Genomic DNA, 72089 nt, shown 5'->3' on the forward strand with positions numbered 1-72089 from the left:
TTTGGATGTGACATCATGAAATGTTTTCAGAATCACCCATGTTTTTGTCCATACAATTAAAAATTGCATTCGACGCCTTGGAGTTCCTAGCGTCTAGTTTTAGGAAGGTTGTACCATCTTCAGAGGTAATCATTGGAGAATCCATCCCTTTATCACAACTTTCCATGATTTGTTTCCCAAGGATTTAAGAAAAGCCACCATCATCAGCTTCCAATAATCATAGTTTGTGTCATCCAAAATAAGTGATTTGTTTATTGGTTCTCCATCTTTAATTGTCTCCATTTTATCATAATTTATCTTCCCTAGATCTCACCCAACAGGTTAGGGTGCCTACTCTGATGCCAATTCAAATTTTGTTCCTTATGGGACATATTTTGAACTCGATATTTTGACAACAGGTTCGACAAGATACACCAGAACCACAACAAGAACCGATAATAGATGGTAGATCAGAAAAGACATAAAGAACACAATCAATTGTTTACCCATTTTGGTGAAACTACACCTACGTCTGGGGGGCTGAGTCCAACCCAAGAAAGGAAATTCATTATTAGTAGTTTAGTACATTTAGACTTACAAGCAACAAGAAACACTATTTTGTTCAATTCCTCTTCCTAACCCTACCCAATGACTTTCTATTTAGAGCACTACTACAGAAAACACATATAATAAAGGTTGTGAAACACATATAATGACGGTTTCACATTCGTTGTTAGGTAGTGTGTGATTGTATGTATGATAGTTTCCATAAAGATCGAATAAACATGGTTATAAGTTAGGTAGCGCACTCCTTCTAACAACGGGTAAAGAAAACAACTGTTGTGAAATAATTTATAGGTTTGGGTTCGAATCTCATCAGCTCTTCTTGCATTTTATTATTCTAGACAACCCTTTACTTATAACAATGGTTGAATTAAAAACCGTTGTGGTATTATTATTATTTTAAATATATATTTTTCAATTTTACACTATTCCCAAATTCTTAACCTGAATACTTCTGAATCGTTTCAGACCAAAAACAACAATACACCCATTTGTGAATTGAATTAGACTAAAAATTATATTACATCAATGACACAAATCCATTAGGAACTAGAAATTGTATATTACACAAAAATCAAAATGGTACAAAACAACCTATAATGTACACATCATTACATCAAATAATACTATCTTGTTGTCTTGGTGTCTTGTCTCTTGGTGTCTTGACTTTATACACCTATAATGTCAAATAATAATGGTTGTTAGAAAATAACATCACTAGAAATTATAACATACAATAAATTATGAATGAATATTATAAAATACTTACTTGTTAGTTTTACCATATGTCTTCTTGATGGTTGTTACGAATAGTATGTACATCATATCTATCAACTTCTTCATATGAAGTAGCATTTGTGTTGCATAAAAAAGAGTCGAGAGAATATCAAAACATTTATCATCCCTATGAAGAATTTGTTTTCCTTTGATGACCATCTTCTCGATAAGTTTGCAGGGTCTATCACATAAAAAACTTGTTTTGTTTGAGTAACTATGATGAATGGTTTGGTATTATAAGTTACCTTGCCAAGGTCAACCTATGTAAATCCTAACGTATCAGTTTGTACACCATTGTTATTGGGAACCCACTTGCATTAAAATAAAAGGCACTTTGAAAATAACATAATCAATCTCCAAAATCTCCTCAATGGCACCATAGAACGTGGTGGTTGTCAAAATAGGGTTATTATCTTTCGAATTGGAGAAATACATGGATTCGGACTCAATCATAACCCCACTATTTTTCATTTTACTACGATCATCTTTTGCTTTTATATAAAAAGAAGAATTAGAAATGTTGCATGTTATCCAAGTTATCATAGTAAATTTTGGTATGTACAACAACCATTTAATTGTTTGGGCTTGTTATGAAATTCAACAACCACTTGTCATTCATTCGGGGATATGTTTCTTTATAAATGTTTTTTGAGTAGCTATGTGAGGTTCAACTACACTAAGATTATTCAATACATAGAAATATGCTTCAAGTACTATATCCCGATCCATTGACTTAACATTTAAACCTTTAGTACCTCTATCTTCAAATCTGTGAGCATGATGAGACTTTGGAATTCCAATAGACTCTGTTTTCGATAAATAATTTGAACAAAAATACACAACTTCTTATGTGATGTACCTTTCAACGATCAAAGCTTTTGGTTAGTGATTATTCTCTGTATATCATTTAAATATCTTCATGTATCTCTCTATATGATACATCCACCTTAAATAAATTGGACGACAAAAATTGATTTTCTGACTAGATGAATAAGTAAGTGATCCATAATTTCAAAAAACAATAGAGGAAAATACATATCCAACAAGATATGATTTGTTTTAATTTAAATTCAAATTCAAATCGTCACTTAAATCCGAATTAAACTCCATCCAGCTGTCAAATAAATCACCAAATCATATTGTTAAATCAATAACAATAAAATCTTTAACAAATCTTCTGCATAGCAGAATCTAAAACACAACATTCTGGTGCCTGATAAACAAGACCCATATATCATACCAACATGTTGGAGCATCATTCCTAACATGTGTCATTTGTGCAGCTTCATACATCTTTAGCAAGCTAGACCAATCCTGAATACTCGGACACTTCTCCAAGTTATTGTTTTTCTAAAATGCAACCAATCCAAAGGGAAAATCCAATAGGAACAACAACTCTATGCTTCCCAAGAATCACAGTTAGTGCTCTAGATACTAGATTTTGGAATCGATCTTGATAGAACAAGAATCAATCTTTTTCTTAATATATCAATGACTATCGTTTTTCACTCTTCACTCTAGTGATTCAACCATGTATTAGTTACAAGATAATTACCTCACACAAAGATTAAAAAAGAGGAGAAATATAAGAGAAAAGAGAAAAGAGAGATGATTAATTTTTTAGAGAAGAGAAGAAGAATGTATTGAATTATCTTACAAGTGCATAAACTCTTCCTATTTATAATGAAATTACTTGCACATCAAGTAGATCTCAAAATAACTCACTTTGATTTATTACAACATGCATTCGACATTCTAACTTCAACTTAATACAAATTGCATTCGACTACATACTGAATACACATTACTACAATGACGACGATTTCACCTCATGTATTGAAAAACCGAGGTCAAATACCTGGATGCAAATATTGAATACACATTATTAAAAATAATACATTTCATGACGACGATTACACCTCACGTATTGAAAAACCAAGGTCAAATACCTGGACGCACCCTATTTTTTTTATAAAAAATATACAATATATTATGTCGGTTATTTGGAAAAATGATGGGTAAACATATTCAATGTACATGCTTTGAATCCCAGCAACCTTAGTTTATATTTTTATCTCCCTAAAAGTGGCGCAATCTTGAATATTTTATTTTTAATATAAAAGTACAATATTTTTCACCTCGATTTTCTTACCAATCATAGTGAATATGTTTCTCTAATATATATAGATTTACCTTGTAGCATTTAGTTTCATTTGTCTAAACAACACAAACTGAACCCTAACGAACAACTCTAAATAACAAGAGCCAGAAAAACATGCCATCTTCAATACAAATATGTTGTGTGTTTAGAGCTCTCTTTTCTTCTTCAGAGATCTAAATCATTTTCTTTTACTTCTTCTTCAGAGATCTGGTACGTCAAACACCAGTACTAATATTTTTGTCATATTGTTGTTGTTGTTGTTATTTTTGTTATTTTTGTTGAGAACCGAAATCCTAGAGTTTTTGTTGTTAGTTTTTGTTGTTGTTATTGATGTTGTTTTTGTCAAAGTTGTGGCTCTTGTTGTTGAGACCCTAAACTCTAGAGGTTGTTTATTGACGTTATTGTTATTGATATTGTTCTTCTTTATTGACGTTGTTGTTCTTGATGTTGTGTTTGATGTTGTTGTAGTTGTTTTCTTGTTGTTTTTATTATTGATATTGATATTGAGATTATGTTTTTTGTGATTCTTTATGCAACTCTCATCTTGTTCCGTCTAGTTGAGTTTATTATATATAATATCGACTATTTGTTTCACTAACCCCTCTATTAACATATAACCTAGTAAATTGATTTTGAAATTAATGATATGCAAAATTATGTTGTATCTAAAACTTATCTTACACTGATTAATAATTTTCTAACATTTTGCAACTTATCATTCATCTCACATTGTTTTATTATTAAAATCTCTCCAATATTTTTAGTTTTTGTTAAGCTTTCTTCCATATTTGTTTATTTTTCAAAGCATCAAATTTTATGCTTTCAATAATGAATTAGTAGAAAATGAAATGTTGAATAAATAACTTAAAACATTAGAGAGATTTTAACCATAAAATAACGTGAGAAGAATGATCAGTTGCAGAATGTTTCAAAATCATAATCAATGTAATTTGTTATTCAAATATAACACAATTGTTTATATAATTATTTTCCTAACCAATTTTTAGAAGTTATATGTTCAGTATAGGGTTTAGTGAAATGAGCAATCCACATTAGATTTAATAAACTCAAAAATTGTTTTACCCCTCGGTTTTATGAGATAGCCGACGTGAAAATATGGTATATTCGGTGGAGAAACTACAAAACCGATGGGAGATGTGTTTTCGCCATTCCAGAATTCCAAAAAGGTCTTCCCTGGGTATCGAGCCCATGATCTTTTCACATACCACTACTACGGAAAACACATATAATGATGGTTGTAAAACACATAAAATGTAGGTTTCACGTCCGTTAATAGGTAGCGTGTGATTGTATGTATGGTGGTTTTCACAACAGGCGTGTGATCGTTGTTATAAGCAAGGTAATACACTACCTATCACAACGGTTGAATTAAATAACCGATGTAGTATATATTAAGGCCATGGGTTCGAAATCCAACCGCTGAAACATTTTATTTAGAAATAATTAACATTTCACGATGATTATAGAAAATAACCGTTGTGAAAAGTACATGAGTTTATTATAAAATATGTAGATTGTTTGTTTTTCCTTACACCTCACTAAACATATACAATCATAAAACTTTATGTAAAATATAATAATTTGAAAAATTAAATTATTCTTGAAAAACAACTTAAATGAACCACTGTTTTTCAAATTGCATTCATATCATAATTCATTTCTTGCTTTTTAACATGTAGTGTTTGATTCGATGCCCCAAATTCTTCAAAGAAATGGTTCATTCTTAATTTACTTTGCAAAGCATCAATATGTTGACTAATTTGGGATCAGCTTCATCGTTATCATCATCATTACTTTAATCAACGATGAAGATTATTATGATGACAACAATGAAGATGATGCAATTTCTCAACACATTTGATGTTTTGCAATATAAATTAATAGAGAATGAATTGTCGCTTTGAAGAATTTGGGACAATAAACCAAGTTGTACGTGTTAAAGAGCGATATAGATCAATGAATTACGAGATGTATGCAATTCAAAAATTATGTTTGATCTAAGTTGCATTTCAAATATAACTTAATTTTTAGATTATTATTTTCTAAATCACTTTAAATGAGTGCATGTTCAATGAAGGGTGAGTGAAAAAAACAATCTACATACATTATAATAAACTCAGCAACAACATATACATCAACAAAATGGAAAAAACGTACCTTTTATTGAAAAGATTTGTGGAATGATCTGAAGTTGATCTACTTTGTGTTGCCATGAAGAAAAAGTACAAGGCGGAAAAAGCTTCTGAAATTGATTCACACTTCTTGTATTGTTTCTCCATAGCTAAACAAAGCATTTATGAACTAAACCTATAATATGAGTTAACCTTTTTTGAAAACATAAACTAGCATTAACATTAAAACATAACAAGAAACAACAAAGCATTAGGGAAGTAAATAGTGTCACAATAAAAAGCGGCATGTTAACATAAATGAGTACTACACTATAACATGACAAGCAACAATAACCACATAAACCACAACATAACTACCATTAATATTGAAACATACAAACAACAACAACCAACAATACATTGTTAACCCAAAAAGGAAGTAAATCATGACACGACAAAAAACAGTGTGTTAACAATAACTATCTAGAACAAATAAAAAATATGACAACAACAACAGTAATGTGTTCCCTAACAGATTCGGCTTTCTTGGTTTTGTTCAACGATAACTCCACCATCCCAATAACCTCTTTTGTAACCTGAATTTCGTGGATAAGTTTGTTACTTCCACTATTCTTGATGAGAGAAGGATCTGAAATCGAAAAATACAACAACAACAACAATATAAAAGTAAAATAACATACAAAAAAAATATACCCTCGAACAAGGAAGAAGAATAATACTTTTATGTATGAAGCGAGAGCTAATGACGAACAAGAGAGAAAATGTGTGCTAGGGTTTTTCTGTGATAGATGCGGCGATACTATCAAGAAGAGAGATGTAATTCGCTTATATTATAAATAAGTAAACAATTTCACTATGGTTGTTTTAAAAAACTACGATGAAATGTAATGACTTTCACAACGACTCTCACTATCAACCATGGTGATAGGTATTTAAATTTATATTTATATATTATAATATAAGGACAACATCAATTGTAATGAGAAAGTAGAAAATTATTGGAGCTCAAATAAATCTCAAATCAATTAATAAATTGATGAGAATATTTTTCATAGATCTATCATCATTCAAAGAGGTTGAGAAAATATTTTTCTATTTTTTGAATATCAAAAACTATTTAAAATGAATTAAAAATAACCAGAAAGGAGAAAATTATTAAAAAATAGAAAATGATAAAATAAAAAATATTAAAAGTCATTTTTAGAAACTAGAAATTAAAAGAGAAATAATGCAATTGGTCCCATAATTTTTGGACCAATAATAAACTAGATATGGATTTTAGAAATAAAATGGAATTAAAAGAAATAAAAGAAAATAAAAATCAGAAAATGAAAATTAGAAAAAAGGAGAGGCGTTGGATGATGGCTCATTAATTGAGCTGGCACACCACATGGCCCTCAGCGCATTTCCATAATACATCCAAGTCAATGCATCCACACGCGGTTTAATAAAAATTCATAACAATGGACTGCTGAGATTAGGTCTGACAATGGAAAGGGACGGTCCAGATCTAATCTGGAAACCAGACGGTGGCCAGCGCCACCGTCTTCTCCAGCAAGCTCCGGTGAGAGTCCAAAAATGTAGAGATTCAAATGTTAACTAAAATGCACGATCCAGCCACCATTCGAAAGGTGAAGTGATGTACATCACTCCTATGCCACCCAATTCCACTCTAGATTCCTATTAAGAGAGAAATCAGAGATGGAAGTTTGGTGGTGTTCAACTTAACTTATTCGATTTCAACAATTAAGCATACAATAATGATGCCTCTATAGAGAGGACTTCAGACAACACAAGATCAAGGCAAATGGAGCAAAGTATGATAAGATTCGAAGCAAATTTTAGTCGAGCAAAACCTTTGGATTGTGAAGAATTGAGTCACTCTCTTTGGTTCCTTTTGCAAATAGAAGCTTCAATGGATCAAATGAAGAAGGTCTAGGAACTTTAGATCTTAAAATTCAACCAAATGCAATTGAATTTCAGATCTGAAATTTTGGAGAAAAATGAAGTTTGTTCCTTGGGTATGGGTGGGGATTCAATTCAGCAGGGATTTAGGCGCTATTAGGTTGAAGAATTGTGAAGGTAAGGCATGGTATTTATAGATGGAGATAGCTGAATGCATGAGCTAACTCGTGTGCATGGCAAATGGATTTTGAATTGCATGGGCCTGTATAAGCATGTGGAAGGCCCAATGAAGGCCGAAACAACTTGCTGAGTTCATGTGAAAGGCAAATGGACGTGTACATTTGATGTAATCAGCTCATGCATGGCAATTGGAATAGCTTTCACAAAATGCACTTAATTCTTCATGTCTTCGAAAATGATGCTTCCAAACTCCAAATGCAACCTTATGAGTAATGGTTAGAAAGCTTGTTGCATAAGGAACAAATGCTATGTTGATCAAAACTCCAATTGGGCCTTGGAAATTAGTGAAATTTGAGCTTGAAGTGTAGGGTGCGAAACATGCATATATGAAGTTTCCAAATTTGGCCAATGTTCAAGCCCTTCTGTCTCAATGATGCAAGCTCCAAATGATAAAATCTTCAACATGAAAGTTGTAGATATTTTCAAGAAAATCAATTTGGGCTTATATTTTGCATCATTTGGATTTGTAATGAAGACGTTATGGGCACTTGAAGTTGGACTTTTTCACATTTCAATGCATTTGGCCCAAAGTGGCCTATAATGTTTTGCATTATCACATGTATTTCTTTTTAGATTTTGCAATTTTGCTAAACATAACATTTTAATTAGACACAATAAGCTTTCCAATTCATTAAGTCTCACCTTAAAATCATGAAAAATGAATGAGTTATGTTCTTGGGAAGTTGACCCAAAATTAGGGTTTCAGTCAAAATGACCTATAATGTCTTAGAATGGATGATGACCTTCCAAGCTTCAAATCAAATTTGGATGAACATGAAAGTTGTTCATATTATCCCTAAGAACATGTTTTCTTTTGGGGTCATCTCCCTTTGACCAACACATAAAAAGTTAGGTCTTAGTGTATTTCAAAATAGTTAGATGAATTGACTGATGAACTTCTCAAGTCCACAACTCATATCTTGATGAATTGATGATTGAGGGCACTCAAATAAGTTCAAATATGCATGAAATGATGAATTCAAGAACTTCCCTTGATTGTATTTGACCATGGGTGGAGGTTTCTTCATGAGCAAGACATTATTGATGATTAGATGAATTAGGGTTTGCTTGGGAAACAAACCTCAAACCCCTTAACTTGCTTTGATCAAAATGATAAATTGAGATACTTGGGAGGCATAATTGATGGATGACAGCTTTGGGAACCATTACCATGCTTGCTTTCATCTTCTCTTGACCATATCATTACACAAAGGATCTCCTAGAAGCTTTTAGACCTTGTGATTGCTCAAGCTACAAACAAGAAATGTTAGTGACATATTTTTGTGCTTTTTGTTAGTAAATAAAATGAGAAAAGCAATGATATACAATTCAAGCATGCTTGGTGATCTCAAACTACTCACAAGGGGGATCCCACCCAAAGGGAAGGAGCCAAGATGCTTATGATCCTTGAGGCAATGTAAATGAAATGTTATGATGCCATGAGGGATCTTAGGGCCAAAATTAGGGTCTTACAGATGCCCCTATTTAAGGTCATTCTAGTCGGAGAAGTGAAGGTTAAAATCTTCGTCTCGACAAGGTAGAATGGGCTTAAATAATATCAAAGAGACGAATTTTGGTCCCTAAGAAACCTCATGATGCAAATGTATGTATGCAAAAGGTAATACTCTATGGGGATATGTGTCCACAAAGGAGAAAAGAAATCCGGAGAAACTGACAATCCATATGAGTAATTTACTCCATGGGACAGAGACTCTAGGACTCTTATGGGGATAGAAAAGGAAATAAATTGCTTGAGAAGGTCACGACTTAGAACTCGCAGAGACACAAGAGAGATTCCACGGAAATAAATCAATGGAAGGACTCGAGTTGACTCAAAGGCGCATGTATTGGGGAATATGCGAATACATCGGAATTATCCACAAAGGATACTTCAGATGAAAAATCCGGACTCAGATGGGGAGAATCCACTAAGGGACCTTGCTGGGGAACATCCAAACAGGACTCCTCCGGGAAACACCAGGGTGAGGTATTACCGGCTACTCGGTAATAAGCTCAAAGAGACATGTGATCCGAACACCGGTATAAGGGTGAGAGAACAACATGCTCAGGGAGAATGAATATCTAAGACCGGTATAAGGGTGAGAGATATCAAACATCCAAAATCATCTGAGGAAAACCTAAAAAGGTATATTTTAACTCAGGAAAATCTGACTCCACAGGGGACAAAGGTCATAATAGGGAGCAAAGGGGAAGGAACACCAGGGATACCGGTTACTGGGCATATAATAGGTGACCGACCAAGGCGTGAATTGGGGAATATTCCCAAGACACTCATCATCCAAAAGAGGGCTAAAAGCAAACTCGATTACAGGATGGACATTTGTTTCCACAAAGGGAATACGAATCTTACTCGACTGGGGAAGTACAAAGACTTCGACCAAAGAGTGCATGAGATATGTTATCTATTACCGTCAGAACGTAGATAACATACTCGCATGGAAGATTACCTACAACCGGTTACTGGGTTAATAAAGGATAGATCGACCGAAAGAAAAGGGATATCAGGATACCAAATACTAGGTATATAAAGATGACCAAATCCGAGGGAGAAAGCAATCATTGCCAACAAAGGCGAATGAAAAACGACTCGCTAGGGATACATTGACAAAGGCAATGATCCGGGAGATATACTCAAAAAGGGTGAAGGACTATCAATACCGAATATTGGATAATGATAACCGTCAAGGAGGGGATTACATCTACCAGATACCAGGTAGAGAACCACGGAAAAATAACCGTCATCGGTTAGGATGAACAAAAAGGTTAACTCCGTGAAGGGGATAAAAAATATGGTTTACAACTACCGGTATAAAGGTAGAAAACCACAAATTCCGCCGTGGAAAAGATGGATAATCACTGGTTACTGAGCAATCATTCATCCAAACTACGGGGAAATGCAAGGATAATCTTCAGAAGCCAAATCTAGGAACAAGCTAGAGATGCATGATGAAACAAGACTCATCCCTTTGAGGATATAACTCAATGGGGGATTCCATCCCAATATATGTGTTGGGAGGAAACAAAAACAACCATCATCCACGAGGACATAACTCGTTGGGGAATGTGGAAGAAAGGATAAACACTTTCTACTTATGGGGCTGACTTTTCATGGAGAGATCAGACACAAACAATCTGCTTGGGGAATATATTACCGACTAGCAGGAGATAACAAACAAAGATATATGGCAAAGCATGCAACATGAATATCTGAATGTTAAAAATAAAAAATATGCCTATGCGTGGTTTATGTATGATGAATGCTGACAGAATATACATATCTAACACAAATAGGTCCACTGATCGATTGAATAAACATCCGGTACTACATCTCAAGAGAGAAAGCCAGGCCCAGTGGAGAACATCCCAACTGCCGGGGATCAGGGGTACCAAGAAACAAAAACTTCTGCATGGGAATGAACATCAATCATTCCAACTGGGAACAGGATCATGGCATAGATAAGCTCCATTATAGAAGCCACTCCACCGGGGAAATTATCATAGGAGGGGGTGGATCTCTCGTGAACAACCGTCAATCAGAAACTTCCAAAGATCACCAAATACTACCCTAACCAAGAGATCACATCTGCTGAGGAGGAAGGAGGGCTGAATACCTTTACCACACACTCTGCTCGGGAGGGAAAACCACAAAAGGCTCCGGAGGAAGAGGATACAAACATGCCAGGAATATGAACAAATGTCTTACCCTGTTAAGAATCATACCATTTTTGGGAGAGCACTGAAGACATCCCCAGTATCCTTTTTATCCTTGTGAATGTTCACTTTGTTTAAAAATAAGTTATGAAAAATTTAATTATTTAAAACAATGATATTTCTCAATTAAAACATGCAAAATATTTGTTGAATGAGAAAAAACAAATAAGAGTGCAAATAATTGGATAAAGGCTCAAATTTATTTGATGGAATGGTAGTCTGCAAATGGCAAGACTCCATAGATCTTTACAAATTTAAAACTAGTGATATATATTGGAAAAAAGGCTACATTGAACATAATGACCATTTCTCCACCAACTCTGAATCCGATGTATTTGAAGCTTCGGTTGATGATGACTGAGCGAGAATCTCTAACAGATGACAGTTTGTAGGACAAAGTCTTGTCAGGATGCAAATACTTGCCAAATCCCTAAGTTTTGCCTAGATTGCCCCAGGATGAGGTACTCAATCTAGCGGGATACATATTCATTTTTTATGTCTCTAACTTTTGCCTGGATCGCCCTTTCGGGTTTTCAATCCACCGAGACGCTCATTTTTGCCTAAGCCGCCCTTTTGGGTTTTCAACTTAGCGAGCTATTCTATTTTTATTTTTAGGCGAAGTATTTCTTGACTGCATCTGAATTCAGAGGACGAGTGAAATCCTCCCCATCCATAGTTGTAAGTATCAAAGCACCGCCTGAAAAGGCTCTCTTGATAACGTATGGACCTTCATAGTTTGGAGTCCAGTTGCCCCTGGAATCGGGTGCGAAAGACAAGACATTCTTGAGCACAAGGTCACCTTCTCGGAACACACGAGGCTTGACCTTCTTATCAAAGGCTTTCTTCATCTTTTGCTGATATAACTGACCGTGGCACATGGCAATTAATCTCTTCTCTTCTATCAAGTTCAATTGGTCATAACGACTCTGAACCCATTCAGCATCAGTCAACTTGGCTTCCATCAAGACTCTCATTGATGGGATCTCCACCTCTACTGGGAGCACAACCTCCATGCCATAAACAAGAGAAAAAGGGGTTGCCCCTGTTAAAGTGCGGACAGATGTACGATATCCATGCAAAGCAAATGGCAGCATCTCATGCCAATCTTTGTACGTGACAACCATCTTCTGGATAATCTTCTTGATGTTCTTATTGGCGGCTTCAACAGCCCCATTCATCTTGGGTCTATAAGGAGAAGAATTATGATGTGCGATCTTGAACTCGCTACACAGCTCTTTCATCATTTTGTTGTTCAGGTTGGATCCATTATCAGTAATGATCTTATCTGGCACGCCATAACGACATATGAGTTATTTTTTGATAAACTTCACAACCACCTACCTGGTCACATTTGCATATGATGTCGCTTCGACCCATTTGGTGAAGTAATCAATTGCTATGAGAATAAATCTATGACCATTGGATGCTTTCGGCTCTATCATGCCAATCATGTCAATTCCCCACATAGAGAAAGGCCATGGTGATGAAATCACATTCAGAAGTGTCGGGGGAATATGAATCTTATTCGCATAAATCTGACACTTGTGGCATTTCTTCACATATTTGCAGCAATCAAACTCCATTGTCAGCAAATCGTAGCCTGCTCTCAACATCTTTCTAGCCATGGCATGTCCATTGGAATGAGTACCAAATGAACCCTCATGGACCTCAGTCATTAACAGGTCTGCTTCGTGTCTATCCACGCATCTGAGCAGAACCATGTCAAAGTTCCTCTTATAAAGCACATCGCCATTGAGGTAGAAACTGCCTGACAATCTCCTCACAGTCTTCCTATCTTTCACAAATGCCCCAGGTGGGTAAATCTGGCTCTGAAGAAAACACTTGATATCATAATACCACAGCTTATCATCTTGCACCTCCTCTACTGCAAATACATGAGCTGGTCTATCCAAGCGCATCACAGTGATATTGGGAACTTCATTCCAAAGTCTTACCACAATCATTGAAGCAAGTGTAGCAAGAGCATTTGCCATCGGATTCTCATCTCGAGGAATATGATGGAAGTCAACCTCAGTAAAGAACGTTGAAGTCCTCCTCGGATAATCTCTATATGGGATGAGGCCAGGCTGATTCGTCTCCCATTCACCCTTAATCTGATTAACAAAAAGGGCCGAATCGCCATAAACATCAAGATGCTTGATCCTAAGATCAATGCATTCTTCCAATCCCATAATACAAGCTTCATACTCAGCCATATTATTCGTGCATTTGAAACTTATCCTTGCTGTAAAAGGAAGATGTGTGCCCTGAGGAGTAATAATCACTGCCCAATACCATTTCCATATTGATTCACAGCGCCATCGAACACCATACTCCATCTGGAACCAGGTTCTGGCCCTTCATCAAGTGTAGGCTCATCGCAATCTTTCATTTTCAAATACAGAATCTCCTCATCTGGGAAGTCATACTGAACAGATTGATAATCCTAAATTGGTTGATGTGCCAAGTGGTCAGCCAAAATACTACCTTTTATAGCCTTCTGAGCTCGGTACTCAATGTCATACTCAGATAATAACATCTGCCAACGGGCAATCCTCCCAGTTAAAGTAGGCTTCTCAAAGATATACTTGATTGGATCCATTTTGGATATCAACCAAGTTGTATGATTCAACATATACTGGCGTAAGTGCTTAGCAGCCCAAGCTAAAGCACATCATGTCTTCTCAAGCATTGAGTATCGAGACTCACAATCAATGAACTTCTTACTCAGGTAGTAGATAGGATACTCTTTCTTCCCCGACTCATCTTGCTGACCAAGAACACAACCCATTGAGTCTTCAAGAACTGTCTGATAGATAATCAATGGTCTCCCTTCCACAGGCGGAGACAGAATCGGAGGCTCAAACAAATACTCTTTAATGCTGTCAAAGGCCTTTTGGCAATGCTTGGTCCAATCATGAGACTGATCTTTCCAGAGGAGCTTGAATATTGGCGCACATGTGGCAGTCATGTGGGATATAAATCTGAAAATATAATTCAAGCGGTCAAGAAAACCTCAGACTTGCTTCTCAGTTTTGGGCGCAGGCATCTCTTGTATTGCTTTGACCTTTGCAGGATCAACCTCAATACCTCTTTCGCTAACAATAAAGCCCAATAACTTGCCGGAACGGACTCCAAATGTACACTTGTTAGGATTCAGACGAAGCTTATACTTCCTCAGACGCTGAAAAAGCTTCAACAAATGTTCTACATGTTCAACTTCCATTCTTGACTTTTCAATCATATCATCAACATATATCTCAATATCCTTGTGCATCATATCGTGAAACAAGGTAGTCATAGCCCGTTGATATGTGGCTCCGACGTTCTTCGAATCGAAGGGCATCACTCGATAACAGAATGTTCCCCAAGGTGTGATGAATGTTGTCTTCTCCATATCCTCGGGTGCCATCTTGATCTGATTATATCCGGAAAATCCGTTCATAAATAAGAAGACATTGAATTTAGCTGTATTGTCTACCAACATATCAATATGTGGCAGAGGAAAATCATCTTTCGGACTAGCTTTTTTCAAGTCTCTATAGTCCACACACATTAGGACTTTTCCATCTTTCTTAGGCACGGGCACAATATTGGTCACCCATTGAGGATACGTAGAAGTCACCAGAAACCCCACATCAATTTGCTTCTGAACTTCCTCTTTGATCTTCACTTCCATATCAGGATGAGTTCTTCTGAGCTTCTATTTCACAGGCACGCACTAAGGCTTCAAAGGCAGGAAATGTTGTACGATATTTGTATCCAGACCAGGCATGTCTTCATATGACCAGGTAAAGACGTCGACGTATTCTCGTAGCAACTCAATCAACCCCTTCTTAACAGATTTTTCCAGGAGTGCCCCAATCTTCACTTCTCGCACACAATCTTCAGACCCCAAGTTGACTGTTTCCAGAATCTCAAGATGCGGCTGAATAATCTTCTCTTCATGCTCAAGTAGACGGGTAATCTCGTTAGGAATCTCTTCAACATCATCTTCTTCCGCCTCAAATACAGGGAATTCAAAGTTGGGAGATGGTGTTGGATCATTATGTTCAATGGGTTTGATCAACCTGCATAATGATTTTGGATATAAAAGTTTTTAGAATTCAAACAAGCCAAATCATTATGCAGATGAAAAGATTGATTTTATTCTATATTTTTTAGGGTTTTATGTGATCACCAATTTCATGCAAAAGCGAAAAGTGAAGATAAATGGAAAAACAAACATTTAACATGAATTTATTGAATGAAAATATCATTGTATTTATGCGCCAACAATGTCATCACTTCTCCTTTTGGCATGGGAGAAGGGTTTTTAAACACAATGAACATTACTTTGACTTATGGATAACTGTTGGAATATCAACAGCGACCCAATTATTGCAGCTTCCTCCAGGGATGATGAAATTGCCAGAATCATATTCATCTTCTTCCAGAATAGCGACAGCCTCTTCATCTTAACCGTTGTGGATGAGTCCACTACTCTTGAACAACCCTTGTTGATTGAAGACATTGAAGGAAAAGCCTATGCCAGCCCGGGATTTGTTGTCTTCTAACTCAATCATTTGCCCCAAACCAGCAGTTGCACCATGCTCAATGGCCAACTTTGCATCTTTATAGGAAGCAAATGAAGGAGTTCCCTTCTTAATAGGTTCAACAATAGATAAAGCTTGGAACGGTGTTCCAACTTCATCCTCATCATCTATATATGAGAAAGAAGACAAATGGCTAACCAGGAGAGCCTTTTCTCCCCTACCACCACCAGCTTCTTATTCTTCACAAACTTCAGTTTCTGGTGTAAGGTGGATGTCACAGCGCCCGCCTCGTGAATCCATGGTCTGCCTAAGAGACAGCTATACGATGGGTGAATGTCCATAACCTGGAAGGTAATATGGAAATCACTTGGTCCGATTTTGACTGGGAGATCAACCTCTCCAATCACAGTTTTGCGAGACCCATCGAAAGCCTTTACAACTACTCCACTCTGCCTCATGGGAGGCCCCTCATATGATAACTTTGCAAGAGTGGTCTTCGGCAATACATTCAATGATGACCCAGTGTCCACCAGCACATTGAACATGACATCATCCTTGCAACTCATAGAAATGTGTAATGCCAGGTTGTGGTCTCTTCCCTCCTCGGGGAGATCAGCGTCGCAAAAACTCAAATTGTTACAAGTGGTAATGTTTACAACAATACTGTCGAATTATTCAATTGTGACGTCGTGATCCACATACGCCACATCCAACACCTTCTGCAGAGCTTCTTGGTGTGGTTCTGAATTCATCAGTAATGATAATACCGAGATTTTAGATGGCGTTTGTAGAAGTTGATCTACAACGTTGTACTCACTTCTCTTGATGAGCCTCAGCATATCATCACAGTCTTCTTCGTATTGCCACTCGGGCCATCAGAGATAGAAGTTTTCAACATAGAGGCAGGTTTAACAACATGTGCCAGATTCGGAGCATTCACAGCATTCCCAATCGAGCGTTCAACATAATCAGCGGTATCATTCCTTCGAGCATCAGCTTGCGGCTTTGGCGAAGCTGAGAAAACACGCCCGCTGTGATTCAGGCCGCTGACGTCGGTAATATTAACAACAGATGAAGAGGGCAGGGGCATCTCTTTCCCATTCTCCAATGCTACAACATTGTAGCGATAGGGGACCGCCTTTTCAGAAGAGTACGGTACTGGGCCGGCTGGCTTAATGGTCAGAGCAGGAGAAACCTTCTGCTTGCTACCATCATACTTGATGATAACAGGCTCGAGGATTCAGAATACTGGAGAAATAACGTTGACCTCATCAGCATCTTCGTCAACATTTCTGTTTTGAAGGATTTCAATGACTCCCTCATCCAGCATTTCTTGAACATCTTTACGCACCTGGCAACAACCTCTTTGATTAACAGAACAGACTTGGCATCTATCGTGGTCGTGCTCGTAATGACTAATCACACAGCAAGCGATGCATCTCGACCAGAGATTGTCGAATATGACTGACGTATTTGACTTTGTACTTGCCAGGGCAGCCCTGGACCATGTTGACATATTTCCCATGCTCGGGCAATGGGTTCTTCTTTACGTTAGGCCCTACGTCCTTGAAACACAGAATACCACACCTTACAAGGTCTTGAACCTTGGTCTTCAAAGGGTAGCAATTCTCCACGTCGTGGCCGGGAGCACCAGAATGATAAACACAATGCAATTCAGGCTTATACCACCACTGGGGGTTAGTAGGTATAGCCGGTGGGTATCGTGGTGTAATCCACTTCCTCTCTATCAAAGAGGGATATAACTCTGCATATGTCATCGGAATAGGATCAAAGGTGACCCTTTTCCTCTCGTAACTTGTGCTGGTTTGATTACTGTTTCGAGGTTGGTAGGCCTGTTGTTGAGGACGGTGTTGTTGTTATTGATATTGTGGATGTTGTTATTGCTGATATTGCTGAGGTTGTTGTTGATTGTCTTTGAAGACAGGTGCTATATGAGCCACCTGGTGCTGGTTACCGGCAGGACGTACGGTCTTCCTCCTCACAGAGGGTCTTCTTGGTTTCATATGGGAGGTCACAACATGTGCCCCACCATCTTTCTTCTTCACAAACGCCCCATAATGTTTGGCGGAAGAGCCTTCTTCTCTTGTCAGGCGCCCTTCCCTGACCCCTTCTTCTAGACGCATCCCCATATTCACCATGTCGGTGAAGTCAGAAGGAGCGCTAGCAATCATCCGCTCGTAGTAAAAAGAACTCAAGGTCTTCAAAAAGATCTCGGTCATCTCTTTCTCTTCTAGCGGGGGCACGATCTGTGTTGCTACCTCTTGCCACCTCTGGGCGTATTCCTTGAATGTTTCTTTGTCCTTCTGGGACATGGCCCTCAATTGATCCCTATCGGGAGCCATATCCATATTGTATTTGTATTGCTTGACGAAGGCCTCGCCAAGGTCGTTGAAGGATCGGATGTTCGCACTGTCCAAGCCCATATACCAACGTAGGGCAGCACCGGACAAACTGTCCTGAAAGTAGTGGATGAGCAATTGGTCGTTGTCGGTCTGAGTCGACATCATCCTGGCATACATGACTAGGTGGCTGAGATGGAAAGTATTTCCCTTGTATTTTTCAAAGTCAGGGACCTTGAATTTCACAAGGATCTTCACATTAGGGACTAAGCAAAGTTCGGCAGCAGACTTGCCAAAAAGATCCTTTCCTCTGAGAGTTTTCAATTCCTTGTGAAGCTCAAGAAATTGATCGTTCATAGCGTCCATCTTCTCATAGAGATCTGGGCCCTCAGACGGCTCAGAATGGTAGATGGTGTCGTCTACTCTGGGAAGAGTATGTACGACAAGAGGAGGAACAACAAGGACCGGGCTAGCTGCCGGCATAGAAGCAAAGGTTGGGGCAGGATCCTCGGGCATGAAATTGGGAGGCATCCCCCACGGGAATCCGACTGGCATGGATGTCGGAGCAAAGTGTGCGCTGGCCGCAGGCACAGTTGAGGAGAAAATCTCAGAGATGACTGTCCTCTGGGGAGGAGTTGAAGGTGTCGGAGAAGACTGGCTCTAGGCATCCATGAATTACTCCATCAGGACAGTCAACCTGGATACTTCTTCCTTCAGCTCGCGGTTCTCTTGTTCCAGATGATCCATCAGTCTTGATGCGTTGGCTCTGGTGTAGTACCGGTGAGTCAGCTTGTCTTCAAAATAAATGAAGAACACAAAGTTAGACCATAGAACAAGAAGCCTGGAGCAAAACCTACTTATGCACATGATGCATGCAATGCCTGTGCATATGATTTGTTTTTATTTATCAGAGGAACTATTAGAGTTCTATTTGAAAATATTGGAAATATTAAACATTTATCACATATGGAAATATCTCATCAATAATATCTGGAAATATTTTTACACCAAAGAAGTACAGTTTTGGCAACCAAATATAATACAAGAGAGAAGGAAAATGAACATCCTATGGATCCCTAGAAGCAGTCATCTAAAGCTCTGGACACAGGAAGAAAAGATGCACGAAGTCTCTTCACCTCCCTTTCATAGGCTGCCTCCATATCTTCCTTCTCTTTGGCAAGTCAATCGTACTTCCTTTTCCAAAACTTGGAAGATTGAGGAAGTAGAGAAGTCCATATATCATCAGGATCATCAATAACCTGATATTCGAGGAACTCTATCAAAGCATCCTTCTCCTTGATCTGCTGAAGCAACTTTTCTCGTTCACGGATCCAAGCATGTGAACGGTCTTCGTCTCCCAACTCCTCTACTCCTTGGTCAGAGAGGGTTGAAGGCCCAGCCATAACCAAAGGTGTAGGTCTTGGATACTCGTAAGGCATGAGGTACTCGGATGCTCTCCTCCTAACCCAAGAATTATAAGGTTCCAAAGCGATACAGTTCTTCGGTCCTAGCTCCTTCCTTCCTTTCTTATGGATCTTGTGCCAAGCGCGGACCATCCTACCCTTCAAGCCCTGGGGATCTTTACCCTCTTGAAAGAACACACCCTCTAACAGAATGTTATTGGATTTATCCTTTAGGGGGAACCCAAGCTGACGACGTGCCAAAACAGGGTTGTAGTTAATCCCACCACATGTACCAAGAAGAGGCACATTGGAGAATTCACCACAAGAGTCGATAATCTGCACACCATCATACACACGGTTGTACCAAAAGATATCATCATTAGTGAGAGACATAAGTCTCGTGGACCACCGTAGACATCCTTTGTTCTCCTTGAAGGCGACCGTCTGTGGCAAGTGAGAAATAAACCACTTGTACAACAGAGGCAAACAACACACAATGGTACCACCACCCTTTGCATTCCTCATATGCAAAGAAAAGTAAGTGTCACCCAACAGAGTCGGAACGGGATTAAGAGTAGAGAAAATCCTAATAGCGTTCACGTCCATAAACTTGTCGATGTTGGGGAATAACACTAGCCCATAGATGAGAAGTACAAATATGGCCTCAAAGGCGTCCTCACTCATGGCCTTCCCATACATAGTAGCTTGAGTAATGAGGAACTCAGAAGGGAGACCTTGAATTCCACCTTTGGTAGTCATATGCGCACCAACCAGAGATTCATCTATATGCAACATATCAGCTATCTCTTGAGAAGTAGGAATACTCTCTAAGCCACTGAACGGCAACTGGTCTAGAATAGGTATACCCACAAGGTAGGCATACTCCTCAAGCGTGGGCAAAAGCTGAAAATCCGGAAATGTGAAGCAACGGTACAAGGGATCACAAAACTGCACCAATACACTCATCAATCCTTCGTCCACTTGAGTAGTCAGAATAGACAGAAGCTTCCCAAAACGAGCCTTGAAACCCAAGGGATCTAATACATAGGATGTCAAATTCCTTAGCTCTTTTAGGTCGGGTTGTCTAAAACTGTACTTCTTCGTATTCCTTCTTTGTCTTTCCATGTCTGAAAATTTGCAAATAGACCTCTTAAGTTCCTTGAAAATTTTCTCATTATTGATGATATGGATGCAAATGGGTGCATGAATGCATGGATGCAACAATCACACTCAAGGATCAAGCAAAGCACACCAAACAAAGGTCATGGGATGGATCATGTTATCCTTAATATCAATCATCCATTTTGGTGGATTATGGTTTACACCTTATCAACACCCAAGTTCCATTGATATTAAGGATACAAGAACGGATCAACCATGAATCAAAGGTTTGTTGCAAGTCACGAGCATGGAGTCTTGGTTAAGAACCATCCAAAGGGAGTGTACTAGGGTTTAAACCTGCCAAACATGTTCTACAAGAGGTTCCCATAGTCATCATCCCATCTTTCGGATATTATCGGAGAAACGACTACTCGTATTCCAAAAATATTCTCAAGAGAGACTCTTATGAGTGTAGTATCATGTAACAATCATATCAAATCTTACACTTGAACAACTTTCGCACTACATCCTAAGAATAGGCCAAGATGGGCTTGGTAAACTAAGGTCCTTGGCTTTTAAGGTCTATATTGGAAAGAGTAATGTCTAACTGCAACTACTTGTGTGACATTATTGATCCCAACATGACCTCCACCAAGTGAATGGGTTTGCAAGTCAACTTGCTAAGGAATAACTCCACACAAGTCAACAAGACTATGCCATTCTCCTATCCTAAGTGCACTCGAGTTCGGGTATAGAACTCATCTCACAAAGATCACCAAGCATACAAGGTATTAAAATTCAAGCAATTCAATCATTACATACAATACAATAATCCCAAATTGCAAAAAAAAATATGTCACAAAGCAATATATATAACAATACAACAAATATGAAAAGTAGGAAAAACCCACTAGGCAAAGATCCCCAACAGAGTCGCCACTTTTCTGTAGCGGGGTATTCGTTACCTTTAGAGATATTGACTAAATCTAAGGTAAACCATACACGTCGAGTCGCCACGGCACTTCTATTTATCCAAAGGAATGGTTAGAAAGCGAACAAAAACCTAAAAGTTTTATTGAATCAAAAACTAGTAAAAATGTCAGAGATCGGGGTAAGGGGGTTGGTTATGCAATGGGAAGGTTTTAAGCATCCAAAATATCCTAGGTACTCCTAGGGAGCCCTTTTCATACTTGTTGTAAGGTTGGTATTTTTGTGAAAATTTATTTGTGCAAACATGATTGAAGAGATGAGAAGAGAATGTACAAGTTATTTACATTTTTGTTTGGATGGATGAACCTATTGCCTACGTACCATCTTAAAAAAAGATTAGGATCAAAACCTCGTAGTTCGGGGTAAAAATCTTAAAATGAGTTGGTGAATTGATTGGTCCAAAAGCCTTAAGGTCTTTTGTTATCCAAGGGAGAAAATTCAACCTAAAACCACACATCAACCATGTGAGGATAGCTTCAACATCCTAGTGAGGGGTTAACCCTATAATAAGCATGGAAGACTCATTGTCCATCACTAAGGATATAGGTGAGTATTACATCTACCTCAAGGATAACTCAAACCTAATAGCTAAAGGTTATGAAAAGTTTTGATAAGAAAATGGCCATTGAAACCACAAAAAGACATTTCAATGGGTTATATTTACCAATGAAAAGTATTTACAAAATATGGTCAAAGTTGATTTAAAAGTTCAATTCAAAATAATTGTTATGAAAAGAAAGTTTGAAAATCAAAAGCATAAGGCTTAGGTTTCTAATGTTTGAAAACAAGTGTTAAATGTTTGCACAAAAGTTTTGGCTTGGGTTAGAGTGGAGGGAAGAAGAAGAATGGCTAAAGTCCTAATCATACAATAAGAGATAAGAAACAAGACCACAAATGGAGTTCCTCTCTTGAGATCATATTGATGATCCAAGTAGCTCCCATCCTTTGGAATATGCAAGCAAAATAATAGTAAGCTCAAGCAACAATCAAACAAGCCTCTTAAGAGATCCTCAATGTATCTTGTATCTTTCACTTTGGATGAACATGGCAATGGTTCTTCAATTTGAGCTCTCATAGGATTCCCTAGCACAAGAACACACACATCAAAAGTTCAAAGAAGTAAATCAAGAATGGACAAGAGTGAGTTTAGAGGTTTGGTCCTTCTAATCCATCTTCAACATTAAGGTCCTTTTACTCCAATTTGCATAGGGAAAGTCCTAGAAACTAAGTCCATTTGTCCATTTCTTTGCATTTGGTCCATAACAATCAAAACAAAACACAAGCACAATAATATGTACACAATTATGTGCTCAAGTGAGCAAAAGGCAAATTGCATTAGCATAAACATGTGCTCAAGTGAGCAAAGAGCAAAAGCAAATGAATAATATGTACAAGAATAGTAATTGTGTGCCATAAGGCAATTTAGCGCTATGTTAAGCAATCGTAATTGGACTTACGTAGAAGTCACAACTATCTGAGACCGGTCAATAATAATTTAGGCAACAACACAAGTTAGAGGTCTTGATTAGTGAATCAAACTCCAACAACTTGCCATGCCAAAAAGAAGATGAGAAATGATCTTGTATTGGTTTAAGTCCTTTGCATGATTTAGAAAGAAATATATCCTTAATGCAAAGTCATTCACTTGATCATTTGATTAAGATGAATTAGATTTGAATCAAGGAAGATTAAACTTCCCTAATCAATGCTAACTATCAACCTTTAACTCGTTGATCAAAAAAAGAAGAAGAAGAAGATGATGATGAAGAATATACATGAAGAATTAAAGTGCATTAAATGAAATGGAATGTACCAATCAACAAATGTTGACCAAAGATAGGGAAGATCAAGGTCAAACAATAGAAAAGAGAAGCAAAATAAAGATTGGAAGTCAAGAAATAAACAAAATATTTTTGGCATTTTTTAATATTTAAAATAAAACTTGAATTAAAATATTAAAGAAAGGTCAAACTTCAAATTCACTTCAAATCAACTTTGAAAAGTCCAAGTGAACTACCCCAAGTTCAGCAAGATCAAACAAAGCTTGACAAAAAATTTCAGCATTTTTAAAAGTCAGAAACTATTTTTAATAAATTAAAAATGAATAAAAATAACCTAATTGAACTAAAATCTCAAATAAATCTCAAATCAATTAATAAATTGATGAGAATATTTTTCATAGATCTATCATCATTCAAAGAGGTTGAGAAAATATTTTTCTATTTTTTGAATATCAAAAACTATTTAAAATGAATTAAAAATAACAAGAAAGGAGAAAATTATTAAAAAATAGAAAATGATAAAATAAAAAATATTAAAAATCATTTTTAGAAACTAGAAATTAAAAGAGAAATAATGCAATTGGTCCCATAATTTTTGGACCAATAATAAAAGAGATGTGGATTTTAGAAATAAAATGGAATTAAAAGAAATAAAAGAAAATAAAAATCAGAAAATGAAAATTAGAAAAAAGGAGAGGCGTTGGATGATGGCTCATTAATTGAGCTGGCACATCACATGGCCCTCAGCGCAATTCCACAATACATCCAAGTCAATGCATCCACACGCGGTTTAATAAAAAGTCATAACAATGGACTGCTGAGATTAGGTCTGGCAATGGAAAGGGACGGTCCATATCTAATCTGGAAACCAGACGGTGGCCAGCGCCACCGTCTTCTCCGGCAAGCTCCGGTGAGAGTCCAAAAATGCAGAGATTCAAATGTTAACTAAAATGCACGATCCAGCCACCATTCAAAAGGTGAAGTGATGTACATCACTCCTATGCCACCCAATTCCACTCTAGATTCCTATTAAGAGAGAAATCAGAGATGGAAGTTTGGTGGTGTTCAACTGAACTTGTTCGATTTCAACAATTAAGCTCACAATAATGATGGCTCTATAGAGAGGACTTCAGAAAACACAAGATCAAGGCAAATGGAGCAAAGTATGATGAGATTCGAAGCAAATTTCAGTCGAGCAAAACCTTTGGATTGTGAAGAATTGAGTCACTCTCTTTTGTTCCTTTTGCAAACAAAAGCTTCAATGGATCAAATGAAGAAGGTCTAGGAACTTTAGATCTTAAAATTCAACCAAATGCAATTGAATTTCAGATCTGAAATTTTGGAGAAAAATTAAGTTTGTTCCTTTGGTATGGGTGGGGATTCAATTCAGCAGGGATTTAGGCGCCATTAGGTTGAAGAATTGTGAAGGCAAGGCATGGTATTTATAGATGGAGAGAGCTGAATGCATGAGCTAACTCGTGTGCATGGCAAATGGATTTTGAATTGCATGGGCATGTGTGAGCATGTGGAAGGCCCAATGAAGGCTGAAACAACTTGCTGAGTTCATGTGAAAGGCAAATGGACGTGTACATTTGATGTAATCAGCTCATGCATGGCAATTGGAATAGCTTTCACAAAATGCACTTAATTCTTCATGTCTTCGAAAATGATGCTTCCAAACTCCAAATGCAACCTTATGAGTAATGGTTAGAAAGCTTGTTGCATAAGGAACAAATGCTATGTTGATCAAAACTCCAATTGGGCCTTGGAAATTAGTGAAATTTGAGCTTGAAGTGTAGGGTGCAAAACATGCATATATGAAGTTTCCAAATTTGGCCAATGATCAAGCCCTTCTGTCTCAATGATGCAAGCTCCAAATAATAAAATCTTCAACATCAAAGTTGTATATCTTTTCAAGAAAATCAATTTGGACTTAAATTTTGCATCATTTGGATTTTTAATGAAGAAATTATGGGCACTGGAAGTTGGACTTTTTCACATTTCAATCCATTTGGCCCAAAGTGACCTATAATGTTTTGCATTATCACATGTATTGCTTTTGAGATTTTGCAATTTTTCTCAACATAACATTTTAAGTAGACACAATAAGATTTCCAATGCATTAATTCTCACCTCAAAATCATGAAAAATGAATGAGTTATGTTCTTGGGAAGTTGACCCAAAATTAGGGTTCAGTCAAAATGACCTATAATGTCTTGGAATGGATGATTACCTTCCAAGCTTCAAATCAAATTTTGATGAACATGAAAGTGTTCATATGGTCCCTAAGAACATTTTTGCTTTTTTGGTCATCTCCCTTTGACCAACACATAAAAAGTTAGGTCTCAGTGTATTTCAAAATAGTCAGATGAATTGACTGATCAACTTCTCAAGTCCACAACTCATATCTTGATGAATTGATGATTGAGGGCACTAAAATAAGTTCAAATATGCATGAAATGATGAATTAAAGAACTTCCCTTGATTTTATTTGACCATGGGTGGAGGTTGCTTCATGAGCAAGGCATTGTTGATGATCAGATGAATTAGGGTTTCCTTGGGAAACAAACCTCAAACCCCTTGACTTGCTTTGATCAAAATGATTCATTGAGATACTTGGGAGGCATATTTGATGGATGAGAGCTTTTGGAACCATTACCATGCTTGCTTTCATCTTCTCTTGACCATATCATTACACAAAGGATCTCCTAGAAGATTTTAGACCTTGTGATTGCTCAAGCTACAAACAAGAAATGTTAGTGACATATTTTTGTGTTTTTGGTTAGTAAATAAAATGAGAAAAGCAATGATATACAATTGAAGCATGCTTGGTGATCTCAAACTACTTACAAGGGGGATCCCACCCAAAGGGAAGGAGCCAAGATGCTTATGATCCTTGAGGCAACGTAAATGAAATGTTATGATGCCATGAAGGATCTTAGGGCCAAAATTAGGGTCTTACAGGGACATATGTCGAACTCAATGCTTTGACAACAGGTTTGAAAAGATACGCCAGACCGTAACACAAACCAGTAATAGATGATAGATCATAAAAGAAATAAAGAACACAATCAATTGTTTACTTATTTTGGTGAAACTACACCGACATCTAGGGGGCCGACTCCATAACCCAAGAAAGGAAATTCATTATTAGTAGTTTAGTACATTTAGACTTACAAGCAACAAGAAACACTATTTGTTCAATTCCTCTTCCTAACCCTACCCAATGACTTTCTATTTAGAGCACTACTACAGAAAACACATATAGTGAAGCTTACAAAACACATATGATGACGGTTTCACGTTCGTTTTTAGGTAGCGTGTGATTGTATGTGTGTTGGTTTCTACAATGGTTGAGTAACTGTGGTTATAAGTTAGGTAGTGTCCTACTTGTAACAGCGGGTAAAGAAAACAACCGTTGTGAAATAATTTATAGGTCCTGGGCTCGAATCTCATCAACGTCATTCTTGCGTTTTATTATTCTAAACACCGCTCTACTTATAACAATGATTGAATTAAAAATCGTTGTGGTATTATTTGTTTTTTTAATATATATTTTTCAATTTTACTGTATTTCCAAATTTTTAACCTAAATATTTTTGAATCGTTTCAGACCAGAAACAACAATACACCCATTTGTGAATTGAATTAGACTAAATATTGTATTACATCAAGGATACAATTCCATTAGGAACTAAAATTTGTATATTACATCAAAACTAAAATAGCACAAAACAACCTACAATGTACACATCATTACATCAAATAATACTATCTTGTTGTCTTGGTGTCTTGTTTCTTGGTGTCTTGACTTTATACACCTATAATTTCAAATAATAATGGTTTTTAGAAAATAACATCATTAGAAATTATAACATACAATAAATTATGAACAAATAATATAAAATACTTACTTGTTATTTTTCCCATATGTCTTCTTGATGGTTGTTATGAATAATATGTACACCATATCTATCAACTTCTTCATATGAAGTGGGCACTTGTGTTGCATAAAAAAGAGTCGAAGGGATATCAAACCATTCATCATCACTATGAAGAATGTGTTTTTCTTTGAGAATAATTGACCATCTTCTCGATACGTCCGCAAGATCTGTCGCATAAAAAACTTGTTTTGTTTGAGTAGCCATGATGAATGGTTCGGTGTTATAAGTTACCTTGCCAAGGTCAACCCGTGTGAATCCTAACTTATCAGTTTGTACACCATTTTTATTGGGAACCCACTTGCATTAAAATAAAAACACTTTGAAAATAACATAATCAATCTCCAAAATCTCCTCAATGACACCATAAAATGTGGTGGTTGTCAAAATAGGATTCTTATCTTTCAAATTGGAGAAATACATGGATTCAGCCTCAACCATAACCCCACTATTTTTTATTGTACTACGATCATATTTTTCTTTTGTATAAAAGGAATAATTAGAAATGTCGTATGTTGTCCAAGTTATCATAGTAAATTTTGGCATGTACAACAACCATTTAATTGTCTCTGATGCACCATAATCATTATAAATCCTCTTATTAAACCAACTTATGAATTTCTTGTTATGTCGTGTGAATAACCACTTGTCCTTCATTCGGGGATATTTTTCTTTATAACTGTTTTTTGAGTAGCTATGTAAGATTCAACTATACTAAGATTATTCAATACATTGAAATATGCTTCAAGTACTACATCCCGATCCATTGAGTTAACATTTAAACCTTTAGTACCTCTATCTTCAAATTTGACAGCATGACGAGACTTTGGAATTCCAATAGACTCTGTTTCTGACAAATAATTTGAACAAAGTTCAACAACTTTTTCTATGATGTACCTTTCAACGATCAAAGCTTTTGGTTAGTGATGATTCTTTGTATATCCTTTAAACACCTTCATGTATTGCTCTGTAGGATACATCCACCTTAAATAAATTGGACCACAAAATCTGATTTCTCTAACTAAACGAACAAGTAAGTGAACCATAATGTCAAAAAATGATGGAGAAAAATACATCTCCAACAAGATATTATTTGTTTTAATTTAAATTAAAATTAAAATCTTCATTTAAATCTAAACTAAACTCCATCTAGCTGAAAATAAATCACCAAATCATATTGTTAAATCAATAAAAATAAAATATTTAACAAATCTTCTGCATAACAGAATCAAAATGCAACATTCTGGCGCGTGTTACACAAGGCCGATATGTCATACCAACATGTTGGAGCATCACGCCCAACATGTGTCATTTCTGCAACTTCATACAGATTTAGCAAGCAACACCAATCTTGAATACTCGAACACTTCTCCAAGTTATTATTTTTCTAAAATACAGCCAATCCAAAGTGAAAATATAGGAATGACAACTTTATGCTTCCTAAGAATCGCAGCCAGTACTCTAGATACTATATGTTGGAATCGATCTTGATAGAACAAGATTCAATATGTTTCTTAATTTATCCAAGATTATCGTTCTTCACTTTTCACTCCAGTGATTCAACCACGCATTAGTTGCAAGACAATTTCCTCACAGAAAGATTTGAAAAGAGGAAAAATATAAGAGAAAAGAGAAGAGAGAGAAGATTAATTTTTTGAGAGAAGAGAAGAAGAATGTATTGAATTATCTTACAAGTGCAAATACTCTCCCTATTTATAATGAAATTACTTGCACATCAAGAGATCTCAAAAAAACTCCCTTCGATTTATTACAACATGCATTCAACACTTTAACTTCAACTTAATACAAATTGCATTCGACTACATACTGAATACACACCACTACAAATAATACATTTCATGACAATGATTTCACCTCAAGTATTTAAAACTAAGGTCAAATACCTGTACACACGTAATGAATACACAGTACTACAAATAATACATTTCATGACGACGATTACACCTCACGTATTGAAAAACCAAGGTCAAATACCTAGACGCACCCTATTTTTTTAAATAAAAAATATACAATATATTATGTCGGTTATTTGGAAAACTGAAGGATAAACCTATTCATTGTACATGCTTTGAATCCCAACAGCCTCAGTTTATGTTTTTATCTAATTAAAACTGACATATTCTAGAATATTTTATTTTTAATATAAGAGTACAGTATTTTTCACCTCGGTCTTCTTACCAACCATAGTGAATATGTTTCTCTAATATATAGCTTTACCTTGTAGCGTTCAGTTTCATTTGTCTAAACAACACAAAGAGAACCCTAACGAAGAGGCCTAACCAACGAGAGCCAAAAACACATGACATCTTCAATACGAATATGTTATGTGTTTAAAGCTCTCTTTTCTTTTTCAGACATCTAAATCATTTTCTTTTACTTCTTCTTCAGAGATCTAGTATGTTAACACTAGTACTAATATTTTTGACATATTGTTATTGTTATTATTGTTATTATTGAGAACCGAAACCCTAGAGTTTTTGTTGTTGTTATTGATATTGTTTTTGTCGATGTTGTTGTTCTTGTTATTGAGAACCGAAACCCTAGAGGTTGTTTATTGACGTATTTTTTATTGATATTATTGTTATTTATTGACGTTGTTGTTCTTGATGTTGTTGTTTCCTTGTTGTTTTTGTTGTTGATATTGATATTGAGATTATGTTTTTTGTGATTCTTTGTGCAACTCTCATCTTGTTCCGTCTAGTTGAGTTTATTATATCTAATGCCGACAGTTTATTTCACTAACCCCTCTATTAACATATAACCTAGTAAATTGATTTTGAAAATAATCATATGCAAAATTATGCTGTATCTAAAACTTATCTTACACTGATTAATAATTTTCTAACATTCTGTAACTTATCACTCATCTCACGTTGTTTTATTATTAAAATATCTCCAATATTTTTAGTTTTTGCTAAGCATTCTTCTATATTTGTTTATTTTTCAAAGCATCAAATTTTATGCTTTCAATAATGAATTAGTAGAAAATGAAGTGTTGAATAAAGAACTTGAAACATTGGAGAGATTTTAATCATAAAATAACGTGAGAAGGATGATGAGTTGCAGAATGTTTCAAAATCATAATCAATGTAATTTGTTCTTCAAATATAACACAATTGTTCATATAATTATTTTCCTAACCAATTTTTAGAAGTTATATGTTTAGTATAGGGTTTAGTGAAATGAGCAATTCATATTAGATTTAATAAACTCAAAATTTGTTTTACCCCTCGGTTTTATGAGATAACCGAGGTGAAAGTATGGTATATTCGGCGGAGAAATTACAAAACCAATGGGAGATGTGTTTTCGCCATTTCAGAATTCCGTAAAGGTCTTCCCTGGGTATCGAGCACGTGAGTTTTTCACATACCACTACTACGGAAAACACATATAATGACGGTTATGAAACACATATAATGTAAGTTTCACGTTCGTTGTTAGGTAGCGTGTGATTGTATGTATGGTAGCTTCCACAACGGGCATGTGGCAGTTGTTATAAGTAAGGTAGTGTGTTACCTATCACAACGGTTATATTAAATAACCATTGTGATATATATTAAGGTAATGAGTTCGAAATCTAACCGCTGCAACAAGTTATTTAGAAATAACTAACATTTCACGACGGTTACAGAATATAATCCTTGTGAAAAGTACGATGAGTTTATTATAAAATATGTAGATTATTTATTTTTTCCTTACACCTCACTAAACATATACAACCATAAAACTTTATGCAGAGTATAATAATTTGAAAAATTAAATTATTCTTGAAAAACAACTTAAATGAACCACTGTTTTTCAAATTGCATTCATAGCATAATTCATATCTTGCTTTTTAACATGTCGTATTTCATTCAATGCCTCAAATTCTTCAAAGCAACGATTCATTCCTAGTTTATTTTGCAAAGCATCAATATGTTGACTAATTTTTGGGATCATCTGCATCGCTTTCATCATCATTACTTTAATCAATGATGAAGATTATTATGATGGCAACGATGAATATGATCCAATTTCTCAATACATTTGATGTTTTGCAATATAAATTAATAGAGAATGAATCGTTGCTTTGAAGAATTTGGGACAACAAGCCAAGTTCTACGTGTTAAAGAGCGATATAGATCAATGAAATATGAGATGGATGCAATTAAAAAATTATGTTTGATCTAAGTTGCATTTCTAATATAACTTAATTTTTAGATTATTATTTTCTAAATCACTTCAAACGAATGCATGTTCAACGAAGGGTGAGTGAAACAAACAATCTACATATATTATAATAAATTCAACAACAACATATACATCAACAAAACGGTAACAACATATCTTTTTATTGAAAAGATTCGTGGAATGATCTAAAGTTGATCTACTTTGTGTTGCCGTGAAGAAAGAGTACAAGGAGGAAGAAGCTTCCAAAATTGATTAATACTTCTTGTATTGTTTCTCCATAGTAATATGAGTTAACCTTTTTAGAGAACATAAACTAGTATTAATATTATAACATAATAAGCAACAACAAAGCATTAGGGAAGTAATTCATACCACAACAAAAAGTGGCATGCTAACATAAATAAGTAGTACACTATAACATAACAAACAACAATAACCACAAAAACCACAACATAACTACCATTAACATTGTAACATAACAACCAACAACAACCAACAATACATTGTTAACCCAAAAAAAAAGTGAATCATGACACGAAAAAAAGCAACATGTTAACAACAACTACCTAGAACAAATCAAAAACATGTCAACAACAACAGTAATGTGTTCCCTAACATATTAAACTTCCTTGGTTTTGTTCAACCATAACTCCACCATATCAATAACCTCTTTTGTAACCTGAATATCATGGATAAGTTTGTTGCTCCCACTATTCATGATGAGAGAAGGATCTAAAATCGGAAAATATAACAACAACATACAAAAATAAAACATATACCCTCGAACAAGGAAAAAGAAGAATACCTTTATGTATGAAGTGAGAGTTAATGACGAAGAAGAGAGAAAATGTGTGTTGGGGTTTTGCTGTGATAGATATGACGATATTGTCGAAAGGTAACTTGCTTATATTATAAATAAGTAAACAATTTCACCACGGTTGTGTTAAAAAACCGCGATGAAATATAATGACTTTCACAACTGCTCTCACTATCAACCTTGGTGATAGGTATTTAAATTTTAATGTATATATTATAACTATAAGGACGATATCAATTGTAATGAAAAAGTAGAAAATTGTTGGAGTTGAGATTCAAACTCTGTCACTCCATAAATGTATAATCACGGTTTATTAATTTGACTGTACTGCAATGTATTTTCGTAAATATAAATAAAAAAGCGCGTCAACAATTGAGGTATTACAACCGTTAATACAGGCCGTTGTAGTTAAGTGTTACGAAAGGTCTATTTTATAGTAGTGTACTTGTCGTTTTTTTTTAAAACCGAGAGGTAAAATTTTCAATTTTTATGACGCACTTCGTCACTTCGATTATGTAATTGAGATTAAATGCATTTTGCTTGCAAGATTAAATATGTTTTTTTAACAGTGACACCCAACTTCAACTACTATTTATCGTATTCGACTTATTGTTGAATACATGAAGATTCAACTTTGTTGTATACATTTTGCTTTGACTTAGTAGAATTTTGCAGCTCCACATACATGCTTAAAATAAAGAATTAATATTTATTACACAACTATTATCTTGTCAATTTGACCACAAATCATCCTAAGTGTGAGTGGTTCCGGTGTGTCGCGCATGTTCGGTAGGCACAACAAGTACCATATAATTGCTCACAATGATTTTTAACTCCACATACACAAATTTCAAATAAGTCTATTCAAATGTACTCTTCACACGACATGAAAATTTCACATAGTATGGTAAGACATATGCACTCTTCACATTTCACATGATTGATTGCACTCTTCACGAAAATTTCAGATGATACGTCTTCATATATGCGCTCTTCAAATGATATGAAAATTTCACATGTTGCGTCTACATATATGAACACTTTACATGATATGAAAATTTCACATGATCCATCTACTTATATGCACTCTTCACATTATATGTAGCTACACATATACTCATTTCACATTATAAATCTACCTAGATGGACTCTTCACGTGATGTGTCTAACATATCTCAATTTCACAATATAAGTCTACATATATGGAGTCTTCTTATCATATGTCTAATATCACTTAATATGTCTACATACATATGCTCTCTTCCTTTGTGTACCTATATATATATATTTAAGCTTCACATATTACATCTCTATATATATTCACTATTTTAAGGTCATTTTGTGTCTTCAATTATTCAATTATGATGAGTTGAGCTTTAAGCCATCTCCTTTATCTTCTTTCTTTTCCAACTCCTAATATTCACTTACGATAGTGGCTTGAGCTCAAGAACAAATTAATAGAATAATTATATTGCCACAATCATATTCGACCTCTGGAATCATATTTATATTATCTCCATTTTATTAGTGGGGTTGGTAACCCCTCTTATATGAGAATTAAAAAAAATCCAATTTGAAGTCTACTTTAATAAATTTGTACATATAAAGAGTTTTAAATCTCTATCAAGAGTTTAGTTAAAAAATTATTTTTATATCAGAAATCATCTATTAAGAGTTTTATTTTATTTCTAAGCATTTGTAAATTCAAAAATTTAGAAAACTATTTAAATTATGTTTTTTAGAATGAACTTCTTAAGATTATAATTTAAAAAATATATATTTTTATTCACGCTCTTGGTAAATATTTGAATTTCTTAAAAAAATCGCAAAACTTCTTAAATTTAAAATTATAAAAGAATACAAATAGATATGAGTGGTTGTTGAAAAAAATCAAGATTCTGTTCGGATAATGTTCAATAAATTTTTAAATTTTTTTTTTTTGGAAATATTGATTTTGTTTGTTTAAAGAAAACATAAAAATGTTAGGAAGAGGGATTGAGCCATGTTCATGGATTATAAAAAATTAAACATAAAAAAAAATCAAATCAACTAAAAGAACCACGTTAATATAGTTTTACGATTAATAATACATTCAAATTCTATTTTCCAAATTTAATAAAAACTAAAAATATGGAATACTCCAAAACTACCCTCCAACCAAAAAAAATCTTTTAAAAAAATTCCAAAACTAATTCAAACGTAAATAAATTAGAGGTCTCCACCTTTGTTTTCAATCCGGTTTCTCATTGTTCTGATTTCACCACTTTATCACCAAATCTCAAAATTGCAGAACCTAAGAATCTTCCCTCGTTCTAGAATAGTCTATCTAAGATTCTCATGTTAACGAGTTTTCCTTTGATTTTGTTCTGAATAATTCCTAATGGCATATCTCTCTAAACCTCGTTTGAGTCATGCTTTTCTTTTCAACTCACGATTTGCACCACTATCTATTGTTCTCTTTGATTCAGGTATTCCTCTCTTAATTTATATTAATGCAATGCTTCCAAAACATATAAGTAGAGGCATAACTAGTGAGAAACCTCACTTTTTTTATTTGAACATGTGACGTCTCTGTTCTTGTTAGCTATTTTGGTGTCTATTAATTCTCCATCTTTATGATGCTACGCAAGACAAAGAAAATGTGCCTTATATGCTTGTATATATATTTGAGTTGAAATATTATTTTGATTGCAATTAATATTTTTTTTGTGTTTGTAAATTTATAAATTTCAGTTTAGCAGCATAAAATTGTTGGAAGAATTAAAAGGTTCTCTGCATGGGTTACTAAAGTGAAAGTGTTAGGATTTGTAACCTTGGTCAAAATTGTATGAATCAAGTTCATCTCCCATTAAAATTTCATAATTCTTGATTGTGTATGGGTTCATAACTCAACTAAATTATAATAATTGCATTTAGTTTCCTTTCACATAAGTTATCTATAACACCTAAAATTTTTTACTTCCATGATATAATCAATTGAATTAAATTTTATTTGATAAATTGTCTAAATTTAATTTTAATTATTAATTAAATATAAATCACCTATTCAGTCGGAGTAAAATGCAGAAGAAAAAAAATCGGAGGAATAAGTTTGGATTTCCCACACATAAATTTTTGGTTTTTATTTATAATGAAAAAGACAAATTACATTTTTATTTTACTTTCCACTTGTTCAGTTTGTAAAACCAATGGAAAAATGTTGTCCAATTTTATATATAAAACACCACATTTTTCCCTCTTGTTCTAAACCTAACTCATATTTCTGTTTTCAAACTCTATTTTTATTTACGAACACTACTACGAACACTACCTAACATCACGGTTGGGAGAAGAATTTCGTTACAGTTGGAGGTCTGTGGTAACAAACAATACGAGTGAATGTATAACCTAAGAAGTGAATTATGTTATTTATGTATCATTGTTTATGTTTCAATAGCTTCTTTCATGTTGTTTGTAGGATAATATGACATGTATATCTTAAGATGAGTGAACTTTATGCTAGTTTATAAATTTTTGAAGTCTATCGATTATAGAAGTGAAATTTCTACATCTCTTATAATTACAACGTCATACTAATACATTTTGACTTGTAAGTAGGGAAGGTGAATGAAAAATATTAACTTAAGAAACCTCATACTATGAGTGTGGTTCACAAATGATTTGTGTTATTAAGAAGAAAAATATAAGGAGGATGAAGCTAAAGTGAGTAATGCAAACTTGTGTGAAAGACCCAGAATGACATTCATTCAAATTTAACAGAAATTTGCAACTCTCGCTTCAACTTCATCCTCCTTCCATCATTCTAGGACAGTGATCGCGACATAGTAAGTCTAGGGGAATCGTGACTGCAAGTGCACAGTCCTATCGCGTAGTTTTAAAGATTATCGAACCCACAAGGACTGATAATCGAACGTACTGTTATCTAATGTTACTATGTAAATCTAAGGTTGATGATTGTTCTAAGATTGGACGGATGAAGAGAAATAACTATAACGTATATAGAAGATTAATAAAGATATATGATAAAGGGATATCAGTATGTAACGCATCAAACTTCGGGGATTCGATAGATAGTTGGTGTAATCTTATTTGTCAAAATATTCTTCAGTAGAAATTATTTATAAAAAGGACTTAGTCTCACACTCTCGTTTTATTGACTCTAGCCATACTCTTAAACCAGAATGCTTGGCTCTCGCGGTCTCATTTTGAATTTAAAAAGTAATTTTTGAATATGAATAAAGTCAAATTAATCCTAAAACACTCCCGCTGTGTTTAGGATTAATGCCTAGTTTCAGCTATCTGGTTAAAATCTCAAACTCTCGTTCTTGTTTACCGTAACCTTTGTTTGTTTTGTACTCTCGTACGAAAACGATTTAAATAAAAAAAGAAACTAAAACCGGAAAATTAAGTTTTATAAAAACTAACACCAATTATTTATTGAATCCCGTCGTTTCGACGATCTTTATATACCGATACCTAAGGGTTTAGTCGGACATGGATCCGGTAACAGACATGGTATTTGGGAAATTAAATATGCAATAAGGCATAAATAAATAAAACAGTAATCAAAATAAAACCTGGATTGAGAATTAAGAACTGGAACTGAATCTTGATTCTTCGATTAAAATAATTCTTGCAGGCTTTGGCAATGAATAATCCTTACAATTGAATCCCAAATGCGTAAATAATAAACCATAATAGTCCCCGATGTGGAGAAACTATCACTTTTACAAAGTAAGAAAACTGCCTAGTAAACTAAAGGAAAATAAATGCTAAAAAAATAATCGTCACTTGAAAACTAGAAGAAGAGAGAGACGTGCGAGTCTGAGAGGTCTCCTTTTATATACTTTTCACAATCCCTAAGTTGTAGCAAGGTGGGTAGATTCGTGGCTAAAAAGATGGAGAAAAAGATGGAAGACTAGGTTGTGGTGGTTGCCACAACCCTAGCCTTTGAATGAGTGGCGAGCGCCACTTTTCTAGCAACTGAACGCCACTTCTTAAGGCTTGGTGACGGGCGCCACCTATTCCTTGGGCTAATGTGGCGGGCGCCACATTCCCTAGATAATGGGCGTCATAAGCCCATTTGCTTAGGTGGCCCATTATCTCTATAAAAGCTTCATTTTCTTCTCTTTTCCTTTCCTTTTTCTTTCCTTTTTGCTATTTTCTGTTTTGCTTGCGGTAAACCTTTTAATCGATAAATACCTGCAATAAACATAAGATACTGCGTAATAATAAGCGTTAATCAAGTAAAAAGAAATGCATATGGAGCCAAAAATTTGATACGTTTTCGCTTTATCAAACTCCCCCATACTTAAATCTTTGCTTGTCCTCAAGCAAATGCCGCGTACATAAAAAGTTTTGTAAAATATTTGCAGCATACATTATCAAGACTTGTAGAAAACACAGTTGCATTCGGATACTCATTCTAGTCTATAAACTTTACTTTGGTTCAAAATTGTATTAACAGGTACTCACTTCCACACTAAGGGTATCGTTGGAACACATAGTTGCAATGTTGCAACCATAAGTCTCCCTCCTATACAAACCAATCTGAGCCATCTTGTCATGCCTAAGCCTACCTTACTAAACCTTCTTTTTTATCCTTTTTCATTCTGGCGCAATCACATTAAGCTTGTTATCCTTTCACATTCATAGCAAGATAGTCTGTTAGTGACTATGATCTCATCATTATTTCTTTCTTTCTTTTTCGCACTTTGGCTCAAATAACAGTTGCAGATGGTTATACCGTTGGGTTAAATGACCGGGTGAGGGTCACCTAACTTAGAAGGAACAACATTTTTCATACATTTTTCACCTAACTTGCGTAGTGTGTGCTTATGATGGTGCTGACTGCTAGATAAACTACTTAAGGAAATATTAAAGGATAGAATTTAAGGTTATGGCATGACAAGTACTCAAATCGATCTTATACTTGGGAGATTTAAGGTGTTAAAACGATACCGATCTTATAAAGTTTTTCCAAATCTCTACAATTCAACCTCTGTTTGATTTATAGGTTGGAATTTTCAAAAGGTGTACTGTACCTCTAAGTCTAGATTTTTGTGAAAATTTTTGTATGGCTTGAGCAAATAGGAGAATTAGTAAATAACGGAAACCACGCATAAAGACTCGACAGCACATTGATATTTAACTCGACTAACACTTTAACAAAAATTAAAATAACCAAACAAAAAATAAAATAACTAAAGGAAATAATAATAATTTAAATCTAACTAGAAAGCGGTAAATAAAAAACGGTAAAGCTTCCTCCCCCATACTTAAACCTTGCATTGTCCCCAATGCAACGACATAAGATAAGAAAGGAAGGTAGAACCTGGGTATCATGCTACTGGCGCCTTCTGCCACGTGTACGTGCACGTCCATTGTTTCCATGTTTTGCACCATTTCAGTTTACTAAGCTTCCGTGTTTTGGATTTGTAGGTCGTGTTGAGCGTCTAATTTGCTACGCCGCAGTAGTTCAACATAGATCTCCTCAAGAGTGGCTGGTGCCATATTTCTTCTTGGTATTTGACTGGAGGATGTACCTGCAACATTTTCAAAACACATGTGTGTGGTGTGTGGGTCAGTAGAGGGAGCAGTTTGCTCCGGAATGTGATCCTCCTCAATGTCCCCGCCAAAAACTACATTCTCAAGAATGTGCACGAGGACTTGGTTAGGCACCAGATCATTAGTATAACAATAATTATCTGGGTTGCGCACATCTGTGCGGTTTGGATTTAGGAGGATAAAATCTTGTAACACATTATTTGCAATTATTAAATTAAATTTACCGTCACTCCTTCGTTTTACTAGTTTCATGCTCCTTGCCATGTCAATGTCAATGGCATCATGCGGGAGCGGGGTTAACCTGGAGAATTTCTCTTCGAGTCCTAGGACTATGACTACGGAGGTTATTAAACCTCCAAAAGTAATCGGCCCTCGCTTCGCATTGACAATGGCCTGCATGTGAGATAGCATAACAGGGACGGTATTCACCTTTTGTGGCAAAAATGTGGCGAACAAATGAAAGAGTTATTTTTCGTTCACCTTGTTAGAATTTGCTTGGGAAAAAATGGTGGACGCCAATATATGGCGAAAATATCGAATAGCCAGGTTGTGAATTAAAGTGGTTATGTTTCCCTCAAAAATATGGGTTACTGTACCGGTTATTACCCTCCAAAATGGGTGGAAGGCGCGTTGTCAACCCTCAGTATCTGGGACCTCACTTACTACGCCATCCCCATGGGGGAAATGTAGCAGGTCCGCTAGTTGGGAAAATGTAAGGGCATATTTGACGTTGAATAAACGAAACTGGACAGTCCCACTAGAGCAGATTGTGTTAGGTGTGGGACCAAAAATTAAAGAGCTTAGGAATTCTAGTGTTAATTGAGCATAGACAGGGTCCTTGAGAGATAGGAAATAATTTAAATTTAAAGTGGCTAGCATATAGTTAACACTATCTCAAATTCCTAAGACAAATAAACAGGGTTCATCGGCATACCTTGTTGATTCGATCTTTCTTGCGCTTAGAGCCGTGTACGTCTCTTCATGTAACTCACCTGGCTCACCGTTTTTGAATACTATTTCATATTCCCTCATCTGTTCCATGATGAATTTTACACTTCTTGTGTAATTTGGTAAGAATAGAGAAAGAGGGAGGAGAATTATGCTTATGAGAGGTGTGGTTTGGTGAGGTTATGTTGGTGGTTTATATAGAGGTGATGGTGGTTGGAAATTTATTGATGAAATAAATTTTATTTACGGTCTTCAATGCCTTGGTCAAAGAATTTTTGAAAATGGTTGAATGGCTTTAAGGCATTGTCACGCATGCAAGGGACACAAACATTATGTGAATTGATGTGTCAATAATACACAGCATGCGCGTGCAAGCTTGTGTAGTGGCTGGCGCCACTTTTGATGTTGGTGGTGGGCGCCATTATGGGCTCTGTGACGGGCGCCACAACCCTCACATGGGCGCCACAACTGTGTGTGGCAGGCGCCACATGAAGTGTGGTCTTCCCCATGTGTGTGACTTTATGTGTGCTTTGACCATAATTTTCAATGGAATTTTAGTTTACCAACATAATATATAGTATATAGGAATAATAAACATGATATAGTGAAATGAAATTTAATCGTAAAATTGACGAATAAAAGAGTGGAGTAAACGGGAAAAGATGAAATAATTTGTCTATTGGAATAAAAAGGAATGAGGTAATTAAATAAATCTCAATGTGTAAAAGCAAATACAATAATATTCCAAACAAGAAAATAAAATAAAAGTAAGTAAATCGGTAATTCACATAAATTAGCCATTACGGTGGCTGCTAGTAGGAGGAGCGAACGAGTAGAAGTGTTGGTAAATGTGATCCAGGTTCTCTGTCACTACATCCATAAAATCGTCGAATTACATGCACAGGGTGCTCAACTTGCCTCTCAGATTGGCGACGTTTGTCTGAACAGCTTCGATGGTAACAACATGATCGGTGAGAGGTGCAGCAGGTATAACTGGGACATGTGATTCAGCGTTAGAGAGATAATTGTCATAGTGATCATAGATTTGGGGTGTCTCTGGAGGAGAGGGTGGTGCATCTGGTGGTCCATCCAAATCATAGAGCCAGTTGTTCCTATCGTGTACACTCGTCCTAGGATCTGGGAAGGTAAACATGTGTACTATTTGGCTGTTAATTAGAAATTCGAACACATATGGACCTAGGTTTCTAATGATCCCGGTGATGAAGCAAAAGCCGATATTCATTGGTTGTATTCCACCTAAAGGGGTGAGCTTGATAAGTGGATGTCTCAGTTCAATGGCATTTGCTATCATGGTTACTAAGCCTCCCACTAAGATTGGTCCATAGTCCTGCTGTGCCACATGGTACAGATTAGCTATCATAAATGTAGTGGCGTTAACAGGTCGGGCATGTGATGCACAATACATTATGAAGAGTTCGTCTTTGGACACAAAGGTTATGTTCTGTTCCTTTCCAAATAAGGTGTGAGCTAGGATCTTATGAAAGTAACGAATGGAAGGGTTATGGATGTTCTCGGAATGCATAAGATCCGGCTCAGGATGGTCGTTTCCTGTGATGCTACCCCAAAAGTGATCTGATTCTATGTCTATAAGCTTGTCTTCCTGGGTAATGGTAAAGGTATCAGGACCATTAGGGAATCCTAGGAGTTCAGTTATTTCTCTATGGGTGTAGCGGTAGTCATTATCGAACAACCTAAAGGTGACGAGGCCTTTGTTAAATCCCATACCATGATTTGGCAAGTAAACTAGGGAGCTTAGGAATTCTAAAGTCAACCTACTGTAGGAACTAAATTTTCTTTTGATAGCAAAGGTGTCCCAGCCTAGTTGGTTAATTAGGAACATAACACTGTCTCTTATACCTAATTTGGTCATAGTACGTCCATCTGGGTATATGGTTAATGTCATTTCTCTCCGAGCTAGAGCCTCAAAACTTCTTCTTTGAGCTCTGCCTCTGAAGACTATATCCATGTAATCTACTTGTTGCATCGTGATGGTCAGTAGCTAGATAAATTTAAGTAGATAAAGGCATTAAGTTTGTAATGGTTAATAAAGAAAAATACCGATTGATTTTTTTTAAAAGGGAAGAAAGAAAAAAAAATGGATAGATAAAAAAAATGACATTAATAACACTGGAAATATTCGTTATGTTTTACGTCGATAGCGCAGAGACTCAGGAGTGTAAGTACTCATGGTGGTTCTTTCGAGGATGAATCCTCGGTCAAACTTTTAATTATCCTCGATTTCCATGGCCACTTATCAATCCCTCTCTAATATCCGTCACCTTTTCTTCTTTTTCTTCAGCGAGGTAGTTTATCCTTCTGAACTTGTGATGGTGGTTCTGGCTCTATCCTGAGAGATAACTTTTCATGTTTGGGTTCAATTTTTTCATCCACCACTTCAAAGTCTAACTTTCCCCTTTTAATACTAATGAGTTCCCTAGTTTCATGGTCTTCTAATTTTCTCTGCTTATTCAGGATCTCAAATAAAGGTGCATTGGTGTGGATATTTTCCAATAGCTCCTCATACCTTTCGAATTTAGGGTCTACCTTAACTTCCACAGACCTTTGCGGGAAAGGAATTGGTGATTTATAGGGAGGAGGAACAACACATAATGCTTCCTTCTCTACCTCTTCGACAACCTCCCTTTCGGGTGGTGTCGGTGGATCTTTCTCAATCTCTACTCTTTTCTCACCTGAATCCTCCTCATTATCACTCTCCTTAGAATTTTCGGTAGATCTTTCACTGGTGATTGTTACAACATCCTCATGTTTCTCCAGGAATGGTCCTAGAGGTGTCTGCGCAAGCAGGGAGATTCGAGTCTCCAATGCCTCGTTGTGAGTGACGAGGGACTCGACCACAGTGTTCAGTTGCGTAAGGGTTAAATTGGTATGGAGACTTTGTTTTCTAAATTCTTCATTCTGAAGAGTTTGTGTAGCCACAAAGTGTTCCATCATAGAGTCTATTCTAGAGTGAGTTGGCGTCTCAATGAAATCCTCCATTAATATTTTCAGGTTGGATTTATAGGAATCTTGCGATTCCTCAAAATACTGAGAGTGATAATCGTAGAGAAAATTTGGGTGATACATAGTAATAGAGAAAAGAGTCCCTTAATCTATACTGGGCAGCACTGGAGTTACGGTATCGACTAAATTAGCCCCGGCAACGGCGCCAACAACTTGATCGCGACTTAGTTAGTCTATGGGAATCGTGACTGCAAGTGCACAGTCCTATCGCGTAGTTTTAAAGATTATCGAACCCACAAGGACTAATAATTGAACGTATCGTTATCTAATGTTACTATGTAAATTTAAGGCTGATGATCATTCTAAGATTGGAGGGATGAAGAGAAATAACTATAACGTATATAGAAGATTAATAAAGATATATGATAAAGGGATATCGGTATGTAATGCATCAAACTTAGGGGATTCGATAGATAGTTGGTGTAATCTTATTTGTGAAAATATTCTTCAGTAGAAATTATTTATAAAAAGGACTTAGTCTCACACTCTCGTTTTATTGACTCTAGCCATACTCTTAAACCAGAATGCTTGGCTCTCGCGGTCTCATTTTGAATTTAAAAAATAATTTTTGAATATGAATAAAGTCTAATTAATCCAAAAGCGCTCTCGTTGTGTTTAGGATTAATGCGTAGTTTAAGCTATCTGGTTAAAATCTCAAACTCTCGTTCTTGTTGACCGTAACCTTTGTTTGTTTTGTACTCTCGTACGAAAACAATTTGATTAAAATAAGAAACTAAAACCAGAAAAATAAGTTTTATAAAAACTAACACCAATTATTTATTGAATCTCGTCGTTTCAACGGTCTTTACATACTGATACCTAAGGGTTTAGCTGGACATGGATCTGGTAACAGACATGGTATTTGAGAAATTAAACATGCAATAAGGCATAAATATATAAAACAGTAATCAAAATAAAACCTGGATTGTGAATTAAGAACTAGAACTGAATCTTGGTTCTTAGATTAAAATGATTCCGGTAGGTTTTGGCAATGAATAATCCTTACAATTGAATCCCAAATGCGTAAATAATAAACCGCAATAGTCCTCGATGTGGAGAAATGATCACTTTTACAAAGTAAGAAAACTGGCTAGAAAACTAAAGGAAAATAAATGTGAAAAAATAATCGTCGCTTGAAAATTGGAAGAAGAGAGAGACGTGCGAGTCTGAGAGGTCTTCTTTTATATACTTTTCACAATCCCTAAGTTGTAGCAATGTGGGTTCGTGGTTAAAAAGGTGGAGAAAAAGATGGAAGACTAGGTTGTGGCGGTTGCCACAACCCTAGCCTTTGAATGAGTGGCGAGCGCCACCTTTATAGCAACTGAACACCACTTCTTAAGGCTTGGTGACGGGCGCCACCTATTCCTTGGGCCAATGTGGAGGGCGCCACACTCCCTAGATAATGGGCGCCACAAGCCCATTTGCTTTGGTGGCCCATTATCTCTATAAAAGCTTCATTTTCTTCTCTTTTTCTTTCTTTTTTCTTTCCTTTTTGCTATTTTCCATTTTGCTTGCGGTAAACCTTTTAATCAATAAATACCTGCAATAAACATAAGATACTGCGTAATAATAAGCATTAATCAAGTAAAAAGCAATGCATATGGAGCCAAAAATACGATACGTTTTCGTGTTATCAGACATGTATGTTTGTGAAACATTTTATGAGTTGATATGTTGTTATTGTTGCTAAAAGTTGTTTTTTGTTAGTACTAAAAGTTGTACGTTGTATGTTATTTATGGTATGTTTTTGATGATTTTGTTGTTGTTAGTAAAAGTTGTTTGTTGTATCTTGTATGTTGTTTAAGGTTTGTTGTTGATGAATGTTGTTGTTAAGGTTTGTTTAGAAGATGAATTTATTATATCTTATTGAAGGTGACAAGAAACACAAAAGAAGAGGGTATGAATTGATTTTCTAAAAACAAAAGTTTTTTCAAAACTAACTCAAACAAAAACAGATACAAGAAAAATAACAAAGTTATTCTTATGATGGTTCGTTGTTAACAAAGCTACCTCCGGTCCACTCTACCAATGTAATTTTGCCTTCTCAACAAGGATTTAATTTCACTATAATAGAAACTGATTATAGACACCACAAAGATAAATTGTCTTTGTCTTCTTGAGTCTATATGACTAACAACTAATCACTTAAGGAAACCACTCAAACAACTTTGAGATTTACAAGTGTGTGTTTACAAGCATTGCTTCTAATAAAGCATATTATCATAAGATAAATAGAATGAATATCTTCACACAATAACGAGCAACAACTCTTGCGTTTTTACAAAGACTATACATGGAAAATATATACTATATCAGAGAGTGTGTGTATGTTCAGTAGCGTAAGTGTTAGCATTGTGAATTAGCATGAACAACTTCTTCCAATCTTCTAAGACTCCTTTCTATATGAAGTTAAAATATCCGTTGGAGGGTAGAATTTGAATAACGAATTGCAACCATCTCTTCGTATAAGTTATATTAATATTTAATTGCAAAGTTGTGGCGTTATTTTTATGTGGCAACTAATTTAATGTTGTTTGTGGCGTGAAGATCACGTGGTTATATTTCATTATTTATTTAATTTAATTCTTGTATATAACTAAACTGTTTAAACTATATTTAATTTAATTTTTTTTCTTGTATGTGTAGAAGGACTATAACACATTGCTCGTAAAAAATTTAGTTCAAAATGCTCAGCATACTACGATACGTTCAAACCCGATTGATGATCATGTGGATCTTTATATTTGGAATTTAGTAATTAGTGTGAGAGGACCTAACAGACTATGGTGTTGGATATTTTTGGTCGGGAAATACAGACTATGGAATATAATATTATTTGAAAGAGACGCGGATGGGGAAGGAACATCACGTCCACAACAATTGACACCCCAAATGATGGAAATATGCAACAATTGATGCTAACTGAGGCGAGATGTGAGGCGACGATAAATGTCCAAATTAAGGAAATGAAGAAGAGACAAATTGAAATGGAGAAAACAATGCGACAATTGCTCTCACAACAAGGGAACCAAACAAATAATTCAATGGGGGTGATGTGGATGATGATGAGGGGGAGGAGGATGTTGATTGATTTTTTTTATTGCTATTTTACTTTTAAATATTAATTTTTGTAAAATATATGTAATTATTTTGAATTTAATCATTTAATTGAAATTTATATTTGTAATTATTATTTAAAAATATTAGTATTTTTAATTATTAATTAAAATTAATATTTTTAATTGTAAACAAATTTATAAATTTTTTATTATTAATTTCATATTTTAATTATTCCTAAAAAAAATTAATAAAAAATCAATCTGCAACATGAAAAATACGAAGCAAACTAATAATTTTTCATTTTAGTTGCATGGAATTCATGTGGGAAACTTGCCAACTAACATGCAAGACTATAACACAGCAAAATTTAATGATGTGAAAATCACGTGGCAAAACTTTGTGATGTAAAAATCAAGAAGCAAAGTTGTGACGTGATTTTCACGTGGCAAAAAAGTTGCCACAGGCACTCCTTCCTCGTAAATAACTACACCTTAAGTTTAGTTTTGTGACGTAATTTTCACATTTGTGTTTTTTTTTTACTGCACTAGTGTTTTTTCTATCAGATTTGTAACCTGCAAAATCATAGTCATATAAGGCTACCAATTTACATTCACTATCCTTAGGGAACCAAAAGATCATGATTTAAGGTACAATTTATGTATCTTAAAATCGATTTAATAGTCTTAAAGTTGAATTCCCTAGCAAAAGCTTGAAACATAACATACATACACACATTGAGCGTAGTGTCACGACTACTTGCAGATAAATAAAACAGAGATTTGATTATACATTGATACTTGGTGATATCCTATTTTCATTCATCTTACTAAATAAGAAGATTTGAAGTCATTGGTGTAGAGATGAAATTAGCATCCTTGATTTCATGCTTCTTAAGGACTTCTGGTTAATACTTAGTTTTTTTTTAGCGAAGGTGCCGTATAAGTTTTCTTGATTTGTAGACCTAAGGAGTATGTAAGTTTTTCCATCAATTCATTTCATTTGCATATTTTCTATAGAAAGACTCGTTAATAGACCATATTATGATATCATCTACATATATATGAAACAAAATAATATGTTTTTCCTTATATTTTATAAACAATGTAGTGTCTATGATTTGAATCTTGTCATGACAGATTCGCCTTAATGTTTCATTTCGTATTGAATATTGAAGGAATTTTCCAATCGAATCAGTTCATGAGTAACTTGGTTTATGTGTGTTTTTTAAGATGAAATAGTTTATGAAACTTTATATTGTAGCAAGCCGTTTGTGATGAGGGATGAATAAAGCATTTAGTTTTTTATGAATGAATTTAATGTTTTGTTGTGTTATGTGGGTCTAAAAATAAGGAAAGGAAATATGGGATAATGAATTTATTGTTTGGGAATGGGAAGAAGAAGAGTATGTTTAAGAAAAATAAAAATAAAAATATATATCTCATTTGTAAATTAAATCAACAGGATGAAGTGGTCTAGTGGTAAACCATATTATACATCAACCCCGTGACCTTGTAAATATTGAACGGAAAAGACTTAAATGATGTTGTTTAGAGATATAAGAGGCTACACTAATACTTAAAAAAAAATATTTTTGCCTTAAAAAAATTACTGACACTATAATAAAGATCATTTCAATCTTGTCGGGAGAGATTTTCCTTAATGTTTCTTTTCTTATGGAATATTGAAGATATTTTCCAATCGAACCAGTTCAATTGCTTTGTGTGACATTTTAGCAAGCTTTTATAGGAATGAAATTGGAATAAAACCGATATACGTAAGGCTTATGCTAAGGATATCCAAAAACAAATGTTTTTGCTTAACTCACTTTTTATATATGCTCATGAATTGTTTGCTTGGATTCTTTTGTACTAAAAAAAAAGTGGAAAAAAGAAGTTGCGAACAAAATCAATGTTTTTTTTTCTCCATATCTAAAGTTGCTTAGTGGCATGGTTCTGCTTGAACAAGTATCTAAGTCTATTATTTTCATCTATATTATTTTGTGAAACTATCATTTGACCTGAAGTGGTATTGACTATATATATGACTTTGAGTGTGGTCACCCAAAACTTCAGATTGTGGAGCATATTGGGATTCTATTTTCAAAAGCAGAACATATGAAAATAAAGAAAGAATATAGAAAGTATGGCATTGTTGAGAAGAGAATAGAGAAAGTATATCCAAAGCATAAAATAAAACCCTCAAGCTCATTAACAGACTATATAACATGTTGGGAGTGTCATAGTATTATCATAAAGTCATGAAAACAAAATACATTAGAGAACAAGAGTGAATGGGAATAATGTTTATATTTCAGTAAGCAAATCATTCAAAGGGCATGTCTCTATTGGCAAGAGATACAATTATATATCATTTGATATTAAGTCATTCAAACTCACTTGCCAAAGGAGAGCTGCCCTGTGAGTGTTTAGCTTAGACACTTCTCATCTTTTTCTCGACATACATTTTGTCACTGATTCTAAACAAAGTAAAGTGTATTATTGTTGTTTGTAAAAACATACATCATTTGTGCAATTGTTGTTAATAAGCATGTGTTTTTTTATAAAGTTTTGTTTTAAAATAAAATATTTTCTAAGTATGACTTTTCTACGACTTTTTTATTTTTTTTTATAAAGTCTCATCTCAAAGACATATTTTTCTAAAATAAAATATTTTTTAAGTTTATGATTTTTTTTTTAAATAAACAAATTTATTTGAAATAAGAGGATGACGAAAATTACTCCTTGCTCCCCAGTAAAATACAATAAATTTAATTTAAGATATTCTATGGGATTTCTCCACTAACTTTTAAGTTAATACATATTCTAATCTTTAAACCAATAACCAACCACCCCCGAGTAACAATTTTGATACTGAGAACAAGCTATTCCAATCTGTAAAAATCACCGTTAAATAGAATGTCGTTTCATCTATTCCATAATCCTCATCAGCAAGTTGATAGCCACAATGCCAAATTTTGTTTCTCGCAGCCTTGCCTTTCATGTTCGCTACAATACTTTTCACCTTACGCAACGGAAAAATAACGAACTGCTATAAAACCGTAGCTTAAAAGGGATAATAGGCTGCGATTTTATATGCGTGTACGAGTTTTTCCAGCTTTGTGTTGAAAACCATCCTTTATTTACTTTAGGCTACGATTATAAAAGTGTAGGCCTAACATAACCGTTGTTTATTCACTATATGCGACGTTTATGAGATAACGTATTTTCACTCAACAAATATAATGTAAACAGTAATATATATGTCAATATTATTAATAAAGAATTCAAATAAATAAAAACAAATTAACTAAAATAGTAAAACTTACGTTTTAATTTTTAATTTTATGTTTATTATAACAAAATATTTTTTATTAGAGAAGAAAACAAAAGGAAAACCCCCTTTCAAAAGGGAAAGAATCATGAACCCTAACATTGTGCCGTCAAAAGCCCTAGTCTTAAGTATTTCCAATAATCTCTCCTTTCTAGTTTTCGTTCCGACCACTGTGAATCTTTGCTATCAGAGAATCACTAATGAAGAAAGGCCTATTTCTAGTCTTCGTTCAGATGAATTGTCAATTTCACAAAGCATTTTAAATATGGTAAACTCTACACTTTAATTTTGGATTTCATCTTCTGATTTTTTCCCCTTATTCATATATGCTACACCATCTCTCTATATTGTCGATTGCAACTGTTCTCATATGCTTCTTTTGTGTTCTGACTCCTCATCTACAAAATTTGTGTAAAGAGATTCTCAATGGTTCAGTGTTCTATTTTGCATGTTTTTCTTCCACTGATGCAACTCACAACAAAATTGATTTGGTAAGTATAGAAAATTTTGTAGAATCGTTCATTCTTTTAGGTTTAAGAATCTGGGCCTTAGTTTGAGAATCTGGGCCTCGCAATCTTCCCTCGCTTCTTTCTTCATGACATTAGACCTCTCGACAGTATTTTCAAGGTCCTTGATGATTCGGGACGCTCGATCCAACTCTTTGTTGCGGAAGTCTAGCTCATAATTAGCTCCTTGTAAAGCTCCAACAACCCAAACTCTTTGTCCCTCGGCTAATCGGAGCCTTTTCTTGCTATCTTCAAATTTTTCACAGACTTGCTTACCCTTATCCTCCAAGATGTGGTTACGTTCCTTGGCACGATTCTGTTGGACTCGTAGTTGAGTGTTTTCCAACTCAAGCTCTTTGATTTGGCTGATAAGTTTGTCCATGTCCTCTTGTAGGATAAGCTTAGGCTCGGGCATCAACGGGAATGAAGAAGGATAAAAAAGAAACGGAATCTTAACAATCCTAGCCCTCTCTTTTACCCACACATAGTAGGGTTCCTTGGCTAGGATGTTTTTCTTACCCCATTCATGGTCAATACGGACTATGCTTGTCCAAGCTTTTCTCACTCATTTCACATTTGAATCAAGTGGATCCACGGTATTTATGACAAATGGAATGAAATCTCTTTCCTCGGGGGGATTCATCATGGCGTACCCTAGTTGTCTCTTGAGTATAGCAGGGTTGTAGTTGATGCAACCTTGCGTTCCTATTAAGGGTACGTTAGAGAACTCTCCACATCTTGCGATGACATCCTTTGTATCCCATTCCCTCTTGTACCATAGAATTGAGTTGGCAGAGAGAGATGTGAATATTTGTGGCCATATCAGTTTGTTTTCGATGAAGGATCCACTTTGAGGCATGCGGGCCCTCATCCAAAGATGTAGCATAGGAGCGCAACAAAGGAAAGTACCTCCCTTCTTCTCATTCCTTGTATGTAAGGTATGGTAGAAATCGGCAAGTAAAAAAGGCACCAGATTCTTTGTTAAAAAGACTTCAATTGCTAACTGATCCACGAACTTTTCCATATTTGGGAAGAGGACAATTCCATGAATCAAAAGTTCCAAAGTTGCACTACAAAAGTCGGGTCTTCCTTTTTTAATCATTTCCCAAGCATGGGCTTCTAGGAACTTTTGAGTTAAACCTTTGATGGATCCTTTAACGCCCCAATTATCCACTAGCTTGTTGGCGTTGATACCCAAGTTGAGTGAGAGCTCGGTCAAACAAAAGCCTTCTTCCAACTTTGGGAAAGGGTTGTATTCTTTGATTGGTCGATTGAGAAGTCTCTCGAGGTCTTCCAAGGTTGGAGAGATTTGGAAGTCGGGGAAAGTGAAGCATCTTAAAGGGACGTCATAGTATTGAGACATTATAGTGATAACACCATAGCCAACCTTCTCGGTTAGAAGATCTACGATGTTCCCAAAATTGGCTCTAAACATGTTGTCTTTGAGAGCTACGACCTTTAAATAGAAGACTTTTAATGAACTGATGTCGGGACTCTTGAAGCGGAAAGTAGAAGTGCTTTTCTTTGTTGAAGTATCCATGATTGTGTCGAAAAATAGTCTTGTAATTTTGCGTCCGACAAACGAAAATTTTAAGAGCTTTGCTTATTATTTTGATGATGAATGAATGTATGAATGAATGATTGGTTTATTATTTCCACAGGATTTTAGGCATGGGTTCATGGTTTTGGACAATCGTGACGAAGCATGGAGTTAATAATGACTGCTTAGTAAACCAAGGTTCTCGCTTTGTGTTATCTAAGGCTTTTGGAAAATTAGGTGTAAGACACTGCCCCTAGAGTCATGGACTTCCTTGACTGTCACCCGCTTATGTCAATTTACTTTCCAGGCGACTGCTTCATCAAAGTCATCTACTCTAAGTGTGATCTTCGTATCGACCCTTATGAGGAAGGCACCTCGGTGGCCTATACTACGCGACCATCGGTCTAGGCTAGCCATAGTTTTAAAGGTTCTAAAAGGGGTCTTAGGGTCATTGACTCTAGTAAAAGAAAAGATGCTTACGCCGAAAGCACGAAGGTCATCAATCCCCTTAAGAGAATCTACCATTAAGTGAGGTTCTCGTACGACCCTAAAAAGGAAGGCACCTCGCAGATCGATACTACTCAACCTCTCCTATCTCAAGCAAAACTCTCAGACTCGGGTGGGGAGTCCTTCACACAAGGTTTTTTCCTTTGCAATCATTATTGCTTCCAAAAATTCATCGTCACAAAACCAAAGTTTCGGACCAACAGGCAAACAAAGAAAATATGTATAAGTTAGCAATAAAAGTAGTATATACAGGAAAAAAAGATAATAGATAAATCTCTACGTATGTAAAAGAGAAACAACCCAAACTAGGCTAGACTTGCTTAGGGAATTTTGGTGTCCCCAGCAGAGTTGCCAGCTGTCGCTACCGGGATTTCACGATAACGAAACAGGGAGTAAAGAGATGCCAAAGAGGGGAAAAGTCAGAAGAGTCGCCACCGAATTTTATTTAGTTTACCTCTATCGGAGAGGAGGGGGGAAATAGTCGATAAAACCCTCGAAAAATAGACGCGCACGGGAAACGCTAAAAGAGAATAAGGAATGGGGGATGAGGAACCAAAGCTCCGTAGTTCAGAGTAGAAAACATTTGTGTGTTGGTTGATTTTACCTTTGAAAAAAGGGTTTTCGGGATGATGCCCTAAGGCATAAAAATAAGTTTGATGAGTTGTATTATTTTTACCTTGAATAAGGGTCTTATGAAATGAGTGTTTGTGATTATATTCTACTAAAGTCTATGGGCGGAGGTGATTATTCTAGACAATAAGTCAAGCGTCTTACGTCCAAAATAATCAGAGTAAGGGTAGCAATGCTCCATTCTCACTCATTCTCCACCACTTAAGGCTCGTGGCGTACAATAATAATCGTAACTATTAAATGTTTTGAATTTGACTATGAAAATGCCACTTGACGTTGAATAAAGGGTTTATTTTATTTTGATTATGAAATTTGGCTTATGCAACATGAATGCAAAGTAACCAACAAGAAATTAAAGGGTCTCATTGTAAGGTAGCCCAAGAGAAAGCCTTTTTTGTGCAAAAGTGACCTAAGCTAAACAAAGGATAATGGTCTTACAAACATGTCCGCCTAAGGTGGTGTCATGATGTCATTCTTACAACATGAATGTAAGTTACAAATAAAATCCAACATTTACAAAGTATCACAAAGATAAGGGAAAAGCCTCCAAGCAAGGGTCCTAAAATGAAATCCTCTAAGTCCAAGTTGATTAAGAGTGGAATGAATATTTTTGTCTTATCATTTTATCATGTTTTTGTTGTTTTTAATGTTTGATGACAATAAAATAAATAACAAGTAAATAAACATGCATGATGAATTTGTACAATGATGATGATGAGTACTTTAATGTAAATTACAAGATAATGACATAAAAGTAAATTACAAGATAAAGAAACAATATCACAATAATAATGGTTAGTGAGTATAAATGATATAAAACAAATATAAATCAATAATATCAAAATCACAATAACAAAGGTTAATGATAAACAAAAATAATGAAGTATAATTAGTGGTTAGTAACATGTACAAAAATGAATATTTTTTAAGACTATTTTCTTAGGCCAAAAATACTTAAAATATGACAAGGGATAGCTTATCATTGATGCAAAATATTGAAGATGATTAAAAAATCAACTAACAATAGATTTGTAACAAAGAAAGTTATGCAACCTTAAGTCCATCTATTAATATTTTTAAAAAATTGATTTGTTCTCTTTCTTTTGTTTTTATTCCTCTTTTATTTAACAACATAATAAGATAGTAAATAAATTAGCATAATGTAAATGATATAGTTAGATAACAATAAACATAAACATGAAATACTTGAAATAAAGTGAACAATAAAATAAATTGCAAAAAAATAAAGTGCAATAATATAAATGTTAGAAGTTAGTAGTTAGTGAACATAAACATAAACTAAATAAAATAAAATGAACAATAAAATAAATTGCAAGGAATTAAAGTGCAATAATATAAATGTTAGGAGTTAGTAATTAGTAGTTAGTAACAATAAGCAAATGGATTAGCAAATTAATGTAAAGACATGGTTTCATCTATGCATCAAATGACCCAAATATGGTTAAAATAGAGGCAATTTATCAATGCCTCAAAGTATCATGAATGATCTATTGATCAACCATTAATAGGTTTAAAACATTGAAGATTTAATCAACTCTAAACAACCATGGTCATGATCTAATATACCTCATCAACCAAACAAATACAACAACAAGTCCATAATAAAATGATAACACACACAAAGCAACCACAAAAAGGTGAAAAAAGATAATAAGAGTAAAAAATATTTAAAAAAAGTGAGTAAACCAAAGTCAATAATTTTTTGCAAGCTTGAACCTAAACCATCTCAAAAGACCAACCAAGAAGAAACAACCATTTTTAATAATAAAAAAAGAACCAAAAAGTTAAAAAGTTTAAGTTAAAATCATTACCCACAAAATGTGAAAAAAGCTAGGTAGAAATGGTGTTGAGGTTGAATGTGAAGCAATGGGTTTGGGATGAAAATATTTGTGGTGAAAGCTTAGTAAAGGGGTTGGGTTAGGGGTGTTAGAGAGTGAGAAATTTTGAGGAAAAAATATGAAAATGGAAAAAAGTTGGTGGTGGTGACTTTTGGGAGAGAAAGTTTTTTTTTAATTTTGATTTAGGTTTGGAGAAGAGGGGTTGGATGATATTTTTTTAGAATTTTTGAGGGCTAGGAAGCATGAAAAATGAGGGAGAATAGTGCATCTATTTATAGGGAAAGCAAGTGGGAAAGTGGGGGGAACCAAATACCCTTTGTGAAAAAAAAAGGCTTATTTTTGGTGTCTGCACAGGGGAAATCGATTTACCTAATTGGGTAAATCAATTTCCCTATTTTTTTTTTAATTTTTTTTAATTTTTAAAATTCATGCCTTGAGCCCATGCAATATGCCTTTGGTTATGAATGTTAATATAATTATGGTGATGGAGCAATTAATAAATGCATGTGTAATAGGATCATAGATTTGATGAAAGTTGTTTCGGGGTAGGGTGAATTTTGGGGTATGACAGTGGTCGTGTGTTCGGTCCGGTTTTTACGAAAGAGGTAGAAGGTGATGTAGCAAGTAAGAAGGCAGAGATTCTAGTAGCGAATTCGGTTAGTACTTCAGTGTATCAGTCTGGTGAATCTAGCAAACTGAAGGCTAATGATGATGATGACGTTTTGAAACTGATTAAAAGAAGTGAGTTTAATGTTGTGAAGCAACTGCTCCAAACTCCGTCCAAGATCTCCGTGCTGTCACTATTGACGAACTCTGAGGTGCATATGGAGGCATTGTAAAAAATGCCCGAGCAAGCTTATGTGGAGCATGATATTACTGTGGATCAGTTTGACCATATTGTTTCCAACATCACTTCTTGCAATAACTTGAGGTTTCGTGATGAGGAGCTTCCTGAGGAAGGCAGAAATCATAATTTGGCGTTGCATATTACGATGAATTGTAAGGAGGACGCTCTTTCCAATGTGCTGGTTGACATTGGGTCATCATTGAATATGCTTCCAAAATCAACTCTATCAAGACTCTCTTACCAAGGCGCCCAATGAGATACAATGGCGTAATTGTTAAAGCGTTCGACGGTTCTCGTAAAACTGTCATTGTTGAAGTGGACCTTCCAGTGAAGATAGGTCCGAGTGATTTCCAAATTACTTTCCAGGTAATGGATATCCACCAGGCCTATAGTTGTCTATTGGGAAGGCCATGGATTTATGAAGTTGGAGTTATGACGTCTACTCTACACCAAAACCTAAATTTGTGAAGAATGGCAAGCTTGTCATTGTTGGTGGAGAAAACGCGCTATTGGTGAGCCATTTGTCATCTTTTTCTTATGTTGAAGCTGATGAGGAGGTTGGAACGTCGTTCCAAGCCTTGTCTATTGTTGAGGAAAAGAAAACTGGGGCACCCATGTCTTCTTTAAAAGATGCAAAAAAAGGCTATTGAGGCTAACAACATTGATCAGTGGGGTCGTATGATAGAGATCGCTGAGAACAAGAATATGGCTGGATTAGGATTTCAATCAGGTTCGTTCGACGTTAGAGCTGAAGTTGTGCAACCGAGTTTCCGCAGTGGAGGGTTCATTCATTGGAATGATCAACACTTAACTGCTGTGATTAAAGACAGTGATGATGAAGACGAAGCTTGCGCCAACTTTGTGACGCATGGCCAGATTTGCAACAATTGGGTTATTGTTGATGTCCCTACTGTTATTCATCGCTCTAAGTAATTTTTTTTCATTTTTTAAGAAAAAATCCTTCTCTTATGCCTAAGGGAGAAGTGAACATTGTTGGGCATTTCTATTATCATCAATAAAATGCAGTTTTATTCGTCCACATCTATGATGTTTTTTTTTACTTTTTGCTTTTCTGAAAATGGTAATCACAAAAAACATAAATAAATAATAATCTTCCATCTACATAATATTTGGTCCCGATTCACTTCTCTAAAATCAAAATATCAATTTTTTATGTAGGTTAGTTCTCAAACACATTGAATACAATGATTCTACTCCCTCTCCAAACTTTGATTTCCCTATGTTCAAAATCGAGGAAGAGACTAATGATGAAGAGGTATCTGATGAATTATCTCGTTTGCTTGAGCAAGAGGAAAAAGCCATTATGTCGTTTGAAGAGCATATTGAACTAGTCAACTTGGATTCTGAAGATGATGTGAAGGAAGTCAAGATTGGGTCTCAACTGTGTCCAGAGGCTAAGAAGGGGTTGATTGATCTTCTTCGAGAATATTCTGATATGTTTGCTTGGTCCTATCAAGACATGCCTGGGTTGGATTCTGAGATTTTGGAGCATAGATTTCCATTGAAGCCAGAATGCCTTCCGATCAAGCAGAAGTTGAGAAGAACTCATTCTGATATGGCAGTGAAGATCAAAGAGGAAGTGTAAAAGCTGATCGATGCTGGTTTTCTTGTTACCTCTGAGTATCCGCAGTGGGTGGCCAATATTGTGTCTGTTCCTAAGAAAGATGGAAAGGTCCGCATGTGTGTTGATTATAGAGATTTGAACAAAGCTAGTCCGAAAGATGATTTTCCTCTACCACATATTGACATGTTGGTAGACAATACGGATAAATTCAAAGTCTTTTCGTTTATGGACGGATTTTCCGGTTATAATCAAATCAAGATGGTACTTGAAGATATGGAGAAGGCCACATTGATTACACCCTAGGGAACATTCTGTTATAGAGTGATGCCTTTCGGTTTAAAGAATGTTGGTGAAACATACCAGAGAGCTATGACCATTCTTTTTCATGATATGATGCATAAAGAGATTGAAGTTTATGTTGATGATATGATTGCCAAATCAAGTGAAGAAGAAGAACATGTTAAGCATTTGTTGAAGTTATTCTAGCGTTTGAGGAAGTACAAACTCCACTTGAATCCCAGTAAGTCACTACGCCAAAAACTGGAATAGACAGCGCACCTTAGAGGGCGCTTTATTACAAAAGCGCCCTCGAAAGTGAAGCGAAAAATAAGGAGCAATAGACAGCGCACTTTAGAGGGCGCTTTTGTAACAAAGCACCCTCTAAGGTGAAGCGAAAAAATAAGGAGGAGATAGAGGGACAACAATACATGGCGCTTTTTAGAAAGCGTCCTCTAAGGTTACCCTTAGATGGCGCTTTTAATAAAGCGCTGTTATAAGTCCATGTGCATTTCCAGCTTATAAAGCGCTTCTGGAAAGCCTTAGAGAGCGCTTTCATAAGCGCCCTCTTAGGCCCCCTTTAGAGGGCGCTTTGTTTCCACAAGCGCTCTCTAAGGTGAAACGAAAAAATAAGGAGGAGATAGAGGGACAACAATACATGGCGCTTTTTAGAAAGCGACCTCTAAGGTTACCCTTAGAGGGCGCTTTTAATAAAGCGCTGTTATAAGTCCACGTGCATTTCCAGCTTATAAAGCGCTTCTGGAAAGCCTTAGAGAGCGCTTTCATAAGCGCCCTCTTAGGCCCCCTTTAGAGGGCGCTTTTTTTCCACAAGCGCCCTCTAATGTCCCTTTTAGTAAACATTAAAATTATAACATACTGCGCGTTTTGTTATTTCACTATCTGTTATTAGCGTTCTTTTTCACGTTAGGGTTCTGAGGCGTTTTCCTTCCACCTCTGTTAGATCTACATGCGCGTTTCCTCCTTCTACCAATCAAAGGTACACGCTTTTCCCAATTTCTGTTTTATGTTATTGCTTTGTTTTAGCTTTGCCCAATTTCTGTTTTACCTTATTACTGCGCGTTTCCTCCTTCTACGTTTGTTTTGACCATGATAGCGGATGCAATAGGAAATTGACGGTTGGTTTTTAGTGACCATGATAGCGGATGCAATGGGTTATACGACCTATGAACATATGATTTTGTGTCAACACCAGTATCATTAGAAACCTAGGTCCGAATGTGTTTGAACTCTTCTGAAATTGTTTTTTGTTTATTCTAATTAGTAATGGATAATACATGGATGTCTTCCAATCGATTGTCGAGAGAGTACGAGAATGGGGTATCAGAATTCGTTAAGTTTGCCGTTGCGCACGCCGAAGACCCCAGTAGAATGATATGTCCTTGCTTGGGTTGTTGTTATGGGAAATGGGTTGACGCAGTTCAGTTGACATCGCATCTAATAAGGCATGGAATTGATCGAAGTTATACATGTTGGAATTTGCATGGTGAGAAAAGTAACGATAATGTTGAACCGGGGGATAGTACGACCTATGCCTCAAACTATAGTGGCGCAGATACATACGATTGTGATCGAGTTGAAGAGATTGCAGAAGCACTTGAAGGAGATCTTAAGGATTGTCCCGAAATGTTTGAGAGGTTGGTAAGTGATGCAGAGAAACCTTTGTATGATGGTTGCACTAAATTCACAAGATTGTCTACGGTATTAAAGTTGTACAACTTAAAGGCGGGCAATGTGTGGTCGGATAAAAGTTTCACAGAGTTATTAGCCCTTTTGAAAGATATGCTTCCTGAGGATAATGTTCTTCCCAATCGAACATATGAGACCAAAAAGATGTTGTGCTCTATTGGCATGAGCTATGATAAGATACATGCATGTCCAAACGATTGCGTTTTGTTTCGAAATGAGTATGCATCGTTAAATGAGTGTCCTAAATGTGGTGTCTCGCGATATAAGAACAAGTTGTCTCTAGCAAAAGTCTTGTGGTATTTTCCTGTTATTCCGAGATTTAGACGCATGTTTCGTAGTGAAACCGATTCAAGACACTTGATCTGGCATGCAGATGAAAGAATTATAGATGGAAAGTATCGACATCCGGCAGATTCACCATAGTGGTTGAAAATTGATAATGATTATCCTGAATTTGGAGAAGAATCAAGAAACCTTCGCTTGGCATTATCTACTGATGGAATGAACCCACACGGTATCCAGAGTATCTCACACAGTACATGGCCTGTGATTATTATGATTTATAACCTACCTCCATGGCTATGTATGAAGCGTAAGTACATGATGTTGTCTATGTTGATTTCTGGACCTAAACAACCAGGGAATGACATAGACGTGTACTTGAAGCCCTTAATCGAAGATTTAAAGATTTTGTGGGAGACCGGTGTGGAGGTTTATGATGGATATAGGAAAGAAAGTTTCAACTTGAGGGCGATGTTGTTTGGCACAATTAATGATTTTCCAGCATACGGAAATCTATCAGGGTATAGCATAAAAGGTCAATGTGCGTGTCCTATTTGTGAAGATAAAACAGATTGGAAGCGCTTGGAGTTTGGTCAGAAGAATGTCTTTCTCGGTCATCGGAGATTCTTAAATTCAAATCATCACTACCGTGGATGGAGAAAGGCGTTCAATGGAGAGACAGAACAAGGCAGAGCTCCACCTATATTGACGGGTGATCAAATTTTTGAAAAGGTGAAAGATTTGGATACTCAGTTTGGCAAGCCTTTTGCCCACACACTTGTCAAAAGTGGGTGGAAGAAGAGGTCAGTTTTTTTTGAATTGCCGTATTGGAAGTCCTTGTATGTGAGACATTTTCTTGATGTTATGCATATTGAAAAAAATGTATTTGAAAGTGTTACTGGCACGTTACTCAATATACAAGGAAAGTCTAAGGATGGCCTTAAGACAAGAAAGGACTTGATAGCGATGGGAATAAGAACTGAATTAGGACCCTTGATGAAAGGAAAACGAACATATCTACCTCCTGCTGCTTATACTCTATCTAGAAAGGAGAAAAAAACATTGTGTAAGTTTCTAAGTGAAGTTAAAGTTCCAGAAGGGTACTCTTCAGATATTAGAAGACTTGTGTCTATGAAAGACCTCAAGTTAAAGAGTTTAAAGACCCATGATTTCCATGTTATAATGGAACATTTTCTCCCAATAGGTATACGTTCTATTCTTCCAGAAAAAGTAAGAAGCTCTATAACTAAGTTGTGTTCTTTCTTCAAGTCAATTTGCAGTAAGGTGATCAATCCTGCGATCTTACCAATGTTGCAAAAAGAAATCGTTATTACTTTGTGTGAGCTTGAAATGTTTTTTTCTCCATCATTTTTTGACATAATGGTACATCTAGTTGTTCATCTTGTGAAAGAGACACAATTGTGTGGACCAGCTTATATGAGATGGATGTACCCTGTTGAACGTTATATGAAAATATTAAAAGGGTACGTGAAGAACCGAAGTCGACCAGAAGGTTGTATGGTTGAAAGATACATTATTGAAGAAGCGATTGAGTTTTGTACTGAATATTTGTCTAATGTTCAGTCAATCGGACTCCCCAAGTCTCAGCTTGTCGAAAAGAAAGAAGGAAAAAATCTAATTGGAAATAAAATCGTGGCAGTATCAAGGGTCGAACGGGATCAAGTGCATTTGTATGTTCTGCACAATGAGAATGAGGTTGAGCCGTATGTTGAAATTCACAAGGATGTTCTCCGAGGTTTAAATCCCAATAGAAATGAAAATTGGATAGTACGAGAGCACAATCGATGTTTTATACCTTGGTTTAAGGATCATATTTATTCAAAGTATTATTCAGATCCCGCTTCAATAACAGAAAGGTTGAGATGCTTAGCATATGGTCCAAGTTTCCATGTTTTTTCTTATAGCGCATACGCGATTAATGGATACACATTTTATACCAAAGAACAAAATGATAAAAGTACTATGCAGAATAGTGGTGTCACCGTGGTAGCTGAAGCAATGCACATATCAAGTGTGAAGGACTTAAACCCCAAATTTGCAAATCTGTCGTATTTTGGTGTTATCGAGCGCATTTGGGTGTTTGATTATGAGAAGTTTCAGATTCCTATATTTGGTTGCAAGTGGGTTGAAAATAATAACGGCATTCGAATGGATAAGTCAGGATTTTTGCAAGTGGATCTTAATAGGGTGGGATACAAAGATGAGTCTTTTATTCTAGCCTCTCAAGCTAGACAAGTGTTCTATGTCAATGATCCGAAAAGTACGAAATGGTCTATAGTTCTTTTTTCCAACAAAGTAATTGATGAAAACACTGGAGATCAAGGTGATATTGATGTGGAGATTGAATCGTTTACCAGAAATGATCAAGATGAGAATATTATATCAAATGATTCATATATTAGAAATGATCATAATGAGGGTATTTGGATCAATCCAACCGTCCGTGTTGTTAAGAGACATGTAGAACATATTCCAACCAAGAAAAGAAAGAGAACTTAGTGAAAAAGGTACAGGTCAAATGATTTTAATTGTTTTCTTTATTACAGGTAAAATGACTTTTATGATTTTAATTGTTTTTACATTTCTCATCTGATTTTAATTGTTTTCTTTATTACAGGTAAAATGGCTATTATGAAGTCAATCATTCGTGCAAGAGACAAGGGTGTAAAATTTGAAGTACATTGGAGTGCTGAAGACCAACTAATTTTTTTTCATCAGGCTTGTGTCTCAATAGAGGATGGGTATCTACCTAAAGTTACTTTTGTAGTGGTCCAAAAGAGACATCACACCCGTCTCTTTCCTGTCAACCCCAAAGAGAACGATAGAAGTGGAAATATTATGCCAGGTTTTTTCAATATATTTCTCAACGCAGCTGGTATATATTATCATTTGAATTTATCACTTTTTGCTGATTTTGTTGTTCTAAATTGTCAAAGGAACCGTGGTAGACACCAGCATTTGTCACCCTAGGGAATTTGATTTTTACCTTAACAGCCATGCAGGAATTCAGGTAATATTAGCTATGTCATTTAACTTTATGCCATTGTTTACTATTTGTTGCTCAATCGCCTTTTGGCAGTTCTGTGTTATTTGCATTTGGACGTGTTCTTTTTGCAGGGGACTAGTCGACCAACGCATTATCATGTGCTGTATGATGAAAATAAATTCACTGCAGACCAGCTACAGAGTTTGACCAATAACTTGTGCTACACGTAATGATATGATTTGCTTTTTTAATCTTAATTAATGTTTTCTAAACTTGTACTGTTTTCATTTAATTTTAGAAGCCTTCTGATACTATTTTTTTCCATTCAGTTATGCGAGGTGTACTCGATCTGTCTCAATAGGTTTGTTACTCGATTCCCTTTGCTTGTTTTTGTTTTAGGCTATACAAAACTTTAGTTTAACAAAAATGTTATCTTGTATGCAGTTCCTCCTGCCTATTATGCACACTTGCTATTATTCATCATGGGTGGATGGGCGTTATTTTGTTTAGTATTGGTTAGAACTACTAGACAGCTTTTGGATACAGTGGTCACTGGGTGTTGGTTGCTATGGATCTTTCGAGACTAATAGTGTATATTGTTGTTGTACTTTTACTAAATCATGAATATGTTGTTGTATATTGTTGATCAAAGAATCATATATTAATGTTGTATATATGAAGGATTAATGTTGTATATAAATGGATTCATGTTGTATATATCAATGGATTAATGGTGTATAACATTGGATTAAAGGATGAAATCAATATGAATTTTACACTTTTGCAGCATGCGAATAGGTTACCAATTAAATATCCACTGTTTTTCAAACAATTTTTTTTAAAATAACTAACACTTTAGAGGGCGCTTTTTCCTGAAAGCGCCCTCTAAACACTTTACATTGACAACTTTAGAGGGCGCTTTTACCTGAAAGCGCCCTCTAAACACTTTACATTGACAACTTTAGAGGGCGCTTTTTCCTAAAAGCGCCCTCTAAACACTTTACATTGACAACTTTAGAGGGCGTTTTTTCCAGAAAGCGCCCTCTAAGGTGTCCCTTTATGGACCACTCCAGAGGGCGCTTTTTTCTGAAAGCGCACTATAATGTGGCCACTTTAGACAGCGCTTTCTCCAGGAAAACAAAGCGCTGTCTTTACCTATGCCAGCGCCACTTTAGAGGGCGCTTAAAAGCGCTGTTATAGGCCAAAATAAGCGCCCTCTTTTCCCTTATTTGGCGTAGTGAGTGTACATTTGGTGTTCGTTCTGGTAAGTTGTTGGGTTTTATTGTCAGTGAGAAGGGTATTGAAGTTGATTTTGCCAAGGTCAAAGCAATACAAGAAATGTCTGCGCCCAAAACTGAGAAGCAAGTCAGAGGTTTTCTCGGCCGCTTGAATTATATCTCAAAATTTATATCGCATATGACTGCCACATGTGCGCCTATTTTCAAGCTTCTTCAGAAAGATCAGTCTTGTGATTGGACCGATGATTTCCAGAAAGAATTTGATAGTATCAAAGAGTATCTGCTTGAGCCTCTGATTCTGTCTCCGCCTATTGAAGTAAGACCCTTAATCATGTATTTGACTATGCTTGATGAGAGTATGGGTTGTGTTCTTGGTCAGCAAGATGAATCTAGGAAGAAAGAATACGTAATTTACTACCTTAGTAAGAAGTTCACCGACTGTGGGACTCGGTATTCTATGCTTAAAAAGACTTGTTGCGCATTGGCTTGGGCTGCTAAGCGTCTGCGCCAGTATATGTTGAACCATACTACTTGGTTGATATCCAAAATGGATCCAATCAAGTACATTTTTTAGAAACCTGCTTTAACTGAGAGGATTGCCCGTTGGCAGATGTTGTTTTCCGAGTATGATATTGAATACCGATCTCAGAAAGCGATTAAAAGTAGTGTCTTGGTTGACCATTTGGCTCACCAACCAATTGAAGATTACCAGTCAGTACAATATGATTTTCCCGACAAATAGATTTTGTAATTAAAGATAAAAGATTGTGATGAACATTTGCTTGAAGAAGGGCCAGAACTTGGTTCCCGTTGGGGCATGGTATTTGATAGAGCTGTTAATTCTTATGGTAATGGCATTGTGGCAGTGATTATTACTCCTCAAGGCACTCATTTTCTGTTTACAATTATATTGACTTTCAAGTGTAAAAATAACATGGCTGAGTATGAAGCTTGCATTATGGGGCTTGAAGAGGCCATTGATCTTAAAATAAAGTATCTTGACATTTATAGAGATTCAGCTTTGGATGTGAATCAGATCAAAGGTGAATAGGAGACGAATCAACCCGGTTTGATACCATACAGAGACTATGCGAGGAGGATTTCAACTTTCTTTACAAAGGTTGAGTTTCATCATATCCCTCGAGATGAAAACCGGATGGTAGATGCTCTTGCAACGTTGGCTTCAATGATTGTGGTGAAATTTTGGAATGAAGTTCCCAATTTGACTGTGATGCGTCTTGATAGGCCAGCTCATGTATTTGCTGTTGAAGAAGTTAAAGATGAGAAGCCGTGGTATTTTGATATCAAGTGTTTCCTCTAAAGTCAAATTTACCTGCCTAGGGAATCTTTGAAAGATAAGAAGACTTTGAGAAGATTAGGTGGCAACTTCTACTTGAATGGTGATGTGCTCTACAAAAGAAATTTCAATATGGTTCTGCTCAGATGTGTGGATAGACATAAAGCATACATGTTAATGACTGAAGTCCATGAAGGTTCCTCTGGTACTCATTCCAATGGACATTCTAGGGCAAAGAAGATGTTGAAAGCAGGTTACTATTGGCTGACAATGGAATCTGACTGTTGCAAGTTTGTGAAGAAATTCCACAAGTGTCAAACCTATGCAGATATGATTCATGTTCCTCCGACACCGTTGAACTTCATTTCCTATCCATGGCCCTTCTCCATGTGGGGAATTGATATGATTGGCATGATTGAGCCCAAAGCATCAAATGGACATTGTTTCATTATGGTGGCTATTGACTACTTCACCAAGTGGGTTGAAGCGGCATCGTATACGAATGTAACCAAGCAAGTTGTTGTGAGGTTGATGAAGAATCATATTATATGCCGTTATGGTGTGCCAAGTAAGATCATTAATGATAATGGATCTAACTTTAATAATAATATGGTGGAAGCTCTTTGCAAAGACTTCAAGATTGCACACCATAATTCTTCTCCATACAGACCTAAGACAAATAGGGTTGTTAAAGCTGCAAACGAGAACATCAAGAATATCATTCAAAATATGGTTGTGACGTACAAAGATTGGCATGAGATGCTCCCATTTACTTTGAATTGGTACCGTACATCCATCCTCACTTCAACAGGGGCAACCCTTTTCTCTCTTGTTTATGGTATGGAAGTTATGCTCCAAGTAAAGGTTGAGATCCCATCATTGTTTGTCTTGATGGAAGCCAAGTTGACAGAAGCTGAATGGTGCCAGACCAGATATGACCAGCTGAACTTAATTGAAGAGAAGAGATTGACTTCCATGTGTCATGGTCAGTTATATCAACAAAAAATGAAGAAATCTTTTGATAAGAAGGTCGATCCTCGTGTGTTCAGAGAAGGTGACCTTATGCCCAAGAAGATTCTATCTTTTAAACCTGACGCTAGGGGCAAATGGACTCATAATTATGAAGGCACATATGTTGTGAAGAGAGCATTTTCAGGAGGTGCTTTGATTCTTACAACTATGGATGGTGAAGAGTTCACTCGTCCTATGAATGTCGATGCAGTCAAAAAATACTTCGCCTAAAAAAGAAAAAGAACAGCTCGCTAAGCTGAAAACCCGAAAGGGCGGATTAGGAAAAAATGAGCGTCTCGGTGGATTGAAAATCCGAAAGGGCGATCCAGGCAAAAATTGGAGACATAAAACAAAAAATTTATCCCGATAGATTGAGTACCCCACCTTGGGGTAATCTAGGCGAAAATTAGGAATTATGGCAAGTAATTGCATTCAGTTGGTCCTAATCATTGGAGCAGTTTTGAGCAAATCATTTGGTTCTGATTCGTCATTCTCAACCAAAACCAAGAGTAGAAGGGATATTAAAGTTAGTAGGGAGAGTAGTGATCATTGTATTCAATGTAGCCCTTTTCCATGTAAATTACCATTTTCAACTTTTGTAAAGATCTATGGAGTCTTGTCATTTACAGACTACCATCCTATTAAATAAAGTTGAGCCTTTTATCCAATATTTTCTACTCTTATTTATTTTCAGTTAAATAAAATTGAATTTTTATGATGATAATTTTGAAATAAATTAACAAATAAAGATCATTTTTCTCAAGAATATAAAAGCAATTACTTTAAGAATAATCGATTTCAGCAAGGAATATCAATAACAGTCTAAGAATAGGTAAGTCTTGAAATGTGAAGCCTTGTTAGTCTTCCCCAAGCAGTTGGTTTGGCATTTTTCCCAAATAGTTTGTCATTTATCTTCAGCTGAGTAGTAGGGTCTCACCCTCAGCAAATGGCTCATACCCCGTACAGAGTTTTATCTCATGTATTCTTCGGCGAAGTTGATCTTCAGATATCGAAGATCTCTTGTTCCCGACAATATTTGGTTTTGAGCAACGTTTGATCCCCTACGAGGTTATCTCTCATTCGATATGATGTTGACCTAAAATTCCCTGCAGAGTTGAATCATTAGCAGATCTTTTTTGAGTTATTCAGAGCTAGATGATTTATGTTCATCCCCAACATTTTGCTCTAGTTGGTGTTTCCATCTTGTTGGGATTAGCCGAGTGTTGCATCGATGATTCAAATTTGTGATATTAGTATCCTTTGGGATTATTTTGTCAGCATAATTATAACCATATACATACATATTCATTAATAAAACACATTATCAGATATTTTCATTATGCATTTGATTTCTTATTTCTGATCCCCTACTACGGTGATATTATTCCCATACAGGATTAATGTGTCTGTCCTCCTTCAATTGTAGAGTGACATCCTCTTAAGCAGAAACGGTTTAACCTTTCTTATTTCCCCACTAAGTTCTTTTCTCGTGGATGATTATTGCTTCAGTTTCCTCCCCAGTTAATTATCCGGATGGAATCACTCCCCTTGAGTTATATCCTCATTGGGTTGAGTCATTATTTGACAGTTTTTTTCTAGTTACTACCTAGATGGATATTTTGGTCCCTTGAGAATATGTTACCCAGTAACTATTAATATTCTTCTCAATTTTTTTGAGTACATTACTTTTGCCCAATACCCAGTAAAATGTAATCTACTTCCTTTGCTTTCCCCAGCGGATTCGTTTTCACGTTTCCCCAGGTAGTCTATCCTTGATATGCTCATTCTAACCGATGACGAATATTCTCTCTTTGTGCTTTTCTACCCATTAAAAAGATAGTTATAATCCCTATTTCATTCCCCATAGAGTTAATCCTTGATATGTTCATCTTAACTGATGACGGATTTTCTCTTCTTTGCGGTCTTCTGCCCAATAACAGGTAGTTGTAAATCCTGCTTTCCCCTGCTGAGTCTATCTTGGATATGTTCATCCTAACGGGTGACAGATATTCTCTCTTTGGTATTCTATCCAGTAACTGATAGATATAACTCATATTTTTCCCCGACAGTCTATCCTTGATATGTTCATCCTAACCGATGACGGATATTCTTCCTTTGAGTTTATCCTTGATATGTTCCCTGTAACCAGTGACAGATATTCTCTCTTTGGTCTTCTACCCAATAACTGGTAGTCGTAAATCCTATTTTTCCCAGCAGGCTATTCTTACCCAGTAACCGGTAACGAATACACCGCCTTTTTCTTAGCGAGTCATCCTTGATATGTTTACGCTAATCGATAACGGATGATTCTCTGTCATATCATATTATATGCCTACCTAGTAACAGGTAATAGATAATATACTTCTGATACTCCTGCGTTGAAGTTTATCCTTCCCCAGCTGAGTTTGAGTGCGTATTTCCTCAGTGAAGTCACCGATCCCCTGTTTGGTTCAGGTATTTCAGTTTTGTTCTGATTTACCCATTTCCCCTGCAGATTTCCCTTATCCCCAACTGAGTCTGATCGGAAAAATAGCAAGTGTACTATTTTCACCGATGTAGTAATAGGGAGTTTATTTCCCAGTATCGATCTCGAGGATTGCGTAGGAATTACTTATTTCAATTCGATTCTATTCAAACAAAAAGATAATGGTTGGTTTGTTTTGGAATTGCGAATATTGACACGAAGATAGTAAAAATAACTGATTAAGATAAAAGATGCTAGGGTAAGTGGTTGAGTTAGCCCGTTATGAATTTATCCCGATTTCCTTAATGCCTATGATACATTCAATCACCTAACCTCAGAATGTTCTTACTTAAGTCCTTAAGTGAGAAACTATTAAACTACCAATTCTTACTCAAATGTCCATTCAATTAATCATTGGTTTTAATCATACAATATATCAAGGTTTACGGTAATTTATGAAAGTTACTAGTCCTAGATGATGCATTCATAAACCCAATTGTGTGGAAACCCTACCAATCACAGTCCTATTATTGGAAGTCATAGATTAATTTGTATTTGTCCGATACAAAAGCATAATAACATCACACAATTAAATTGAAAGACATAACATAGTAATCAAGGAATCATTGGTTCACATTCATAACATACGATAACATCAGGACCACCCCCTAGCATCAGGGGGTTTAGCCTCTCATAGTACTTAAAGAATTCATAAATTAAAGATTAGACATTACAAAGAATTAGGAGAATTTGATCTTCAATGGTGGCTACCGTTGAATCTCGCCGTCTTCGAATCCGTTGTATTTGCTATCTTCTCCACGGTAATGCTTTCGTTCGTCTGTCAAAAGGTGCCTTTCTCTTTCTCTTCCAAGTCTTCTTATAGCTTCAGATGACCTTTTCCAAAGCTAAAAGTCCAAATTACCCTTGCTGAGCAGAACCCATTCAAATAGCAAAAATTAGGTTTTCCAACTGCGTGCAAAAAACACGGCCGTGTGGTGGAACACGGGCGGCCGTGTGGATCCTCATGATTTATTTATTTTCGCATCAGTTACAGTAGCAACAACACGGGCCGTGTTCCTGCACACGGGCACCCGTGTGAATGCACTGTTTTAATCAACACGGCCGTGTGGTGGCACACGGGTGGCCGTGTTGATTTCTGCTGTCTGCTTCATCTTTTTCTCTGTTTGGCCAGCAACACGGCCGTGTGATGGCACACGGGTGGCCGTGTTGACCTGCTGTTCTGTCATATTTTCGTCCTTCAGAGTGTCCCGAACTTCACCATTCTTGCTTTTGAACCTGGAACAATGACACTACCCAAACGAAGCATAAACAAGGTCTTTTTGACTTAAACTCGTAATCGAATGTAATGTAATACCAAACCAACAAAACTTGATACTTGACTCAAATGCAACTAAAAACAAACATAAATCTTACCAAGGTGATGAAAATATGTCGGATTACCGTCGGGAATTCAATGGAAATGGTGACCGATCACAACCCCAAACTTGTCTCATTGCTTGTCCTCAAGTGATGTATTGATTCCAAACAAAGGTCACCCTCGAATTTGCTTTCCACAATGCAACCTAGTCTTTCACCATTCGTGTTCCACTTTTCCAATCGAGTTTCAGGTCTCTCCGATTCAGGCAGTTTACCACATTCCATATCCGAAACCTCTTCACCTGCAAGCTTTTCACACACTCACAATATCTCTCGGGGTTAGGTGTGTACACTCACAGCACAGTATACAGTATCAGACTCTTAACTTTGAACACATTCTAATGTCATTACCACAGCAGATTTCACACACTTTTTGAGGTCTTTTTAGGTTGTAACGGGTCTTGGGTACGGTGGGATAAACAAAAAAAATTGGGTAACAAAGGGTTTTGAACTCGGTAATCATATTGTGCACTTTTTCTTCTTTTCCTGTGCATCACATATATTTTTGGGGTAAAAAATCTTTTGCCTCTTTTTCTACTCAACTTTCCGAGCATTTCATATCTGTTGGACTCTAAGGTCTCGGCAAGTGCATTTTTTCTTTTCTTTTTTTTTCTTTTTTTTTTCTCGAGCCTTTCATATCTCTAAGGTCTCGGCAAGTGCATTTTTCTTTCCTTATTTTTTTTTTTTTTTATTTATTTATAAATGACATACATACTGTTTTTCTTTTTGTATGATCTCATTTTATGCACTTGCCTTCCCTTTCAAAATTTCCACCCCAAACTTATTTTCATTGCACATCTTGCAATTCACACAATCATACCGAGTTATGACACAAAAGGGAATGGATAATAAAAAGTTAACATGGATTTATGAGGAATAATGCTTGACGTTAGCATGGGGTTTACAATGAACAAATGGCTAAGGCTCAACGGGGTTTTACGAAGGGAAACATGCATATAGGGATGGCTAGAAAGGCCCTGGCTACACAAACAACTTGCCTCAGTGTGTGTTATCATGCTGTGACGTGTCAACAGAACATACGCAAAATCAGAGTGATAAAGTTATACCTGGCTGACCTCTCATGTTGATGTTTCGTGTTTGGCTTTTTGTGACCTCACCATGTTGGTTAGCTTGCAAGCTCTGAAGTCTCCTCGTGTTATGTGGTTCTTTCCTGACTTGGTCTTTCCCTACCGCTTTCTTGGTCCGGTGTTCCCAGAATGTGTCCGACTTTCCTTTCTCAAGGTTGCATCAACTTCCGGGGCGCCTTATCAGCCTCAGTTTGAGGGGTGTCATTCATCCACTACCATTGACCCCGGACTCGTCCACTGTTTCTCATCACCCTGTACACACAGTAAATCCAACAACCAAAAATAGAAAACAAAAACAAACAAAACAAAGATAACATAATAACGATAAACAAAGATAACATAATAGCGATAAAACAATAAAATAAACCATGAAAGGAGAAAAACCCCCCCACACTTGAACTAAACATTGACCTCAATGTTTAAATTCACGCATGACGGGGACTTACAGTGTTCACTGTTGAGGAGGAGGCGGAGGATCTTGTGGGAAATGCAACATCAAACGTTGCATCATGGCCTGCATATCATCCATGACTGTCCCTTGCCGGAACAGTTCTACACCCTGTCTATCAAGTTCCGCACCTTGCCTGGTCTGCTCAGTGCGGAGAGTTCCCATCTCCGTTTGGATCCAACCCCACTGATCCTGCGACATAAAGGAGGAGCCTTCACCCGGTATGCTCGAATCATGTGGGGGCTGCATCGTGTGTGTCTCATCTTCTTCCATGTACTCACCTCCAACATCATGGTCAAACTGTGCATCTTCCCCTCCTGCATGAGCTGCACCTGTATACAACCAATTAGCAGCATTGGCAATGCCAATGGACCCAGGTGCCGGAAGTGCGAGAACTTCCGCATTGTGAATCATCAGCGCATAATGGGTTGACCGGATGACAATCATTTGTTGATTGACTAGCGTGTGCATGTCAATCCTGGTCTTGCCCGTGATTGCAGGTTCTTCCATCAGCAGTTGATCATAGCCGAAGTGACCCGCTATCTGCGTTATCATTCCACCGACAGAAATATCTCCAGTAGTTGCATTGGCTACCTGTTTCAGATGATTGGCGGCGAAAGCCGCTGCATTGAGTCGCTCATTGTGAGCCATGCAATACAAAAAATATAATTCTCTCTTTGCCGCAACCCCCGTACTATCGCCCCGTCCGAACAGGGTGTATGCTAACCCTTTTTGTGCATACCGAAAGCACGGGTTGTGAATTCCAGAAGCCTTTCCTGAGCT

At 36.0% G+C, this 72089-nt stretch overlaps 2 protein-coding genes across 2 annotated transcripts; both read right to left on the bottom strand.

Moving 5' to 3' along the window:
• Positions 1-42461: 42461 nt before the first annotated feature.
• Positions 42462-43163, bottom strand: LOC127103117 (uncharacterized). The gene has a single exon (XM_051040406.1). The coding sequence runs from the start codon at positions 43161-43163 to the stop codon at positions 42462-42464; it is 702 nt and encodes a 233-aa protein (XP_050896363.1).
• A 7485-nt stretch (positions 43164-50648) lies between these two features.
• Positions 50649-51623, bottom strand: LOC127103124 (uncharacterized). The gene has a single exon (XM_051040412.1). It carries the CDS (start codon positions 51621-51623, stop codon positions 50649-50651), a length of 975 nt encoding a protein of 324 aa, XP_050896369.1.
• Between the last annotated feature and the right edge of the window lie 20466 nt (positions 51624-72089).

Source organism: Lathyrus oleraceus, chromosome 1 (genome assembly GCF_024323335.1).
Source record: "Lathyrus oleraceus cultivar Zhongwan6 chromosome 1, CAAS_Psat_ZW6_1.0, whole genome shotgun sequence".
Classification (NCBI taxonomy): Eukaryota; Viridiplantae; Streptophyta; class Magnoliopsida; order Fabales; family Fabaceae; genus Lathyrus; species Lathyrus oleraceus.

Bases quoted from the DNA above. Each gene is read 5' to 3' on its own strand.
- LOC127103117 (XM_051040406.1), bottom strand. From the start codon at position 43,163: ATGGAGGATTTCATTGAGACGCCAACTCACTCTAGAATAGACTCTATG.
- LOC127103124 (XM_051040412.1), bottom strand. From the start codon at position 51,623: ATGGATACTTCAACAAAGAAAAGCACTTCTACTTTCCGCTTCAAGAGT.